Source organism: Schistocerca piceifrons, chromosome 2 (assembly GCF_021461385.2).
Source record: "Schistocerca piceifrons isolate TAMUIC-IGC-003096 chromosome 2, iqSchPice1.1, whole genome shotgun sequence".
Taxonomy (NCBI): domain Eukaryota; kingdom Metazoa; phylum Arthropoda; class Insecta; order Orthoptera; family Acrididae; genus Schistocerca; species Schistocerca piceifrons.
In genome coordinates this window covers 1,009,352,429-1,009,415,720 of record NC_060139.1, presented here as the reverse complement: position 1 = coordinate 1,009,415,720, position 63,292 = coordinate 1,009,352,429, and the positions used below count along the sequence as shown (strand labels likewise).

General features: G+C 40.5%; 1 protein-coding gene across 1 annotated transcript; it reads right to left on the bottom strand.

The window, feature by feature from the left end:
* Window positions 1–23,883: 23,883 nt before the first annotated feature.
* Window positions 23,884–59,988, bottom strand: LOC124777038 (protein aveugle). Its single transcript, XM_047252304.1, has 3 exons — window positions 59,825–59,988; window positions 30,000–30,113; window positions 23,884–25,082 (listed from the first exon to the last, which is right to left on the bottom strand). Exons 1-3 carry the CDS (start codon window positions 59,861–59,863, stop codon window positions 24,915–24,917), a joined length of 321 nt encoding a protein of 106 aa, XP_047108260.1. The 5' UTR covers window positions 59,864–59,988; the 3' UTR covers window positions 23,884–24,914.
* Between the last annotated feature and the right edge of the window lie 3,304 nt (window positions 59,989–63,292).

The window sequence follows — 63,292 nt, the reverse complement described above, 5'->3', positions numbered from 1 at the left end:
CTTCTCTTACATGCTATTGAGAATGTTTAAATAACAAATTTTCCTACATTATATATACAAGAAGTAGTCAAAAATATGAAAACACCATGAGAAATGCATGCTTGAACATAAATGCAATTGCAAACGAAGCCTGCGGGTTGAAGTGTTGTATTTGATCGTGAGCAGCACCTGTGCAATGTCCTCAATACGCTGCAAGTGTCAATCGTGGTTGGAACAGTCTTCTGTATAGTTGTGAGTGCATTAAGAGAGAACTCAGTGCGTTCGAACATGGGCAGATTGTTGCTACTCATATGGTGGGTGCTTCCATAACTAAGGTAGCCAAAGTGTTTCGTGTTTCAAGAGGCACCATATCGAAGATTTACATTGCATACAGGGAAAGTGGAGAAACTTCATCCACTAGGTCACAAAGCAAATGAAAGTGTGTGTTGAGCGAACGTGACAGCTACTCAGTAATGAGGATTGTGACGAAAAATAAGATGCAAACGGCTGGTTACTGCAGGACTGAATACAGCACTCACGAAGCATGCCAGCACCAAAACAACATGAAGGGAACTTGAGCAGGGAACTGCAAGGAGAGCTGGAATTCCAAAACGCTGATGCCTGTAACAGGAAAATTTGCTGCCAAAGCCATAAAACCTGGGCTGTGGGACCATAGAAGAAAGTCTTTTATCATAAGAGTCTTGCTTCACAGTGTTTCCAACTGCTGGCCCAGTTTACATACCAAGAGTAAAACAAGCAGCATGGTTTGGACAGTCGTATCTTGGTATTCCATGGGCCCCGTAGTTACTCTAGTCCCATCAACAAAGGAAAATGAGGAGGAAAATATATAGTCACAAACTTTTGTCCAGTAGTAGGAAGGATTGCGATGAACAACATCCTAAAAATCCTGACCAAGGGAGTGTGTGTGTTGATGTACAGGGACATTTAATGATCACTTTCTTATGTTTTTCTTGAAACTCGAAAAACATGGCTTCCAATAAAACTAGTACCTATTACAAAATTAAACTAAATTAAATCTCCTACAAAAAAGATTCAGTTCATTTTTTCTGCATTGCAGAAAATGAAAAATCACAGATTATTAAAAATATTGTTTCAATGGTACAAAATCAACATTTATTTTGTAATTAAATGGATTACGAATGAATGTGTGCACCACACCTAACTGCAGTAGACACACATTGAGAGATAAATTGTGTTCTGAGAATAAGAGGGTTGGGGGGGGGGGGGGTCGGGTGGATGAGCAGAAGTGCAACATAGGTCATCGAGTTGCATTCATGCATTTCCCTCGCCATACATCAGCAAACCGAAGAGCAAGTAGGTGATTGCCCATTTTATCAACCCCAGTATGTCACAAGAAGCAACTACGGAGTATTTCAAAAAGTTATACCAACCCTTCAACAGTTCACCTTATGAATCGCTGTGTGCAGTTGTATCCGGGGGATGTTTATTTTTCACAAAGTGCTTTAACATTGTTTGCAATGCAGACATGAGTTACTAATAGTACTAATACAAGAAACACATAAGGGCAATCTATGTAAATCTCTGCACACTGTTCCACACTGTTTGAGAGTAAATTGAATCTTAGTGATCCTGTACAGCAGCTATAGTGTTAGTCTGTAAAAGGCAACTTCCCCACCATCAGCACTGCTTGCTTTTCAGTTTACATACAGATATACCTCCGCAGCATTTCCTGTCCATTTCTCTTAAGTGAATAGGCAAAACAATTTCACTGAGCTCTTGTTTATAAAGAGGGTTTCCGTAACGGTGTGCAAAAATTTAACAGGACATAGAGGATGCTGTCCTCAACAATTTGAGGTAGGGAACCTGGGGTTAGAGAAGCCAACTTAAGGAGATATGGAAGTAAACCTGTCTACCGCTTTGTCTAACATTACTGTTTTCCAGCTTATTTATGACTAACATGCGTACAAGTTTACACATATTGTGCTGTTTATTTAGATGCACATTCTCTATTTCCTGAAAGGAAACAAGGACGACGAGCCTGATTACTTGGAATTCATGATGCAGGTTTTGTTTACTTGTCCATAAGGTGGTTGTATCATATTTACATTGTCCCATGACAGAACATGCTATGAGTTACTACTCAGTGCTCTTCAGAGACATACAGTACAATATGATGGAGCAGTACCAGTACGGTTTTGGAGAACTCACTGACATGCACCTTACATATGGGGAAGTACACTGCAATGTTCTTGCTGCTGAAAGGCTGTAAAGGGAATGATTTCCTAACAGTCATCATTCGTGATGATGACAAGTGTTCATTTCTCTCAATCGACGAATGTGGGAGACTGCTTGATTGAAAAGAAGAAACAAGGGACCTGGCAATGTGAGGACCACTCACATATTCATTAGAATCTTGTTTGCCGATGTCATGCTTGCATTGAGGTGGATGTGGCTGTCAGTGTCAGCACGTTTTGTAAGATGCAGTACAAATGGTACATTCATTGTGTCAGTGATGGTATTTGCAGTTAACTGCAACTAATGTAAATGAAAAAGTATACAGTAATTTGATTTTATTCATGTTATCTCCTTACGCTGGCTTCTCTGACCCCAGGTTCCCTGCCTCATATTGTTCACGGGAACATCTTCCATGTCCTGTTAAATTTTTGCACACTCTTGCGGAAACACGCTGTATAATGGAGTTGTTTTCAGTTTATCAAATAAGTACTTATTTGCATCTGTTGAGTAAGTTTTTCTGTAAAACATGTAGGTGCAAACAATGGATGTGTTTAATTTGTGTGTGTGTGATGTTCTTGAGAGGAAATTGTATGTAGTGTTGGTGGCTAACGGATTGGAATGGTAAATGTAGCACCTTGCTGCTGTCTATCATTGACTGTCAATTGTAAAGTCACGTAATTGTGGTGAAATCATTTTGTGATGAATTAATAAATGGCCATAAAGTTACTGCAATTTTCTCACATTTAATTCTGTTACTAATAGATTGTATAAATATGTTCCATTCTGGAATTGTGTGGCACTTGTAGAGTGAGCTGCACTGAGTGAAGCCATGTACCACACGTCTACAATATGTCTTCAAGATGGGTGTGAATATGTCCAATGGAATGGGAGTGATCATGTTCAAGTCTAGAACAGTACTCTGCTGTAATGCATTGTTTGACTTATGTTGAAATCTCTGAAGTTTCATAACATTCAGCCAACTACTTCTATTGCAGAGGGAGACAATTTAAGCCTCTGGGCCTTCTCAGATGTTGGGAGGACTGAAGCTAGGGTGATGCATTTGATGCCCCTCAAGCTGTGAAAAGTATTCCAGATGGTAATAGTGTACACAATGAAATAGTCATTGTCAAATACGTTTCGACAGCATGTTACTCTTGGCACAGGCTCTTCAGTGTGGTAGACAGTTGACAACTCCAGCTGTTGAGCTTTTTTAGATAAGCAGAAAGGTACTCACTTACCCCACTACATTAGTACGGGCTGAGTGGAGTTATTTAGTCTACTCATGTAAGAGAACTGGACATGAAATGCTGCCTGTAAACTGAGAGTGACCAGTGCTCATAGTGGGAGAAGTTACCTATCTTGGAAAAACACTGTAGCTGTCATATAGGATGTCTGAGAATCAGTTCCCTCTCTAGAATTGTGGAACAGTGTGCATAAATTTATGTAGATTCTGTCCAGATGCATTTCTTGCATTAGTATTATTAGCAACTCATGTGTGCAGTTCTTACTTTCGAAAATTGCAGGTGCCAAAATGCACCTCTTTCAACTATACATCAAGCTTCCCCCACAACCTCATCCATAAACATCATACGATATTGCAGTGCCAGTGTCATTCTGATGACAATGCACTGCGGTGACCACAGCCATTACTAAAGACATCAGATGGATTCCCAATTGCGAATAATGACTACCACGAGCTGTAGAACAGAATGACGACAATGTCGTCATTCCATTCTACAGCTGATGGTAGTCATTATTTGCAATTGCGAATCCATCTGATAAAAATTATATGTTTTGATTTTTGAAAACTTGATAAAACTTGCAATGAGAGATCATTTTTTAACAAAATACTGGTCTGAATTTTGTGTTTTAAACTGTAATTTCTTATAATCAAAACAATAAAACAACAAGATTTAATTTAAACAACAGATGCTACAGTTTGTACCCATAGTAGTGTCACTTGTAATTTCTTATAATCAAAACAATAAAACAACAAGATTTAATTTAAACAACAGATGCTACAGTCTGTACCCACAGTAGTGTCACTTTGCTCCCTAGTTCTGCTTAATACATATCATCACAAGTTGGTAGTCTTGGTTATTGTGATGCAATGTTTTCAAGTACTTTGTGGAAAATGAACACTCCCCAGGCATGTCTGTGCACTGCATTGCCAGTGATTCATGAAGCGTGCTGTAGAGGGTCAGTATAAATTTGTGCAATAGCCTGTAGTTACTACTTCTAGCATAGTGGGGTAGATAGAGTAGGGAATCACCTGCTCGCTCTTCAGTTTGCAAACATATGAAGGAGGGAAGTGCATGACCACTATCCAATGACCCACCTTTCCTCATGCTTGTACCCTCCCCCAACCCTGTTATTCTCCAAGGACATAATTTATCCCATTAATATGGCTATACTGCATTTAGACATGCTACATACATTTAATATTTGTTTTTAACCCACTTCATTTAAAAGTAAACATTAATTTTATACCATTACAATAATATTTTTAAAAAATCTGTGATTTTTCCTTCCCCTGCAACTCGCAAACTATTACCTCTAGAGAAAAAATGAACACTGTCTTCTTTGTAGGAAATTTAATTTAGTTTAATTTTGTATTGGTAAAATTTTTCACTAAAAACTATAGTTTTCACGTTACTCAAGAAATCATAAAAAAATTCACTGCCCTCCCCCAGCCCAGTGATCACACATGACTGGTTGGGATTTTTAATATATTGTTCATGATGTTCTCTCCCACCATTGTACAAAAATTTACGACTACATAGAATTTTTCCACTAATTGATCTTTTATGGCATTCATTGACTGGGCTACTCTGCAAGGTTGCATTACTGGCAAGAATTATGTGACCATTTTGGCTTATCAGGTCCATCACATGGTACAATGTTTGTTTCCAAGTGGTGATACTGTATTCCAAGATGAAAGGGCTCTTTTTCGCATTGCTTGCATTGTCCAAGACTGATTTTGTGAGCATGAGGAGTCACAGACTTAAAAGTTATTGAGCCTTTGTGGTCTGCTATGGAGAGAAGGATGCATTATCCCCAGCCACTTCCACCACCATTCACTAACTTGCCAGTATTTTGCAAGAAGTATAGCATAAAATTCCCTTGAAAATCATGCAGCACCTGTGTTTATCCATTCCAAGATGACTGAAGGCAGTCAACAGTTTACCTACACAGCATTACTCGTTAGAGACAGAAAATGTAGCATCAGTTTTTGGCAAAATTTTCATCTATTTTTGGTGAAATTTGCATCTAAATTTTTTTCTTTTGTAAATGATTGGTTGCACAAATCTAAAAGAATGCCACACTACGTGACTGAAGATGAAGTCTTAGCACTTTGAAATTGACTGTTAAAAAAAGTGGTAATTGTGGAGCTGGAATGTTTGCTTTTGCAAAAACTTCAACAGTTTTTTTTCCAAAATGGTTTTTATGTATTTTCATCTTTTGGTTGTATTTAAGCTTCCAAAAAATGGTTATTTCTTTTGAAAAGCAGCAGCATTTTCTCACCAGTGAAGTGAAAATCTGCTCTAATTTAAGATGTTTCTCAACATTATTTTTCTTTTCCCACTCAGTTTGATAGTTAAAAAATCCACAGAATATTAATTTTGACCATTTCATGGGCATTCATAACTGCACAACACATACAGGGTGTATACGACCCGGGACAACCGGGAGATCCGGGAAAAACCCGGGAATTTTTTCATCCGGGAAAAACCCGGGATATTTTTAGAATTCCGGAAATTTTTAATTGTTTTAGTTTTCATTTAAATTTTTGTAAGAACCGATGCTCTAACAAAGGGTATTACTGTATACCGCTACTGCAGAATAATACTTCAACAATAAAACATAAACGAGAGAAAAAAAACGAAAATAACTTAAATTACAAAGAAAATGCGCCATATACAACAACAACACACAGTGCTCATGCAAGCGTCTGCAAACAGCAAAACGTGTCAAAGTGTTTTACATTAGATTCGTTTTAGCAGTTGCGAGCGGGCTCATGCGCATTCGCGGTTGGTCGCGTTTGAGTAGTAGATTCTCCCGCTTCTGGCTACGGGAATGTGACTGTTGGCTGTGGAAGCAGTCGCAGCAAGCAGCTAGATGCCAAATTCGTATTCTTGAGGAAAAGAACGTGTTTCACAAAGCGCCTAGCACCCAGCGCAATTTTGTCTATCGATTATTCATATGATTTTGAAATGCCTCCCTGTTGAACATTTTTGAACACATGTTGATTTCTGAATGAATCATAAGTCGATTTTTGAATGCATGCATAGTGTACGTGATGTTTCTGTCAGGAGAATCCTCGTCGCATCTAGAAATAAACTTTCCGCAGACAATAGGGGACGGGGCTATACGAGCTGAGGGAGTAAAGCCGAACGGATGAATGCCAATCGCTGTCTGATTATGTGGTTGATTGGGTTTACGAATGATCAGCATTGTTAATAATTACTAGCGAAATCCACAGATTCAGACTACCAGAATGGAAATAAACGACTGACAGGAATAACAGGTGAGAAATATGACATATTATCTTCTCGGTGTATCCAAGAAAATGAAATTTTGACAGAAAATTTTTGGACAGATCGCTACACTAGTAAGGACCAGGAGTACTAGCAGCCGCGTAAGTTCTATTCTGGAAGTAACGCGGAAAACGTAGTGTTCGAACACGTAATAATGCCTAACCGGAAAATAATCGTGCAATAACTAAACCTGTCATTCTGGCAGGGTTAGTGAAGTTAATCGGCGAACAAATTTTGACAATGGCAGCAATAGCTACAGAATTGGTGATTACAGGATTGTTAGAAGGAGGAAGAAGAAGAAAGGGTACATCACACAAATTATGGAAGAATAAGACGATTCCAAATTTATATAAAAATTTCATAATACTACTTTGCGATCTCATGCGTGAGAAGCTGGTGCGAATGAATGAAATGTGAAACTATTTCCTAACACAAAGCTTTTTGCTTGTAGTAGGCCTAATAGGCATTTGTTATTGGTACTTCGTGTATTATATTCTGTCGTGTTATAAAAATGGCCATTTGTGCCAAAACAGTTTCGTTTATTTGGTGTGCTACAAAATTGCTACCATATTAGAAAGGCCTGTTTTGTTTCATCTAGTAGACAGTGACAAAATAGACGAAATCAGATCAAGAAACCACATCAGTCTTGGGTATAATTTGCATTAAAAGCTTTTTCAGTATTAGATAACGACATTTCGATTTTTCATGTAGCAAAACGTTTGACGAACTTTGATGAGGTAATAGATTCGTTCGCAGAAAGGAAAGCACACCATGTAATGCTGTAGCAAGATTAGAGAGGAAAAAATGCTAGGAGCTAAGGTTTGAAGGCATGTAATTTCTTGCTTATCTCTTGTCAGTATTGGTTTTATATATCCTATATTTAATTTTATGCCACACAAAACAGCAAGTTATTAACTAATAGGCAATAAAGAGTTCAATTTTCAGAAGAGTTTTTTTCTCTCGATTACAAATAATCCCATCCGCTATTAATTGCGACATTTTTTTATGAGGGGCAGGCTGTCAAACCGGCCGACTGGGAGATGGAGAGGCACCACAGGACATTTCAATTTCCACTCTTCTGAATATAGTTTGGACGTGCAGTAGAAAAATGCTTTATGAAGAGGCGTGTCACTGCACTTTGGCATACTTAAGACCAAATAATATGTCTCACATTTCCTCGAATACATATGCTTTATGTTTCAGACTTTTCAGAAAGATGTGCGCTACAAGATGAACATATTTTGAAAATTCGATTTTTTTTTTTTAGTACTGACCCTGCTTGCAAATGTCTTAGATCCGGGGCTGATGCGCAGAGCAGTCTGAGTTATAGTGGATAGTCTCCACATGACTCGTGTTTACATTTAGTGATTTTGCTGTTTCCCCTTCGTTAAATGAAAACAAAACGGATATCTGTGGCCGGGAGCTATCAAGTGAATTAAAACACATTCACATAATTACGGAAGGCTAAAATATGTCATTAGCTTCAGATTTTATTTTATTTCCACCTTTCTGACTGTCAAGCATTAATCGCCTTGCGGAACAATGAAGTTATTTTTGTCTGTTTGCTAAAGAAATTTGACTTTTGTTAACCTTTTGCGCAGAGGCAGTCAATGTATTTGAAACGAAATGTTTAATTCCACACTACTGGCTAGTTCAACTGTTCGCTGCATTTCAAGTGCACGTTTTCATTTTCTAGCACGTATGGCATTATGCCATAATAAAGAACCGAACATGATGTAATACAGTACTGGTGCTCCAAAAAAATTTACATCCCCAAAACTACACTGAAAAGCTTAATATCAGCTCGAGGTCTACTTCATTGAGAATTGGGACATACGAATGTGCACTTTAAGTATGCGTTTTAAATGTGCACATTTTAATATGGTTCACGAAATTCCGATACTCTTGCAGTATCTTCTGATGTCTTGTTTCTTTTATGACATAATTTATGATCTTTCAATGTTTTATACGTACGTACATACGGGCTTCGTACGTCATGATAGCCACCCAAGCGCGGTGTCGCCTGTTATCTGCGCTCTCTGGCAATTGCTGAAACGAACCTATTTCTAACAAGTCGCGGGAAAATATTGCGAACAGTGGTTTGAAAAGCGTTACTTTAAAAGTAAATATCCTTTTACGTAAGTTGAACTATGTGCAAGAATGTACCATGAATTTACTGAATCACAGAGCGTTTGACTCACATTTAAAAATCAACTCTTTGATGACGAGCCATTTAGAAGAATTTCGAACCCTAAAGATCAGACATTTATGTCATTATTAAAAATTTTACTGGCACATTTGTGTGATATACCTTAAAGTGTAACACTCGCAAAAAAAATCAACAGTATATGCGAAAGCTTAGCTTCTCTTGCAGCTTGAGAACAATATGATATGTGAAAGCTTTGCTTCTCTTGTAGCAGCACTATGTATATTAATTTAAACTATTAACTTCCCTGTTTGATGTTCGTGCTACTTAACAGTGATGCTGTTGTTGGCTGTTTACATCTTTGACCATCTATGGTCGAAGGTCTACATACGTGTCCTAGTCTCTGAATATCCGCTGTCATCGGCTGGCGAGATCACGTGACATGAGCTACGAATGGCGTACAAAAGCACATCGAAGTTGCGTTTTCTAAAGTGCCGGGAAATTGTACGCCCGTGTATAAAACCATAACTATTCAAACGATTGATAAGGGAAAATATACTGTCACCCGGGAGAAAGAGTATTTTTAACCGGGAATTTTTTTTCCTTGTCCACGTATACACCCTGACATAGGGAGTGTAGTTCACTGCACGTTGCATTTGTGTGGGTAAAACCAGTTTGTCCACCAACCATATCACAAGTCGGACTCCACAGTGGTGTATCAGGTCCAACATCCACAATGCTGAAGGTGATGCTGAGCCATACACCAGGCTCCAGTAATGAAGAAGACAGGATCAGAGCTTTGTAGAGCCACAAAAGTGTAGAGTAGCCTGCACCCCAGTTGATGATACTGAGACAGGGAAGAGTATGAAGGTGTGAGTAGCACTTATGCTTAAGTTTATGAAGATGGAAAAGCCATGTCAACTCGGTAATGAAGACTGATCCCAAAAATGGTTGGACTCCACCACATTGAGCATTTGGTACTGGAGGTAGAGTACCGGTTGTGGATGGACAGCACTATGGCGACAGAAGCATGACACACGTCTTGCCGGCAGAAAATCGGAAGCCCCAGCTGAGACCCCATAAATGCACCTTTTGTGTGACATCCTGCAGTCAGCATGCAGCAACACCTACAATAGAGGAGTAGTAATGGACGTTGACACTAGACCCCACAGCTACAGCTAGTCCATTGATAGCCTCTAGGAAAGGGGAACACTCAATACAGAGCCCCGTGGGACCCCTTTCTCTTGTACATGGGGAGCACTGTAGGAAGCACTAACTTGAACCCAGATTGTACAGTGAGACAAGAAGTTCCGGGCAAAAATCAAGAGTGAGGCTAATTGAGTGACAACTGTTCATCTCAAGTGGGTGTGTAACTGGTTTCAGTACTGGGACAATAATGCTTTCAAGCAAATAGGATGGGAACTCTCCCTCACTCCATATATGGTTGAAAATTGCAAGGATGTGATGCTAGCAATCCAGTGATAAAATGTTTTAGCATTTGCCTGAGGTATGGCCCTGCAGCAATGTCAGAGCAAAGTGCTAGGATACTGAGGAATTACCTTACTGAATGGAGCATTATAAAGTTCCAGGTAAGAGGACACAAAGGCAGGGTGATACTTCTCAGAAACAGAGTGAAGCATAATGAAAATTAAAATGTTCAGCTACAGCGTCTGAATCAATGCATACATCACCATTTACAGAGATAACAGGCACACTCGTGGGGTACTAGTGTCCATAGAGGCATCAAATCTTCACCCAAAACTATGGAGGAGGAACACGTGGTCCTGTGGTAGCAACGAACCACTCCCAGCATTATTGCTTCTGTTGTTTTGAGGTGGCCAACCTGGGCATGAAGCCATTTAGAGGTAATGATGTGTTCCATCAATGGATATCACTTGTTGCATTGGAGAGCCTGCCTGTGATCTTTAATGACCATGGCACTTTCATGGGACCACCAAGATGCTGTCTTCCAAGAGGTGTATCCCAAGGAAGAGGGAATCGCTGCATCAGCTGGTGGTAAAATGGCTGCATTTGGGCTCTGGACAACTGCATCAGTAGCTCCATGAGGTGGCGTGTGAAGGTCAACAGTAGTGGTGGAGAGAGCCTATATGACGAGTGATACCAAGGGAGGGGCAAAATGATTGTAAAATGGTCACAGTTGCACAGGTCATCATGGACTCTCAAATGGATGGACAGGAGAAGATCTGGGCTGCAAATGGAAAAGTCAATGGCTGAATATGCCAGTCCTGAGGCAGTTGGATCTTGAGGATATGGCTGGGGAAACCAACAGAGCAGACAACGAAGTCCTCCTGTTTAGACTTGTCCATGAATACCACTACAGAGTTGTGGTGCTCGTTTAAAATGTCATAAAAACAGTGTATTAACAATGTATGTAGGAATGCAATCTCTCCTATACTGCAGTAAATCTAAAATCACTCTGGGCCTATGCAGTACCCTGGGTAGTAGGCAGTTAAAACCCTGGAGTTGGGGTTGTACTCACTGCACACCCAAGTGATCCCAACACATGTTGCATGTGGATCACAAATGGCCTTGTTGCTTTTGGATGACTGGAGAAAATCTGCTCCAGAGATGGACAAGCAACAGTATGGTATATAGGTGAATTTGAAGCACCGAGGAACTTACATGCCCCACACACCATGATGAGCTGTTACCAGATGGTGAGAGGCAGTTCCCGACACTCAACACACAGACTGGGTATGGGGCTGGTCCAATAAACACTGGCAGCCAGACTAATACCCTCATGGTCGATAGTGACAATAATCTTCAGATAAGAGGGCCTCACTAATCCACATATTGTGCACCCATCGTCAAGCCATGAATGCACAGGAGCCCTATAAAACTGGGGTAGACGTGTCCTGCCTGTTCCCCAAGACCAGTGGCTAAGACATTTTAAGATATTCAGTGCCATCTGGGTTCTGGCTTTCAGGTCTCAGGTGTGTTAACTACGACAATTTGGAGTAAGAAATGAGGTCAGTCTCACTGAGTCTTGAAAATGTAGAATGGTGTCTCTCATATGCAGGCCAGGTACATTAAAAATATGATGAAAATGATTAAAATGAACACACATTTATCTACAGAAAACTGAAACCCTACCTTTGCAGCCTACTCCTGTAATCTCTGCTCTGTAACTAGCCGATGATGAGGAACCAAAAACTACAAAATCGTTCACAAATAAGGTATAGTGTACAGGATTCTTTAACGTAGGCAAGATACCGTTTATGGCTATGGCAAAGAGGGTAATACTTAAAGCACTGCCCTGACGGACACCGTTCTCCTACTCAAAATGATTCAGCAGTGTCTCACCAACTCAGGACCTGAAAACTCACTTAGACATGAAACAGTGTATGAAGATGGAAAGGTGGCCATGAAAGCCCCACTGATAGATATGCATGAGAATACTGTGTCTCCACGGAGTGTCGTATGTCTTACTGTTGTCAAAGAATATACCAAGACAATCATGTTTATGTAGGAAAGCCTGCTGAATAGCCATCTCTAATAGGGTCCGTGGACCTAAATCTTCAGAATCCACAGTGAGAGTAGCTAAGGAATTGCCTGGTCTCTAACAACCAGACCAAATGACAGTTATCCATTCACTCCAAGGTCTTTCCTACACAGCTAATTAAGTGACACTTGGATAACTATTGGTTTATACGCAGTATTCTTCTGGTTTGAGGAGACATATCAAAGTTGCCTCTCTCCACAAGTTGGGAAAGTGACCTGTCTGCCATATCATATAACTGGCATTGTCAGTAGTCATTGCAAAATGCTCAGGCTCTGCCATCATCTGAGTGATGTCTCCTGGTATTCTTTGGAGATACCCCAATTTCAACACTACTGCTATTGGAAAACAACTTTGTTTATCGGCAACCCTCCTGATGGCTTCCCATACTTTTGTAGAACAAGTGGAATGGTTGATGGAGTTCAGGAAAGCTTGGCATGACCTATTCTTACTCTCCTTAATTATGCATCAATCCTTGGTGCTTACGAGTCTAAATGCTGTGGGGCTGTCTGGTGTTGGGCGGTATTTAAACCATCAAAGAACATCTCAGTCCTGGATTGCCGAGTGGCACTCATCAGTCCACCGAGGTACAGGTTGCGTCCTAAAATGTCCTGGAAGCTTTGGGATGGATAAATCAATGGTAGTATGGATCACTTATGTGACATTGTCCACCCATTCCTGGATGCTGTCATGGTGTTCAAACACAGCCAGCTGGATGAACAGTGTCTAGTTATCCCTGCTGACCATCCATCTTGAGGGTTTATGTTCAAGTAATGCTCCATCCACAGTGGGGCATGATCACTGGAATGAAGGTCATCAGATTGCTTCACACTGAGCAGACTCTGGAAGGTTTGTGGAGTGGAAAGAGAGGTCAGTGACTGAAGATAACCCAGTAGCAGCCGAGAAACAAATGGAACTGCCTGTGTAGAGGATGCACGGCTCCTGAGGCATCATGAGGTTCTTCAGGACTCAACCTCTAGGGCAAGTATAGTTTGAGCCCCATAATACATTACAGTCATTGAAATCACCCAACAGGAGTAATTGGCAGGGGAGTTTTTCTGTAAGGTCTTGACAGCCTCAGAGGCTATAACGTCTTGCATGGGTAAGTACAGTTAGCAGATAGTGAGAGATGTCAGAAAGAGTGATGTCAAACTGCTTGCTTCCCTTCTCCATCAGCAGCTGATTCTTCGCCTTTGCCTTTGATATTTTGCTTAGTGTAGGCTTTGGAGCCACAACCACAGCTGTGATAGTGGCAGCTCTGGACAGTGGACCAGACTGAACTCTTTGAGGGGTAAGGAGCTCTGCATCAGCATCAACCACCATCTTTTCCAATATTCTGAGGGGGGTTATGGGCTTCAAAATAACTGCAGCAGCAGACGTGCATTGACAAATACCGTTACTAGAGCTAACACTAGCAACCTCTGTTTGTATAACAGCTTAAGTTTTCTGGGCTGGCTGTTTGAGAATGGAAGTGAAGGAGGCAGCAAGCAAGGGCAGTTGCATATTTTTGGCTTCACCATATGGGAGGTGCTTTGTCATTTTTATCTCTTGGATCTTCCTTTCTTCAAGGAAGACAATGCAGTCCCTACTGCAGACAGCATGATCCCCAGAGCAATTGACCCACTTCAAAGGAGATGAACAAACAACTCCTTTGTGGTTCGTCTTACCACATTTGCCACAAGTGGCTTCTCCCTTACAACAGAGATTAGTGTGCACAAAATGCTGACATTTAAAACAGTGCATTAGGTTGGGAAAATAAGGCTGCACACTTAGGTGAAGGAAACCAGCCTTGACATGCTCTAGAAATTTCATGCTGTTAAATGTAGGTATGAACGAGTTTGCTTTGACCAAATCACAATACACACTTTTCATGATGTTTTGTACATCAATAACGCCCTCTTTGGTCCACTCAGCTTTCAGTTCCTCTTTGGGGATGTTGACATGATCTCTACATGACACAACACCTTCGCTGCACTTCAAGGTGATGTGTGCAGTTCAGTTTCAACTGCATATTCCCTGAGGTACTGAGCTTTCTGGAGGTTCTTTCTTTGTTGGGAACTAAACATTTCTACCAACTGAGTCCCATTTTGCAAGTGCTCGACAGATTTTAAATGCCACAGATTCTCTCAAAATCCTTTTGAATGTAGAATGGTAAAACTTTCTCAAAACTGCCCTCTTTTCATATGACTATCAAAAACACTTTCTGGCGTGCAGTATGCATTTTGCTACTATAAATGGCAGCACCCTGAACAATTCCTGAATCAGGACTGGCTACATGAGCCCTCTTGTTAGATTGGGTGTTAGTACCTACAAGTTGCTCACCCATTCCGCTAGGAGGAAGAGAGGAAATTTTGAAGGTTTAATCTCAGTTCCTCAAAAGTTAAGGAAATAAAAGTCTACTGACACAGAGCCCTGAGTGCCTGCGTAAGACTTATGCTACTGAGGTGCAACAGTTTACCCACAGGTTGCCCACTAATGGCTATTCCACTTCAACAGCCATGCAGCTAAGCAGTGTGCATGAAGGTTACAGTATACACTCTGTTGCCTTATGGTCCCCACTGGACGTGATAGACAAAATTCACACCGTATAACACCTAATTAGTATGCAACTCATCATTAGTGTGCAAAAGGAGATATCAGTTGAAATGATACCTTGTATCATATTCAGACTTTTATGGGAGTTATAGTGACAGGAATATCATCCAGCTTGTCACGGGTGAACAGTGCCTGTGACTGAGCGGGGAAGGGCGTTTTGAGCAGAACGGACCCACTTTTGAACACAGGCTTTGTAGTAGTCACAAAGTAATCAAACCAAGTGGGGGAGGGGGGTTTCTGGCCTTGTCTCTCAGCCTTATGTTTCTCCCATGGTGTAGTCATGGAAGGGAACATTTTGGGGTCATACCTCTCCCATTGCAATATAAGTCAGCTTCAGAAGAGATTGCTTGGGCAGTGTGACCACCAGCAGAAAAAAGTTTAATCAATTTCATGTGTGAAACTTCTGCCATGCTATTACCCACTCTGAATGGTGGCTCCCCTACAGGCACTACACAGCCAGTAGACCATTTCCTGGGATCCCTGTTCCCAGCCATGATGGGCACATACTCCTTGGCTTGCATGGGGAGTTTCCAGCTCAGACATCAACAGCGCAACTCTTGCCTGGTCAAGGGTTTACCACTGTGCACGTACTTTATGATCCCTCCACAACAGAGTGGCTACTATGCTAGGTTTTGGACATATTCCACTGCAAGAAAGAAGGATGCAAAGACAGAAAGGTGTAATGTATGCCACGCTGGACGATCTTCCCTGCATGATGCACATTTCTGTAAAATTTAGAAAAGAATTAGCAAGTCAAACCCAACAAGGGGGCCATATAAGTAACAATGAAAAGTTGTCGAAGGACAGAAGGTAAGAAAATGAGGGTCCAAAACACAAATCAGATCCAAAAAGACCATCTACTGGAAAGGTAGAGAGGAAAAAAGAATAGTAGAAAGATAGACTTGCAACACAGATAGGGAAGTAGTGCTGCAAGGGCTGGAGCTTCATGATGGCCAAGCACATTCTCACAAACGAGATATGAGCCCCCAGGGGTGGTCTCACTCACAGGTGTAAAATCCATACAACCTGCTGTCTGACCAGAGTGTCTGTCACATGCAGAGTGCATAACAAATCAATCAATAATTCAAATACGTTGCAGTCATTTCCACAATGCTTGAAAACAACAAGTCACTGAGTGTGATGTCTGCCAGCAGCACCATGTATATGGCAGCCTGCTGCAACCCCAGGAAGCTCAGCAATTATCATTGAATAGTCGAAATACGTTAACATGTTTCATTTTCCTTTTGCTATAGTGCAGAGTGCGGACACTGTAAACTGGCAGTTGGCCATGGGCATGTACAAACTAGTGCCCATCAGAGAGGTGCAGGGAAAAAAGCTCCGCCTTCCTCTTGCAGGGCAGCAGGCTGCACCCGTGTTCTGTCAAAGCAGAACTGACACATTGTCACAGGGATTCCCATACCTTCTTGTTTTGTGACGATTGTAAATGAATTTTGCGATGTACCAGGATTAGTCTCTTCACTCATTTTAAACAATAAAAGAAAACAATCAACAATGCACAACACAAAGCAATCAGTAATAGCTAATGCACAATTCCTTGCTGGTTGGCAGTGTCATAAATGATGCAACCACAGTTCAAAACACATGACGCATCAATTGTCCAACTTTTGAACTTTCGCTAGCACACAATCATGCCCTTTTCTTTATTCTCATGTGCCAAGCCCTATAGCAAAAGCCTGCATTACCCAACAAGTATCTCATACAGACCATTCTACTGCCAACAATTGGTGTGGTGCCAGAGAATTGAGAGCACTGGCACACTGTTGCACCCATGCACTTTTTATATTGCAAACGCGTTCAAATGGATATTATTTTTCCAAACTGGGCTTTGCCATATGATTTGCAATATCAGTATCTGAATATTGGTTAAATTTTCAATATATATATGCAAAAAATAGGTCTATTTGGTTGGTTGGTTGGTTGGTTTGGGGAAGGAGACCAGACAGCATGGTCATCGGTCTCATCGGATTAGGGAAGGATGGGGAAGGAAGTCGGCCGTGCCCTTTCAGAGGAACCATCCCGGCATTTGCCTGCAGTGATTTAGGAAAATCACGGAAAACCTAAATCAGGATGGCCGGACCCGGGATTGAACCGTCGTCCTTCCGAATGCGAGTCCAGTGTAATAGGTCTATTTCAAACGATCTCTGGTAAAATAGTTCATGTGGATAAAATCCACTATGAAATAACATCTATTGGCGTGGATGCCACCACCGGTGAGAGGAAATGTCGAAGTTACTTCTACATGCGATGATGACTATCCATCCAAGATTACATGCTGCATCCTTTTTACCAAAAATTCCTCAAATCCAGACACTTGTTACCCCATATCATTACACTTTTGACGCTAAACATATGTGTGGTACCGAGTCAAATGCTTTTCGGAAATCAAAAAATACTGCATCAACCTGATTACCTTGATCAGAAGCTTTCAGTATGTCAAGTGAGAAAAGTGCCAGTTGGGTTTCACATGATTGATGTTTTCTGAATCCATGTGGGTTGTCATTGAGGTCATTCTGTTCAAGATACCTCATTATGTTTGAGCTCACTATATGTTCTAAGATTCTACAACAAATTGATGTCACATATATTGGACAGCAGCTTTGTGTATCACTTCTACTATCCTTCGTGCATATGGGTGTGACCTGTGCTTTTCTCCAAGAACTGGGCACAGTTTTTGTTCAGGAGATCTACAATAGATTACAGTTAAAAGAGGGGCCAACTGAGCTGCAAATTCAGTACAAAAACTGACAGGGATTCCATCAGGCCCTGGAGCTTTGTTCAATTTTAATTATTTCAGCTGCTTCTAAACACCACTGACACTAATACTTATTTCATTCAGCTTTTTGTGCTATGAGGATTAAATTGGGGCATTTCTTCTGGGTTCTCCTTTGTAAAGAAATATTTGAAACCAGAGGTAAGCACATCATCAGCTTTTGCTTTGCTACCATTAATTTCAGTTCCTGTTTCATTTGCTAGGGATTGAACACTAACTTTGGTGTCCCTAACAGCCTTTACATATGACCAGAATTTCTTTGCATTCTGTGAAAGATCATTTGACAATATTCTGCTGTGGCAGTCATTGGAGGTATCACGTATTGCTCTCTTGACAGCCAAATGTGTTTCATTCAGCATTTCTCTATCTATAGTCCCCTGCTTTGTTTTATATCTGTTGTGCTGTAATCTCCGTTTCTTTAAAAGTTTCTTTACAGTGACTGTGTACCATGGATGTTTCCTCCCTTTATGGACTGTTCTACTGGGTACACATCTATCCCTTCTTTTAAATTTAAGCCATAGTTCCTCTACATGTGCTGCTCTGTGCTGGAAGTTTCAAGTTCCTCATTGAGATATGATACTACTGTTTTTGTATCTAGCTTATTGAACGTATATATCTTTCTGCTTCTTTTAGTTGTCCTTTGTACTTCGGTAATCATTGTTGCCACAACTGTGTCATGGTCACTGACACCAGTTTCGATGTGGACAATCTCAAAGAGGTCAGTTCTATATCCAATTATTTCCATTGTGAGTGGGAACTATCTGTTCTAACTAGTTTTCACAGAAGGCATTTAGTAATGTTTCACACGCACCACTAACAAACAGTAATTTTCCGAGTTAACTGTTGGATGATTAAAGTCTCCACCAATGACTACAGTAATGATTGGAGAACTTGCATACAAGTGAACTGAGGTTTTCTCTAAAGTTTTTGGTTACATAAGGAGGTGAGTCTGCTAGGTGACAGAAGGCTCCAATTATCATTTTATGCCCACTCTTGACACTGAGTCTTGCCCAAATGATCTCTATCTCAGTGGACTCAAGTTTCACGTCTATTGCAACAAATACACCACGTCCAGTTCTCATTTGCCTATCTTTTCAATATATACTTAAATTTTCCTAAAAACACTCACTGCTATCAGTTTCATGTTTCAACCAGCTTTCTGTACCTAGTATTATGTGAACTTCACTGCTTTTCATGAGCACAAACTCTGTTGCAAATGCTCCAACAGTTAACCATTCGGATTTTAATCCTCTCACCTGCGAGACATTTCTTTTGATCTTGCACTAGTGCTTCTGGGTTTCAGGTTTCAAGACAGTGGGCAGACATTGCCACTGTGTGTTCTAATATACCGCATATGTCATGCAGAGAAGCAGGTGCATTGAAGTTTATGTAGATTCATAAATCCTTCTAGCAAAAGTGCTTTGTCTGCGAATCTCATGATACTTGTAATCAGAAAATAAATATATTTTTTTAGATATGTAAATATATTTTAGGTATGTAATGGAGATTGTACATATGACTGTTTTTTGAAATAGCAGAGGATGAAAAATAATTGTACATATGACTGTTTTTTGAAATAGGAGAGGATGAAAAATAACTGCTTGTAGCTTGTGTGAATGGCCCTAAGCCACAGATGGAGAAATATCTAAGCTTCATAATCATTTAAAACAACACAATAAAGATTATTATAATGCTGAGGGGGCAAAGAATAAAGAATTCCAGAAGTATGGAAAGCAAAGTGTTGAAAAGAAGAGAACAGGTGATACCTTGACAAAATTATCACCATTGTGCAACCTTTTAATATTGTGAAAGATAGTGCATTTCAAAACTTGTGGAGGTGTTGAATTCTCACTATGCATTACCTGGGCAGCATAAACTTTCAAAAGAAATTTCATGATAAATAATACATATACTGGTATGTTATGAAAATCATTGTAGGCATCAATTCTCTCAGATTGCTGGGAAAAAAGGCTATCTGCATTTACAGTCAAATATTTGCACAAGGGACAATTCTGTTTAGTTAGTAACAATTATTTTAACAGGAGATTTTGCATGATAAATATAGCAGAGTAAAGGATGCTGTACTCATAGATTTGATGCAGATCAAAAGAGTCATCTTGGCCACTGTTGTATGCTCATCAAAGACATAAAATTTGCATCTTGCAGTGCTAGGAGATTATGCAAAGAAACAATACTTGCATGTGTCTTGAGTATTTTTAAAGAAGACCCACAGCACTGAAAATAGAAGAGGAATTGAAAAAAATAATGGAGAAGTAATGTACAGGGCTATTACAAATGATTGAAGCGATTTCATAAATTCACTATAGCTCCATTCATTGACATATGGCCACGACACACTACAGATATGTAGAAAAACTCATAAAGTTTTGTTCGGCTGAAGCCGCACTTCAGGTTTCTGCCGCCAGAGCGCTCGAGAGCGCAGTGAGACAAAATGGTGACAGGAGCCGAGAAAGCGTATGTCGTGCTTGAAATGCACTCACATCAGTCAGTCATAACAGTGCAATGACACTTCAGGACGAAGTTCAACAAAGATCCACCAACTGCTAACTCCATTCGGCAATGGTATGCACAGTTTAAAGCTTCTGGATGCCTCTGTAAGGGGAAATCAACAGGTCGGCCTCCAGTGAGCGAAGAAACGGTTGAACGCATGCGGGCAAGTTTCACGCGTAGCCCGCGGAAATCGACGAATAAAGCAAGCAGGGAGCTAAACGTACCACAGCCGACGGTTTGGAAAATCTTACGGAAAAGGCTAAAGCAGAAGCCTTACCGTTTACAATTGCTACAAGCCCTGACACCCGATGACAAAGTCAAACGCTTTGAATTTTCGGCGCGGTTGCAACAGCTCATGGAAGAGGATGCGTTCAGTGCGAAACTTGTTTTCAGTGATGAAGCAACATTTTTTCTTAATGGTGAAGTGAACAGACACAATGTGCGAATCTGGGCGGTAGAGAATCCTCACGCATTCATGCAGCAAATTCGTAATTCACCAAAAGTTAACGAGTTTTGTGCAATCTCAGGGTTTAAAGTTTATAGCCCCTTTTTCTTCTGCGAAAAAAACGTACAGGCCACGTGTATCTGGACATGCTGGAAAATTGGCTCATGCCACAACTGGAGACCGACAGCGCCGACTTCATCTTTCAACAGGATGGTGCTCCACCGCACTTCCATCGTGATGTTCGGCATTTCTTAAACAGGAGATTGGAAAACCGATGGATCGGTCGTGGTGGAGATCATGATCAGCAATTCATGTCATGTCCTCCATGCTCTCCCGACTTAACCCCATGCGATTTCTTTCTGTGGGGTTATGTGAAAGACTCAGTGTTTAAACCTCCTCTACCAAGAAACGTGCCAGAACTGCGAGCTCGCATCAACGATGCTTTCGAACTCATTGATGGGGACATGCTGCGCCGAGTGTGGGAGGAACTTGATTATCGGCTTGATGTCTGCCGAATCACTAAAGGGGCACATATCGAACATTTGTGAATACCTAAAAAAACTTTTTGAGTTTTTGTAGGTGTGTGCAAAGCATTGTGAAAATATCTCAAATAATAAAGTTATTGTAGAGCTGTGAAATCGCTTCAATCATTTGTAATAACCCTGTATTTTAGGCAGAATAACTGTCATTGTTACAGACAACAGTAAAAATAAGGTTGCAGCTGGGACACTTCATTCCATCCTGCAAATATCATGTGTTGCATATACATTAAATTTACTTCTTTCAGATGGCAGGACATTTATTCCAACACTAGGAGTATTGTTGTGCCATTTATTTTGTTGTATCATTATTGTTTGGGAGACATCTGCATACCAGTAGCACATTTTTTTTAAATTGTTGAGGCAAAGCAATATTGTTAAAGAGAAATTATCAAATGCACCAGGTGCAACAAGAAAACTGAGATTACAGTACTTCTAGCACAAAATGTTCCAACATGGTGGAATAGTAAATGGCCATGGTTACACACATACGAGAGTTGAAGGATGAATTAGTCCTCACACACTTAAATTTGGCCCATGCTCCTTGGTTTCTCACACTTCTGCTTACATAGGTTTGTACACTCATTACATATACCTAATACATTTTAATTATCTCTCCATTTTCCTAATGAATGAAATGTATTTCATGTCACTGGAAGAATGAGTATTTATACAAGAACAGTATACTCTGGAGAAGAGTATGTGATATGTTCACAAATAATTCCACTACTTAACAGAGTCTCTTTAAAATAGTCAAGTTTAAAGAACAGTTTAACTACTGAAATAGCAACATTATATTGAGAAGCGTCTATTTCCAAATGAAGCTTGCTCTATTTAAAAGTTAGCCACATTTTTAGACTCTCACTTCAAGCAGTCAGCATTGTGATCCTGCTCTTACTGAAGAAGCAAGAATTCTGGGCAGATTGTCTCAGGCAGATGTAACTCACTGTACCCTGAAACAGTCTTAAATATGCATCTTTTAAATATAATTGCTGAGTGATGCAATAATTTTTTAACAAAAAAAGTTTTTGGTTATTCTTAATTTTGTTTGTTATCAACATTTTCCCTCCTGGCCTCCATACCAAAATAATTTGTATTTCTGGTGGCTTAAATTCAGATGTGATCAACACACATTTCTACACAATTCTATAGACATGTCTTCCTCTTACTCAACAAAATATGTGTATTTTCTATGAAGCAGCAAGCCAGTTTTATGTATAATCCAGTATTGCAATTTTATTATCTAAAAAATAGACACGAGTTAAATTACACAGTGAAACATGAGATCCATTCTGTCTGACGTTTTGCCCACCACATCTAGGCTAGCTTTTCATCACCCTCCCAATCTCCGCAATATCCTTGTCAGACCCTATGCTCCTTCTGCAACCATCTACCTACCTTGCGGCTCCTACCCCTGTGACCATGTCCGCTCCAAAAAACTTGCCCTATGCACCCTCCAACCACCACCTATTCCAGCCCTGTAACTGGCAAAACATATACTATCAATGGGAGAGCCACCTGTGAAATGACACGTCGTATAGCAGTTGTTATGTAAACACTGTTTGGCCTTTTACATCGGCATGACTGCCACCTAGTTATCAGTCAGGATGAATGGGTATAGGCAGAGGGTGTATACAAGCAACAAACGATATCTTGTTCCAGAGCATGCTGTACAACATGATCATGGTGCCTGTTTAACCACACACACCAGTTTGATTCTTCTCCCAGACACCACTTTCTCAGATTTCCAAAGTGGGAACTAGCACTACAACATGTCCTTAGCTTTAGCCACCCACCTGGCCTGAATTTACATTAATTTCTTCCGTCTCAGCTTTTATTCACTGTAACTATTCTTTGCTTCACTCCATTTTAATTTCCTACATCTTTCATTGTCTTTTCTGTCTATTTTTCACCACCCCTCCCACTTTTGTTATGTACAATGCACTTAGCTTCTCATTCTTATTAACTCTTGCAAAATGTTTTAGTGGTAATCTCTGTCTTGCATATTGCCCTGTCTTCCATGTTTTAGCTCTCAGGTTTTCAAATCTCGTCCAGGGCAGTCCCCAAAAATCAGTCTTTCCTTGTCATCCCGTCCGGTAAGTATCCCCTGACCCGGGATTCTGGATGACTTTTCTGAAGTGTACCCCTTTCCCTAAAGCTCTCCAGTCCTTTTCCTTCGCCCTTCTTCATTCCCTTTCCACTTTTCTGCCAGAAGTAGAAGCCACTGGCTCCTAAAGCTTGTAAACGTCAAATCCATTTGTGCGTGTGTGTTCCCCTGGAGCCGCATGGTGAGTTGATTCTTTTATCTACTCATTTACATTATATTAACAATAATTGATTATTTTCTTTGTTAAACTACATTTCAGTATGTTTTAAAAAATCTTTTATGGCGGAAAAGAAGCTATGTAGATGAAATCCATTCCAAATTTGAATAAGTAACTAGTTAATTTAAAAGTTAAGGAAGGTAGGAAGTGATTATTCTTTTCAATAAACTTTATTTAATGCTCATTGCTTTAACCACGGGAAGTGTGTGTGAGAAGAGGATGGGGAAGGTCAGTGAAGTGATGGGGTGGGAGATCTCTAAAATAAAACTACAAGCAAAGAAGGAAAAATTCTGCTTAGCTAGTAGCCATATAAAGCCTCACAAAAGATTACACAAATACAGTACAGTTCTCTTTCTCTGACAGAGAGAGAGAAAATGATTGTGGAATTTTCTCATCTTTTCTTCTCCTGTAATTTATTTTCTGGAATCCTGAGTAGCTTTCCTTCTCAATCTCTGAATAGTCTCCTTCCCTCAGTCCATTACTTCTCTGTGACCAGATGAAGGAACCTCTCATCCTGAAAGGTAGTGTTTGTGTCATCTTCTGTTGGCAGTGACTAAAACCCCCCAATGAGTAGAAATTTAATTTTTTGTATTTGATATATTTATGCTTTGCAATTTAATCTATGGACACACAGCTTAGCATCTCTTATAAGTTAACCTACAACAGTAATTTGTAACAACAAACAAGAGCTTTGTTTAATCACAAGTGAAGAACACATACAATATGAATTAATGAAAAGCTACAACACAAGGAGGCTACAGAGCAGGAAACTGAAACGGAACAATAAACTCTGACAGATAAAGCAGTCTGGAATGCGAGATAAGACAAATCAATATTGACACTTTCTGTCTAATTACTGGTCATTTACTCACACATTATGAGTTCCAACATTACCCCAGCTGTTTTACTTCCAATTTTAATAAATTTCTTAAAAATTAAGAATTATTACAGAACAATTATGCAAGAAAGAATTCTGATCATGAAGCATACATAGAATTGTAATAGGAATGACAATTTTATTCAACATCTATGGAAGAGAGAAGTGATACAGAGATTTGAAAAGAATAATATTTCATGAAGAAAATGGGTACAATTTATCACTTTGCTACTTCTCTCGCGTGTCAGATATGTCCATGATGGTACGCAACAAACGGCATCTTCTTTTCTTCAGATGTATAAGTCGTAATGTAGTTGCTCTTTTCCTTGCGTGATATAATGACAGAAGTAGCACGAAGAATGTTAAAATGAATCTTTCTTTTTCTGTAAAATTCATAACTAACAATTTCTTTACAGTATGATTATAAATATGTCAGCAATTAATCCTCCTTTCCAGATCACGGATTTCTATGATGTCAGTCTTCAGGCGGAGTTTTGCAATCTCTCTCCAAATTTCTTGGCGATGTACAGCATTTTCAATGCCCAGTCTAATTAAGGTGCTTTCATTAATCCTTATTAATGACCTGCCAGTTATGTCATGCTGAAAGCAAAAATTAGGGGAACTGTACAAAGAGAGTTTGACATAGTTAATACAAAAAGTTATAAAAAAGGTAAGAGACATTTTTCCTTATCTTATTTTTACTGGTTTCTTTTTATATATGTTTTATTGAACATTGATGAATGTGTATCTCAATGTTTTCCTTACATTTGTATATATTCGGAGGCAAATTTCATTCTTATATTGAGGTGCACCATAAATATTGCACAAAACAAACTGGGGAGAGGGCAGAAATGAAGCGAGACGAAGAAACTTCATGCGGATGGTAGAGGAATGAAGTACTGTGTAATCAACATCTAAACATTAAAAAACAATTGTAAGGTCTCCAACTTAAAGGTTTAGGGTTCAATCTGCAGTAGATTCTGGGACATTTTCTGACCATTAACATAACACTCTCTTATAGCAATGAGCATGTATGTGAAAAATACCAAACTACAGCAAGATTGGCTAAGGGCATGCAAAAATATGCAATTGACAGGATGGAATAAATGTACCAAAGAAGTAAAAGCTATGTTAAAGGAGGAGATGAGGCAACACGCTGGATAAATAAGAGGAGGTGATTAAAATATGGAAGTGTACTTCCACTCTTGCCATTTATGGTTGTCCTGGATGGCAAATCACAAGTCTTGTCTTGAAACATATGAACATAAGATGCAAAAGTTTTGTATTGTTGTAAATGAAACAGCATAAAATGGGAACCAGTACCATGGCAGTATGAGTCTGGATTATTGGTAATTCCATACCAATCCAACAAAACAGTCAACCCAACTCACTCAGATGTCTTTCAAATTTGGAGCATTCAGTGATCAGATAAGAGATGAACACTACGAATTTGTAGAGATATACAATAATTGTGAAGAAAGTTACAGGTTGCAAATTTTCGAAATTATGTGATTTATATGCGTCTATCTCAACATAAATGACTATAATTCTGGTTCTAATCAATGAAAAGCCAATGAGTAGATCTTTTCATTGATATACAACATGGCAGGTTTTTAAGAATTTTTCACATTCAAGGTCACTGGCCTTAACCTTTGACCTTGAACTTTCAAAACTCCTCACCTTCAACTTTTTTGGAAAAAAAAATTTGTATTGCCCCAATACGCTACTATAAACGTGGTAAATATCACTATGGCACACCACATGGATGAAAAGTGTTGCTTAACAACAGGCAGGGTAGTTTTAAAAACTAAAAAAAAAAAAAAAAAACCAACAGATGATTTTATTGAGATGACTGCATTGAGTTTACAATGGCTTCTATCACACTTATGTATCATACAGTAGCAGTCAAGGACCTTTAAAATCACTCAAGAAGAACTCAAAGTACATGAATATCTTGTTTGTGATTTTGTACATAATTAGTCCTTCACCATTCAGGAAGAGGTTCAGGATAAAGTACAGGGATTTCAGTGGAATAGTTCACAGATTACAATTCACCAGTTTTTAGCTTACTACTGAGATGCAAATACTAATGACATACAGCATGTTTCGTACATGGAAATATCTGATTATCTCCAGCATTTTCAGTTTCTTAAAATGTCACTTTCTGACTCCAAATTACATTGACTACTTTTCAGATGGATGTGCTGCCCAATACAAAAACCGAAATAATTTCATGATTCAGTCCTACCATCAGGAGATTTTGAATGGATTAATTTTATTTTATTTTTTTCAGCGGTGAAAATAAAATATTCCTTCATGTGTCTTCAACTACACATCAGTTTCCCATCACAATTAAGACACTGCCACTGAAGAGCACTGAAAGACCTGAGTCGAAACAAGGTCCCAGGAGTAGACAACATTCCATTCGAACTCCTGACGGCCTTGGGAGAGCCAGTCCTGACAAAACTCTACCATCTGGTGAGCAAGATGTACGAGACAGGTGAAATACCCTCAGACTTCAAGAAGAATATAATAATTCCAATCCCAAAGAAACCAGGTGCTGACAGATGTGAAAATTACCGAACAATCAATTTAATACTTCACGGATGCAAAATACTAACGCGAATTCTTTACAGATGAATGGAAAAACTGGTAGAAGCCGACCTCGGGGAAGATCAGTTTGGATTCCGTAGAAACACTGGAACACGTGAGGCAATACTGACCTTACGACTTATCTTAGAAGAAAGATTAAGGAACAGCAAACCTACGTTTCTAGCATTTGTAGACTTAGAGAAAGCTATTGACAATGTTGACTGGAATACTCTCAAATTCTGAAGATGGCAGGGGTAAAATACAGGGAGCGAAAGGCTATTTACAATTTGTACAGAAACCAGATGGCAGTTATAAGAGTCGAGGGACATGAAAGGGAAGCAGTGGTTGGGAAGGGAGTAAGACAGGGTTGTAGCCTCTCCCCGATGTTATTCAATCTGTATATTGAGCAAGCAGTAAAGGAAACAAAAGAAAAATTCGGAGTAGGTATTAAAATCCATGGAGAAGAAATAAAAACTTTGAGGTTTGCCGATGACATTGTAATTCTGACTTGGAAGAGCAGTTGAAGGGAATGGACAGTGTCTTGAAAGGAGGGTATAAGATGAACATCAATCAAAGCAAAACGAGGATAATGGAATGTAGTCAAATTAAGTCAGGTGATGCTGAGGGAATAAGATTAGCAAATGAGACACTTAAAGTAGTAAAGGAGTTTTGCTATTTGGGGAGCAAAATAACTGATGATGGTCGAAGTAGAGGGGATATAAAATGTAGACTGGCAATGGCAAGGAAAGTGTTTCTGAAGAAGAGAAATTTGTTAACATTGAGTATAGATTTAAGTGTCAGGAAGTCGTTTCTGAAAGTATTTGTATGGAGCGTAGCCATGTATGGAAGTGAAACATGGACGATAACTAGTTTGGACAAGAAGCGGATAGAAGCTTTCGAAATGTGGTGCTACAGAAGAATGCTGAAGATTAGATGGGTAGATCATATAACTAATGAGGAGGTATTGAATAGGATTGGGGAGAAGAGAAGTTTGTGGCACAACTTGACTAGAAGGAGGGATCGGTTGGTAGGACATGTTCTGAGGCATCAAGGGATCACCAATTTAGAATTGGAGGGCAGCGTGGAGTGTAAAAATCGTAGAGGGAGACCAAGAGATGAATACACTAAGCAGATTCAGAAGGATTTAGGTCGCAGTAGGTACTGGGAGATGAAGAAGCTTGCACAGGATAGAGTAGCATGGAGAGCTGCATCAAACCAGTCTCAGGACTGAAGACCACAACAACAACAACAACACACAGTGTAAATGGATCATACTTCTACTACAATAATATAAAAGATATTTTTGTCAACATTACTTACAAATTGTATTTTTTAATAACTTTTGTTTCATATTTATGTACTACCTTCTGCGTTTTGATAGTGTACTCATGCAGACAAAATAAATTTTTGGTCATGATGCCTTTGATGTGCCACCTTGATATTTACCATGTTTATAGTAGCATATTGGAGCAATTATATATATCAAAAAAATTGAAGGTAGGGTGTTTTGAGATATTTAAGATTCAAGCTGAAGGTCAATGACCTTTAGTGTGAAAATTCCTAGAAACCTGCCATGTTGCATATCAATGTAAAGCTCTATTCATTAGCTTTAAAAATGATACAAGTTTCATAGTTGTACCTGGATTAGAACCAGAATTATGGTCACTTATGCTGACACAGACACAAATAAATTTCACACAGCCACCTTGGATAATGTACCATTTTCAACTTGTACTAGAGCCCACTGTCAAAATTCAACACACTTCTGGAAATCATCCCCATGCAGGGCTTGATGTAGACCAATGTGATACAGATGGAATTTACCATGCTTAAGTATTCAAAGGGCACTCCTTTGAGAAATTGCTGAATCACTTTCCGACTGACGGAAACTTACATGAGGATTAGTGACAATTGCAGCTAATATAGTGACTTCTGAATTTTCTCCCGTAGCAATTCTACTTCAATCATGTTTTCTTGGTATGATACCTCCCGTTTCAGACAATGCGTTCAAACGTTGTTGAAAATTTCTTACAGGTCCGGATACGACCCACCTCATAAGTTGCAGGCTTCTCTAGCGTTATTACAAGCTTCAACATAAATGTACATAATATTGATTATCTCATTATTTGTATATCAGACATCCATGATTACAACCCGAAGTGGAGCTTACTAAGAATATTAAGTAATGTTCTTATTAGGTGTAAATTGGCACTGGGTAAACTTGTACCAATGTCAACAAACCTGTAAACAAATGACTATCGTTATGGGAGTACAAATAAAAGACAAACAAACCAGCTTATGTAAACAAATGAATTTCCTTCATTGAATAATAATAAAGTAAAAATGCCTCACAACTCTCTCTCTCTCTCTCTCTCTCTCTCTCTCTCTCTCTCTCTCTGTCTCTCTCTGTGTGTGTGTGTGTGTGTGTGTGTGTGTGTGTGTGTGTGTGTGTGTGTGTGTTAAGAATAAAGGCCACCTAAAAGCAAGTTATGCACTTAAAATTAAAAAGCGGAATATAAGTGTTTTCAGAACAAATGAAAAAATAAGCCTTTTTAAGTTCGTCTTTAACAAATCAGATCCCCCCTTTTTGACAAAATCCTGGCTACAGCCTTGCGCATACCTCAGCAAACTGGCACTTTTCCATCTCTTATCTAGATCACTGGATGCAGCAAATCTGCAAGAAATCTGAGATGGTCTGGTCGAAAATGTTTTTTTTTCCCTTCTGATTTGGATTGACATGGAATTACTCTTATACTAATTCTAATAGAAAAATAAAAACATGTTTTTGTTTAACTGAAAGATTCCAAGCACAATACAATTTACAGAAATTGCTACACCGTGACTGAAAAAAAACAAACTGAATTGGAACACATTCTATGGACACTTTGTACAATTCAATGAAAACTTTTGTATTACATAAATTACCTGCTGAAACTTTTCTGCATACAATGGGTAATAGTCACTGCAATGTCTTCGCAGCCATTTCTGAACATCCAGAACAGTCCACAGATACACTGGTTTTGGGCGTGCTGTTTTATTCTAGAAATGAGAGAATGCATCAGTAATAGAGATAAAGTGCTCTGAAATATTCTATGAAGAAAGCAAGACAGAAGTAAATGTCCATGAAGACTTCAAAAGACATCATTAAGCAATGCATTTAAGGCAGGAATGAAGGACATGGCAAGCTGAACTTCCATAAGATAATTTAAATGATAACTTCAACCAATCAGAAAAAAAATAAGACAGCAACATACAACATGGTACCAGTGGTTTATAAAAATGGGGTAGGAGTCTCAGAGATGAGTTTAAATGTTTGGAAGCTGAAAGAGGAGCAGCTTGGTACCAGCAGAGATGTGCCAGCCAAGTGGTTTTCGAACTTTTTGGATCCTCAGTACCCTTGATTTATACACGATCACCTGTGACTCCTTTCGCACATGACATCCAACTGAAATGTGAGGTAAATAAACCTAAATTAAAAAAAAAAAAAAGAATAAGAATTATTTCTTTATTAAATGTCAAAAGCAACACATTTTAATAAACTTTTAACATTATTATGTCCAATTCTTGCAACAAAATAAGGAGAAGGATGAGCTTACTTCTTTATCACCAGTTCCTCAAATCTCTGCACAAGATTGGAAATCTCTTTCTTCACATTCATTCGCAATCTGTATTTGCTACTGATGATTGCCTATGCTGAAAAAGCTACCTCACATAAGTAGGTTGTAGCAAAAGGTATCAAAACTTGCAGATATTCCTACTTCACCAGCTCCAAAAATCAAGCTGTGATGAGGAAACGAACTTCAATTTCAATGTGGAGTCTGAAGAAATATCCATAAATTGCTTTTGTTCATCAACAGTAAGTGTTGATGGAAGTTCTGTTCTTAAAGGATCTTTCATCTAGTTATGTTTATCTACTACTTCTGGAAAGTAGTTCAGGAAGTAATCACCGAGTTCAGTTATATGATCTACAAACACAGAGTCAACTCTTCACCACCTGTAAGTCTTTTATTCTACAATCATATGAAGAGCAGGAATAGTGCAATGTATATCATTATCATCCTACTTTTTCTTCCATATTACTAGACTGCCATCTACCATGCTGCCATAGTAACAACACTTACTTGCCGGCCTGCTAGATATCACAACTAGTGCACATGTTGTTCCTTTACTTGCAAAGCAAATAAACCAAATTATTATTGTTATGGAACCACCATGGTGACCCAACTGTGAGGCCACAATGTCCTGGTAAATTATTACTGTTATGGAACCACCATGGTGACCCAACTGTGAGGTCACAATGTCCTGGGAGTCTTGATACACAGTTTGAAAACCTTTGTGCTACCATACAGGTAGTAGTAGATAATACCAGTGCAGTGTGAAGGTCTTAAACTTGCAGTGGTTGAAACCATGGAAAAGGGCTGTAGAAGACTAACAATAATATTGAGAGATATAATGAATCATCTAACTGTATTATGTGATTTGAGGGAAATTTGTTTGTTTGTTTGTTTTAGGCCACAAAAACATAAGGTCATAAGCATCCACGTCATAAACTTAGATCATCAAGAAGTAAAAGAACTTAAAACTGATTGTATGTGTGGTGTCACCACCAGACACCACACTTGCTAGGTGGTAACCTTTAAATCTGCCACGGTCCGTTAGTATACGTCAGACCCACGTGTCGCCACTATCAGTGATTGCAGACCGAGCGCCGCCACACGGCAGGTCTAAAGAGACTTCCTAGCACTCACCCCAGTGGTACAACCGACTTTGCTAGCGATGGTTCACTGACAAAATACGCTCTCATTTGCCGAGACGATAGTTAGCATAGCCTTCAGCTACGTCATTTGCTATGACCTAGCAAGGCGCCATGTTCAGTTACTATTGATATTGTGAATAATGTACAGTCCAGAGCGACGCTCATCATTAATGGATTAAAGTTAAGTATTCCACCAGCTACGTCCGTTTTTCTAAATTCTAATTTCCTTGTCCTGTTCCAGACCTCACGCCAGCCTGCATGAGCTAAAATGCGTGCCTTTCGGCTTCCTCTAATAATCACAGTGTTGGCTCCCCTGCCAACCCACAACAGTATGTTAAGCTCAATCGATGGAAGGCATGCGAGCTAAGAACAAGGACTTCCTAGTGGAGAAAGGTCAACAAAATATGCTGTAGAGATAGTGGAGGTCCCGAGCCAAAGATTAAATGTCCTTCACCATATTGCTACAAAGGATAAAAAGTAAAATGCTGTTGACAGCCCATGTGTCGTTTGCTTAAGCAGCTGATAACTCAGATGGCACACTTATATGAGAATGTAAGTGGTTAAAAAAGGGCATTTGGTCAGAAATGGTGAACTGTCAAAGGTTGGTGACAATGAAATGACAGGGGAATCACAAATGGCAATGGCTAAAATGACGATGCCCAATAAGCAACCTACTAGCTAAAATGATCTCCTCGCGGCAAGAGAACCAACATGAGGTTGGCCAAGCCACTGGGAGAGTTTTAATTCCCTGAAGCTTGATCCTGTGAAGAGATGACCAGTGGTGATGCCAAAGTGATACAACCTGCTGATAGACAGCAATACAGAGATCATCCGAAGGAATGGAAGAGCTAGTGAACTGAGGTAGGAGGAATGCGGCCTTGGCAGCAGCGGCAGCAGCCTCATTTCCCGTCAGACTGATGTGACCACAAACCCATATGAACATCACAGTGACTCCCTCAACAGTGAACAGGTGGAAGCTTTCTTAGACCTGTTGAACTCAGGGATGGACTGTGAACAGCACACAGAGGCTCTGAAGGGCAATGAGCATATAACACAGTTAGAGACTTTGTGTCACCAGATGTACTGGGAGGCCTGACATAGGCCAGAGAGCTCTTGTATATATTGAGCAGTGTTCCGGAAGCTGATACCAAAACTGGTCAGTGACAAAGACGAAGGCACACCCAACACCATGATTAGTCTTAGAGCCATCAGTGCACATGAAGGTGCTATCACTAAGTTGTGAAGATTGAGAAACTTACTGCAGTAGAGTGAATCCAGAGTAGTTTCCTTAGGAAACAAATTAAGTCCAAGACGGACACAGTTGAAGTCCAAGATGGACACAGGCCGCTGCACGAAGCCACGGTAGTAAAGGGTTCACATCATCAGGAATGTGGCCGGTAGCGTTAAGTTAAACTGCTGGAGTAGGAGCCAAAACCGAACTCTGGAAGGTAATGGAGAAGAGGGACGCCCCCCATACTGATGGGCCAGCGAGTCAGCAAAAAAGGAGGCATAGGATGGGTGGCAAGGCATAGCAGACAAACAGCATGAGTATCTGCTGAGGAGAACATCACACTGGTATGAGTGGTAGTTTGGCAGCTTCAGCACAGAGACTCTCAACTAGGCTAGCATAAAAAGTGCAATGGTGAATTGTATTAAAATGGCTTAAGGTGGATGGATGTGCAGATGAATAAATGAAGCACCCATAGTCTAGCTTCTAACCGACACATTATTGGTAAAATCAGAGGAGGTTGGCATGATACGCTCCTCACGAAATACCACTTACGACACATAGGACGCAGGGACTGGGTGCAGCAGGCGGCTAGGTAAGACACATAGGAGGATCCAGAATGTTTCCTATTAAGCATGAGCCCCAGGAATTTCGTAGTTTTAGCAAACAGAAGAGCAACAGACCTAAGATGTAAAGACGGTGGAAGAAACACATTGTGCCACCAGAAATTCATACAAACAGTTTTGTCAGTGGAAAAGCGAAAACCATTGTTGATACTCCACGAGTAAAGATGATTGAGATGTTTCTGAGAATGCCACTCGAGGAGACAAGCCCGTGGAGAACTGCAAAGTCGTCAGCGAAACGGTAGCTGGAGATGCTTGGCGGGAGACGAGCCACAATAAGGTTAATAGCTATGGCAAAGATGATGAAGCTCAGGATGGAGCCCCGAGGCACCCTGTTCTCCTGCATCAAAGTGTCCAACAAGACTGAACCCACACATACCTTGAAACTCTGTCTTAAAAACTACTGAAGGTAATGGGGCATGGAGCCTCTGACGCCCGCCCCACGTGTATACAGTATGGAGGATACCAATCCTCCAACAGGTGTTTTAAGCTTTCTCCAAATCAAACCACACAGCCACAGTCTGGCAATTGTGCAAAAAACTATTCATGACATAGGTTGACAAAGTGACAAGATGGTCATTTGCAGAACGGTGCACTCGAAATCCATATTGTCAGGGATTAGCAGACTGCAAGATTTGAGCCACCATACCAACCAGCCATGAATCATACGTTCCATCAGCTTGCCAACACAGTTGGTGAGAGAAATGGGGCAGTAGCCAGAAGGAAGGTGTTTGTCCTTACCGGGCTTAGGTATGGCTATGACAATGGCTTCACGCCAGCATCTGGGAAATGTGCCATCTGCCCAAATGCAATTATACATATGAAGGAGAAAGTGCCCGCTTGCAAGAGAAAGGTGCTGCAACATCTGAATATGAATGTCGTCCAACCCTGGGGTGGAAGATCACGATGAAGTGAGAGCATGATCTAGCTCCCTCATAGTAATGGTGACACTGTAGCATGCACAATTCTGAGAGGAGAAGGGTGTCACCTGAGACTCCTCCACTCGTTTCCGAGAGACAGGGCAGGGAGACAGTGGGTAAAACTTGAAATTTCTGCAAAATAGCAGCCCACGGTGTTTGAGATAGCTATAGGGTCCATAATGACATCATCTGCTATGGTCAGACAGGGAATGGCGGAGTGGATGTGGTCCCACAGAGCTGACAGAGGTTGCCCCATATGATGGAAGAGGAGTGGAACCATTAAAAAACTAGTAGATGAAATCCAGCTGGTTTTCTGCTATCACGCAGAATGTGATGACGCTGCGCACACAACAGCTTATAATGAATGCAGCTCGCCATGTTTCCGCATGCGAATCATGCTGCGGCATGTCTCAATCCACCAGGGGACCAGGACATGGCGCCGTAAAGATAAAGTGCAAGGTATGGAACATTTTGGGGTGGTAAGGGTAGTGTTTGTGAGGTACTCTATCTTGTTATCACAACTGGGGAAATGTTCGTCAAAGGTCATCTGGAAGGGATAAAGCCTTCAGTCAGCCTTAGAAAGCTGCCAATTGGGTTTATACATAGATGGGGTAGGAGTCATATAATGAATAGCACACTGGATATGGTCGCTCGAGTATGTGTGTGAGAGAACAGACCACTCAAGACAACACACAAACTGGGCAGTGCAGAACAATAGGCACAAATGGGAACAGATGTGCATGGAGTCTGGAAGAAATGCGAGAGCTCCAGTGTTAAGGCAAATGAGGCTGAGTTGATTGAGAAGGTCAGCCAAGAGGGCACCTCTCGAACAGTTATGGAAGAGCCCCAAAGGGGGTGGTGTCATTAAAGTCACCCAGCAGCAAAAAGACGTGAGGGAGTTGGTCAATAAGCTGGAGGAAGTCTACCCTGGTGACAGCTAATGATGTAGACGTTGCAAAGAGAAAATGTGAAGCAAAGAAGTATATTGCGAACTGCAACAGCTTGCAGCTGAGTGCTCAGTGAGATGGTTTGGCTATGAATGTCATCCTGGATGAGCAGTATGACTCCCCCATGAGATGGAATGCTCACTGGTACAGGGCACAGAGGCTGGAAGATACTATTCCCTGAGATTTACAGAGGCACTGGCATTGTCACTGGGCCTGTCTGCAGATTCCAGGGCAAAAAAATCTGAGGGAAGACTGACCCCTTCTTGGTCTCCAGTGAAGTTAGTTTTTGTAATTAATCTTCCATTTGGTATGATAATGTCCTCAAATTAACCATACTGTGAATAAATTCTTTAATCTGTTTCACAATTTCTTATCTTTATCTGGCATTATAATCTTTCCCCTATACTGTTTCTTCCACTGCCAGATAAACTATTCCCAGATGACAGGGTACATATCAAAGTAGTGTATCCCTTCTACTGGTTACAATTTTCCACTGAGTTTTCCTTTTAGATTCTTTCTGTTACCTCTGTACTTGACACTTCATCTGGCAACTTTTAATATCCTTCCACAGATACACATTTAAAATATTTTTAGTTTCTGCCCTATCAGATTTCCCTTAGTTCACTTCACACTTTCTTACACTACTGTTTTAATAGCTTCTACCTTTATACTGTATCAATTTTTTTATACAAGTAAATAATTTCAAAAAATTGCTTTTGCTTCATCCAACCTTTTTGCTAGCATTTTTCTCACTTCACCCATTGTGTTAAATTAACCCATAATTTAGGCAAGTATGCTATCCATTCCATTCAACGAGTATTTCTTACTTTTGGCAAGAAGGGAAATGTCAACTGGAATCATACTGCTGATGTACAGCTCTTGGGTTTCTAGCCGGATGGCAGTGTTTAAATATTGCAACATTTCGAATAGTGTCATACTCATCATATCCTCATCATCTTGTGAATTGTCAGGATACTGTGGATTCGTTAATATTTATAGTAGCAGTGTGCCCCCCTCCACCTAGCTATGGGCAGTCGGGTACTGTCCGACTGGAGGGGAGGGAGTGCTCTGGGCATTCCATTTGTGTCTTGCTATTTGCCCTGTGCTGGGCACATTCAAGATGTATTACTGTTAACATGAGATTCCAAGCCACAGCCATTTGGCATCCTTCAGCCCTATAGACCAGATTCTCGTGAATCCATATTTCAATGGATTCCCTTACAATGTTCTCCCAATAGCCATTGAAATGCAACACAAACACTGTCCTCAGACCAGTTCCATTGGATTACTCTGTATAACATGAAAATAGTTTTCTGACCACCACCGAAGATGGCAAAGTGGCTTGGCTTTGCGAAAGACCCACTTAAACTGAACATACATGGGATTAGTATGAGGTGACGAAAGTCATAGGATACCTTCTAATATCATGTTGGCCCTCCTTTTGCCCAGTGTAGTGCAGCAACTCAATATGGCATGGACTCAATAAGTGGTTGAAAGTCCCCTGCAAAAATATTGATCTATACTGGCTCTATATCTGTCCATAATTGCAAAAGCATTAAAGGTGCAGGATTTTGTGCTTCATGTGGGCCTATGGACCAATCATTCCATTTGAACACAGCCCACACTATTATGGAGTCACCACCAGCTTTCACAGTGCCTTGTTGACAACTTGGATCCATGGCTTTGTGGGGTCTGCGCCACACTCAAACCCTACTATCAGTTCTTACAAAAGAAATTGGGGCTCAGCTGACCACGCCACAGTTTTCCTGTCGTCTAGGGTCCAACCGGTATTGTGATGAGTCCAGAAAAGGCACTACAGGCGATGACTTTCTGTTACCAAAGGCACTTATGGTGATTTTCTGCCACCATAGCATATCAACAGCAAATTTTGCGGCATCGTCGGCCACTGCGTTGTCTGTGGTGAGAAATAACACCTGATATTTGGTTTGCTCATCACACTCTTGGCAATATGGATCTCAGAATCTTTAATTCCCAAACAATTTCCAAGATGGAATATCCCATGCGTCTAGTTCCACCTACCTTTCTGCATTCAAAGTCTGCTAATTCCTGTTGCGCAGCCATAATCACGTCAGAAACCTTTTCACATGAATCACCTGAGAACAAATGAGAGCTCTGCCAATGCGCTGTCCCTTTATACCTAGAGTTTACACGATATTATTGCCAAGTGTATACATTATATCGCTTTCCCATGACTTTTGTCACCTCAGTGTAGAGCATTGCCAGCAAATATGGGTACTGATACAATAGCCAAATGCAGCGCTGTGTTTCAAAACACTGCACGGAGCACATCAGACATGTGCGACTGGCACTCATAGAGGAATCAGTAATAACAGAGTGTAGCCTCAAGTAAGGCCCCACCTTTGTCTTTCAGATCACCAAGCTGCTATGCCAAGCAAATGGCAATTGGTTGGTTTGTAGATTAAAGGGACTAAACTGCAAGGTTATCAGTCCTTTTTTCCTTAGTCTCACAGGTCTTCGATTAAAACCATACCTGAAAAGAATCCTATCACCTGAAATCCAGGGAAGGAATAAAGTGCTTAATACTGTTAACTAAAAGGAAAATAGCGACTGAAGGCATTAAAACAATATAGCAGATAGCCTGGCTGGCTGATCACAAGAATAAAAAAGGATGAGCCAGCCACTCTGCAACACACTAAATCTCCAGCTTAAAAACACAAGGTAAGAGAAACAAAGATGGTGAAAGACGAACACCAAGTCAGACAGACAGCACCAGAGGGAGCGAGGCAGAGTTAAAATGAAGGTAGGGTGATGGCCTGAAAGATGAGGCTGAGGCATCACGCTTTAACAGAATAATAGAAACCCCATTCACAGATAAAACTTAAAACTATGTTAGTGGCTGAGGCATTATCACTTAAAATTGAAGGGTGCGTGTCAGAGATTAAAAGTCCACCTCAGAGCTGCTAAAGTTGGACTGTCCAACAAGATGTGGACTACTGTCAAACGTGAACCATAGCAACATTGAAATGGGTCCTCACAATGTAGGATGTTATTGTGAGTCAGCCAAATATGGCTGATGTGGAGCTGGCAAAGGACAGTGGAGTCCTTGCGACAGCCTTGCATGGAGGACCTCCACACATTCATCGAAATCCTTTATCATATGTAACTTATTCGGCATAGTCAGGGAGTGCCGTTCTGTATTGAAGAGCGCAAAAGGTTTGCAGCATAATACCAATCAAAGGTCAGATTCTGGTATACCGATCTCAAGACTCTATTTATGAGTAGCCTCTTTGGCTAGCCTGTCAGCAAGTTCATTTCCTGGGATTCCAACATGTCCCAGGTTCCATACGAGGACCTCTGACCACCCATGTTGTTTGAGGGCATAAACAGACTCCTGGATAGTCATTACCAAAGGATGGCAAGGGTAGCAATGATCGAGAGCTTGTAGGCTACAAAAGTCACTACAGATGAGGAAGGACACACTGGTGCAAGTGAGGATATGCTCAAGAGTGCAAGAAATGACTACCAACTCCACAGTCAAAACACTGTAGCCATCCAAGAAGGAGCACTGTTCAGTATGTCCAGCAAGGGCATAAGTGAAGCCAAAATGACCACCTATCATCGAGCCATCAGTGCAGGTATTGTCTGACCCCTAGAACACGCGAAGAATAAAGAAAAATTGGGGGTGGAGGGTCTCAGGCGGAACTGGGTCTTTTGGGCCTAGAGATAGGTCCAGACGAAGCTGTGGCTGAGATATGCACCATGGAGGTGTACGTTAGAGAAGCCCGAGGACAGATGGTGCAGGGAAAAACTCAAGTTCAGAAAGAAAGGACCAAACATGGACTGCTACCACAATGCATGATCTGGGCTACCATTGCGGGAGAGGGATTACCCTGTTTGGCAAGAGGAGGCGGTAATTCGGATGCCCAGGTGAACTACGGACATGTGAGGCGTAATTAACAAGTAGTTGTTGATTCCTGATCCACAGTGGGGGCACTGCAGCCTCTATGAGTAGACTGTTCACAGGGCTAGTTCAGAAGCCCCTGTTACAAGTCAAACCCTGAAGTGGTGTATCGGGTCCAGTATCTGCAATGCTGGGGGCGATGCCAAACCACATGCCAGACTCCCATAATCAAGGCAGGACTGTGTCAGAGTTTCATAGAGCTGCAGCAATCTAGAGCGATCTGCACCCCACCTAGTGTGACTCACGCAGCAAAGAGATTTAAGATGCTCCTAGCACTTCTGCTTACGCTGACGAAGGTGGGGAAGCCAAGTTAGCTGGCCATCGAAGACCAGTCCTAAAAAGCGACATGCCTCCATTACGCTAGTAATTGGTCATCAAGGTAAAGTTCTGAATGTGGGTGGACAGTACAACAATGACAGAAGTGCGTGCCACAAGTCTTGGCAGGTGAGGGCCCATGACTGTGCCTTTCACAGGCTCAATACAGTCGGTGTACAGCAAGACCAATACACGAAGAGCAAAAGTGAATGCAAAAATCATCAGTATATAGGGAAGGTGATACTGAGGACCCCAGAGCCGCTGCTGGATCATTAATGGCCACAAAAGAGAGGACCACTCACAACAGAGCCCTGTGGGACCCTTCTTGTGGAAATGGGCTGAACTGTGGACAGCAAAAACTTGAACTCTGAAAGTACAGAGCGACAAAAAATTCTGTATGGAGATCAGGACCAGGCCCCAGAGACCTCACTCGTGTAATATAGTGAGGATATGATGTCTCCACATTTTGTCGTAGGCCTTTTTTTTTTAAGTCAAAAAAGATGGCAATAAGGTGTTGACTTCAGGTAAAGGCTGTATGGATAGCAGACTCTAGGTACATCAAATTATCAGTGGTGTAGCGGCCTTGGCAGAAATCACCCTGGGACGGAGCCAGAAGGCCCCGAAACTCAAAGGAACCAACATAGCCACCAGCTGAGCTTGCATTCGAGCAACTTACACAGAACATTGTTGAGACCAATGGGGCAGTAGCTGTCCATCTCTAGTGGGTTCTTACCAGATTTCAGCACCAGGACGATGACGCTTTCCCATCATTGTGACAGGAACTTGCCCACGCTCCATGTCCAGTTGAAAATGGCAAGGATGTGATGCTGGTAATCTGATGAGAGATGTTTAAGCATTTGATTGTGAATATGATCTGTCCCTGGTGCTATATCAGGGAAATGGGCAAGTGCACTGAGGAATTCCCACTCACTGAATGGAGCATTTTATGACTCAAGGTGCGTGTAGAAAAGGTAAGCGCTTTCCTTCCACCCACTGTTTTGAGATACAGGTTGGTAACTCTCAAATGCTGAATCATGAACAGAAGGTTCAGTGACTGCATCTGTTTCGTTATAGATAGCTCCATTCACAGAAATCTCAGATACATCTACAGGGGTCTGGAATCTGTAAAGGCGTCTGATCTTCATCCACACCTAAGAAGGAGAGGTATGTGATCCAATGATTGAAACATATCATTCCAAGCACTCTTGCTTCATCTTTTGATTAGGCTTCATCTTTTGATTAGCTGGCAGGCCTGGGCATGGAGTTTTGAAGGCAACAAGGTGCTCCATCAATGAGTGCCGTTTATGATGCTGGAGAGCCCGCCGATGATCTCTAATGGCCTCAGCGATTTCTGATGACCACCAAAACACTGTCTTCCACTGGAGGGGTCCTGAAGAACATGAGACTGTCAACTTGGCAGCAGAGACTATGGTCACAAGTTTTGGACAACCACATCGATAGTGCCAAGTGGCGCAGGCCCAACAGTGGCAGCAGAGGTGAAAGCATTCCAGTGAGCCTCGTTAGGAGCCCATCTGGGCAGGCAGCCAGGGGAGTGACACTCGGGTAGGGACAGGAAGATCAGAGAGTGATCACTATCTCACAGGTCATCATGGACTCTCCACTGAATAGATGGTAGAAGGCCAATGCTGCACACTGTAAGATTAATGGCCATGCAGGTGCCATGTGCCACACTGAAATATCTGGGAGCATCAGTATTTAAAAGACAAAGATTGAGTTGCATCAGTACATATTCAACATCTTTGCCACAACCAGTGCTCATGGTTCCACTCCACAGAGTGTTATGGGCACTGAAACCACCCAAAATTAGGGAAGGTGGGGGAAGCTGAGAAACCAGGTAGCCAAGGCATTTTGACGTACTTCGCCATCTGGGGGAAGATAGACACTGCAGATGATAACATCCTGCATTGACCTTGTCCTGACAGCCATAGGCTTTAGAGTTGTTTGGAGAGACACAGATTCGCTATACATATACAGAGTCAAGGACATTTATACGTACTCCATCTGACACCTTGTCATAGTCAGTACGGATCTTGTGATATCCCTGATAGCCATGAAGGGCAGGAATCCACACTGTTGGAAACCAAGTTTCCTGAAGGGCAATACAGAAAGCAACTGATGGCTTAAGAAAGGTTGTAACTCAGCCAGGTGGTGGAAAAGACAACGCAATTTCACTGCAGGATTAAGCTTTCAGTGTATTGGGAGGGCATGAAGGGACCAAGGAGGCAGTTTATGCCCCCAGTCACCTGCTGCCACCAATCGAGTGCTTGTAGTGGTTGTGTCCATTGGTCCTGAGGCTATGGGGAGATCTAGGTCCTCAGGGGAAACCAGGATCTCCACCTCATCCTCAGAATTGGAACCTGCAGGAAGTGGTGGTGTGGGGGCCACAGGGATTTTTCTTTCTTTTTAATAGGTTTCTTATTTTCCTGCTCTTGCTTCTCCTTGGGTTTCACTGGCCAGGAGGGCTTCTCTGAGTTGGTCTCAGGTCATGATAATGACCGTGAAGTGCTACAACCAGCAGCATGTGGCACTTTCAGCCACTGGCTGGTGACTGGCTTCATGGCAGCAGGAACCTTGGAAGGTAGTGTCCCAAAGGACCCCTTCCTGCTGAGAGAAGGCAGAGAAGGTTGGCACTTCTCAGGCAGCAGGATGGGGACTGATGTCCCTGATGGCTGGGAGGACATAGCTCCCGATGTAGGCGGGAAGGGAGCAATGGGAAAGGAGAGCCCCCAACCATCAAGGGGGCAGGTGGAGTCTGATGGCCCTGGGGACTACTTTAAGAGGCATAGCGGATGAGGGTGTTGTCTTCGTAAAGGGCAACAACATTGTAATCATAGCAGTTGATGACATCATGCGTACAGGGTTAAGACAGTCATACTTCTTTTTTGCCTCTTGTGCATGTCAGCCTGTCCAGGGTACCACTATCTTCCTCTCTTTCTGATAAATGGTGCAGTCCAGTGGACAGGTGGAATGGTGCTCTCTGCAGCATGGGAGGAGGGGTACAAGGAATGTTCATGTGTGACAGACGTCAAATTTCTCCCATGTGGAGCTGGCATTATATCAAGAGGACATGTGCCCAAATTTCCAGTATTTGAAGCATATACATAGGGAGAGGAACACAGGGTTTAATGTCACACCCACATACCATCACCTCGACCTTTTCAGACCCTCAAACGCCAAGATGAAGGCACCAGTAGCAAACCTGTTGTCCTTAGGCGCCCTATACACACGCATGAAAAGTGTACACCTCGTTGCTGTAGGTTGGTGCACAACTCATCATCGGACTGCAAGAGAAGATCTCAAAGAAATATAATCCCCTGGGCCATGATTTAGCTCTTATGGGAGGTGAAGGAAACTGTGGCATCACCCAGCTTGGCACAGATGTGCAATGCGCATGGCTGGGCAGGAGATGCTGTTTTTATTAGTACTGACCCACTCTGCAGTTTGAACATTCCCACCACTTCCCCAAACTTGTACTCCAAGTTCTCTTTGTTGTCATAAATGATTCCCCATCAGACACTGAATAAACTAAGTATTGGGGAGAACACGCCTCTCCTTGATCTTTAACTCTACATTCTTCCCATGGTGTAACCAGGGAAGGGAACAATATGGAATCATATCTCTCAGCCCCCCTCCCCCCCCCCCCCCCCCCCCATGAACCATGGACCTTGCCTTTGGTGGGGAGGCTTGCGTGCCTCAGTGATACAGATAGCCGTAACGTAGGTGCAATAGCCGTAACGTAGGTGCAACCACAACGGAGGGGTATCTGTTGAGAGGCCAGACAAACGTGTGGTTCCTGAAAAGGGGCAGCAGCCTTTTCAGTAGTTGCAAGGGCAACAGTCTGGATGATTGACTGATCTGGCCTTGTAACACTAACCAAAACGGCCTTGCTGTGCTGGTACTGCGAATGGCTGAAAGGAAGGGGAAACTACAGCCGTAATTTTTCCCGAGGGCATGCAGCTTTACTGTACGAGGTGCGGCTAGAAAAAAACCGGACTGATTCTGGAAAAAACATTTATTTACAATTATTTACAATTTCATGTTATCTCCTTTAATGTACTCTCCTCCTCGGTCTCTACACCGCTCCATACGAATTTTCCACTGTTCATAGCAATGCTGCAGATCATTTTCGGTAAGTCCATACATTACTTCCGTCGCTTTTTCTTTTACTGCTTCAACAGTCTCAAATCTAGTTCCTTTCAAAGCTGACTTGACTTTAGGGAAAAGAAAAAAGTCGCAGGGGGCCAAATCAGGTGAGTAGGGTGGATGATCTAAGATGGAAATGTTGTGTTTTGCCAAAAACGTCTTTACTGACAACGCACTGTGAGCTGGGGCATTGTCCTGGTGAAGGATCCACGACTTTTTTCTCCACAAATCGTTCTGTTTTCTCCGTACTCGCTCACATAGGGTAGCCAGGACGCTAATGTAGTAATGCTGATTCACTGTTTGTCCCTCTGGTACCCAATCAATGTGCACAATCCCTTTGATGTCAAAAAAAAAAAAAAAAATCATCATTGCCTTGAATTTCGATTTTGACATTCGTGCTTTTTTTTGTCGTGGAGAACCAGGAGTTTTCCAATGCATCGATTGGCGTTTAGTTTCGGGATCGTAAGTAAAAAAACCATGATTCATCGCAAGTAATAACATTTTGTAAGAAGGTGGGATCACTTTCAATGTTTTCCAGGATGTCAGAATAAATCATTCTTCGGCGTTCCTTCTGTTCAATTGTGAGACACTTTGGAACCATTTTTGAACACACTTTGTTCATGTTGAAACTTTCATGAAGAATCTGCCTAACACTTTCCTTGTCAACTCCTGTTAACTCAGACACTGCTCTGATTGTTAAACGGCGATCTTGTCGAACAAGTTTACCGATTTTTTCAATGTTTGCATCAGTTTTTGCTGACAATGGTCTGCCAGTGCGAGTGTCATCACTGGTGTCTTCGCGGCCATCTTTAAATCGTTTAAACCACTCAAACACTTGCGTTCGCGATAAACAATCATCACCGTACACTTGTTGTAACATTACAAACGTTTCACTTGCAGATTTTCCTAGTTTGAAACAAAATTTGATGTTAACACGCTGTTCTTTCTGTACACTCAACATTTTCCGACGCACGGACAAAATGTCAACTACTTAAAACAGACGCCACGGGCAGACTGAGTGCAGGAGGCAGATGAAACTTTAGCAGTAGGCGGAGTGAGAGTCACGTGACAGGCCACGCGACTTTCAGCCTTATTGCATTCGTTTTATTGTTTCACCAGTACTAGTCCGGTTTTTTTCTAGCCACACCTCGTATGATTAAATGATGATGGCGTCCTCTTGGGTAAAATATTCCGGAGGTAAAATAGTCCCCCATTCGGATCTCCGGGCAGGGACTACTCAAGAGGATGTCGTTATCAGGAGAAAGAAAACTGGCGTTCTACGGATCGGAGCGTGGAATGTCAGATCCCATAATCGGGCAGGTAGGTTAGAAAATTTAAAAAGGGAAATGGATAGGTTAAAGTTAGATATAGTGGGAAATAGTGAAGTTCAGTGGCAGGAGGAACAAGACTTTTGGTCAGATGAATACTGGGTTATAAATACAAAATCAAATAGGGGTAATGCAGGAGTAGGTTTAATAATGAATAGGAAAATAGGAATGCGGGTAAGCTACTACAAACAGCATAGTGAACGCATTATTGTGACCAAAATAGATACGAAGCCCACGCCTACTACAGTAGTACAAGTTTATATGCCAACTAGCTCTGCAGATGACGAAGAAATTGAAGAAATGTATGATGAAATAAAAGAAATTATTCAGATAGTGAAGGGAGACGAAAATTTAATAGTCATGGGTGACTGGAATTTGGTAGTACGAAAAGGGAGAGAAGGAAATGTAGTAGGTGAATATGGATTGGGGCTAAGAAATGAAAGAGGAAGCCGCCTGGTAGAATTTTGCACAGAGCACAACTTAATCATAGCTAACACTTGGTTCAAGAATCATAAAAGAAGGCTGTATACATGGAAGACGCCTGGAGATACAGACGGGTTTCAGATAGATTATCTAATGGTAAGACAGAGATTTAGGAACCAGGTTTTAAATTGTAAGGCATTTCCAGGGGCAGATGTGGACTCTGACCACAATCTATTGGTTATGACCTGTAGATTAAAACTGAAGAAACTGCAAAAAGGTGGGAATTTAAGGAGATGGGACCCGGATAAACTGAAAGAACCAGAGGTTGTAGAGAGTTTCAGGGAGAGCATAAGGGAACAATTGACAGGAATAAGGGAAAGACATACAGTAGAAGAAGAATGGGTAGCTTTGAGGGATGAAATAGTGAAGGCAGCAGAGGATCAAATAGGTAAAAAGAGGAGGGCTAGTAGAAACCTTTGGGTAACAGAAGAAATATTGAATTTAATTGATGAAAGGAGAAAATATAAAAATGCAGTAAATGAAGCAGGCAAAAAGGAATACAAACATCTCAAAAATGAGATCGACAGGAAGTGCAAAATGGCTAAGCAGGGATGGCTAGAGGACAAATGTAAGGATGTAGAGGCTTATCTCACTAAGGGTAAGATAGATACTGCCTACAGGAAAATTAAAGAGACCTTTGGAGAAAAGAGAACCACTTGTATGAATATCAAGAGCTCAGATGGAAACCCAGTTCTAAGCAATGAAGGGAAAGCAGAAAGGTGGAAGGAGTATATAGAAGGTCTATACAAGGGCGATGTAGTTGAGGACAATATTATGGAAATGTAAGAGGATGTAGATGAAATGGGAGATACGATACTGCGTGAAGAGTTTGACAGAGCACTGAAAGACCTGAGTCGAAACAAGGCCCCCAGAGTAGACAACATTCCATTGGAACTACTGACGGCCTTCGGAGAGCCAGTCCTGACAGGCGAAATACCCTCAGACTTCAAGAAGAATATAATAATTCCAATCCCAAAGAAAGCAGGTGTTGACAGATGTGAAAATTACCGAACTATCAGTTTAATAAGTCACAGCTGCAAAATACTAACATGAATTCTTTACAGAAGAATGGAAAAACTAGTACAAGCCGACCTCGGGGAAGATCAGTTTGGATTCCGTAGAAATGTTGGAACACATGAGGCAATACTGACCCTACGACTCATCTTAGACGCTAGATTAAGGAAGGGCATTTCTAGCATTTGTATTTCTTGCATTTGTAGACTTAGAGAAAGCTTTTGACAATGTTGACTGGAATACTCACTTTCAAATTCTAAAGGTGGCAGGGGTAAAATACAGGGAGCGAAAGGCTATTTACAATTGGTACAGAAACCAGATGGCAGTTATAAGAATCGAGGGACATGGAAGGGAAGCAGTGGTTGGGAAGGGAGTGAGGCAGGGCTGTAGCCTCTCCCCGACGTATATTGAGCAAGCAGTGAAGGAAACAAAAGAAAAATTTGGAGTAGGTATTAAAATCCATGGAGAAGAAATAAAAACTTTGAGTTTCGCCGATGAAAAATTGTAATTCTGTCAGAGACAGCAAAGGACTTGGAAGAGCAGTTGAACGGAATGGATAGTGTCTTGAAGGGGGGATATAGGATGAGCATCAACAAAGGCAAAACAAGGATAATGGAATGTAGTCGAATTAAGTCGGGTGAAGCTGAGGGAATTAGATTAGGAAATGAGACACTTAAAGTAGTAAAGGAGTTTTGCTATTTGGGGGGCAAAATAACTGATGATGGTCGAAGTATGGAGGATATAAAATGTAGACTTGCAATGGCAAGGAAAGCGTTTCTGAAGAAGAGAAATTGGTTAACATCGGGTATAGATTTAAGTGTCAGGAAGTCGTTTCTGAAAGTATTTGTATGGAGTGTAGCCATGTATGGAAGTGAAACATGGACAATAAATAGTTTGGACAAGAAGAGAACAGAAGCTTTTGAAATGTGGTGCTACAGAAGAATGCTGAAGATTAGATGGGTAGATCACATAACTAATGAGGAGGTATTGAATAGGATTGGGGAGAAGAGAAGTTTGTGGCACAACTTGACTAGAAGGAGGGATCGATTGGTAGGACATGTTCTGAGGCATCAAGGGATCACCAATTTAGAATTGGAGGGCAGCGTGGAGTGTAAAAATCGTAGAGGGAGACCAAGAGATGAATACACTAAGCAGATTCAGAAGGATGTAGGTTGCGGTAGGTACTGGGAGATGAAGAGGCTTGCACAGGATAGAGTAGCATGGAGAGCTGCATCAAACCAGTCTCAGGACTGAAGACCACAACACCAACTCTCAGCATTATATTGCACCTTACCTCTCAAAGAGATTTCTGGGGCCATTTGATCACCAGTGTCGGACAACTTCCTCCACTTCTTTGCAGGTCATCCACCCGATGCCACCCACTCTGACCAGGGGCTCTCTCCACAAGCGACACCCAGTATTTATTCTTTGGCATATGTGGGGAGTTTGCAGCGTACACATCAGCAGTATGATACCTGTGTTGTCAGGGGGTTACCACCAAAAGGGTACATGACGACCCCTTCATGAAGGACTGGCTACCAAGCTGGATACTGAGTGTGAAAAGATCCATTATTATTATGGGTGCAGGAGATGAAAGTGCACAATGGATGTAAAGTGGTCACTCCAGAAGACGTCCTTGCCCAGGCCACATTACGGGTGCAATTACATTTCTGTTACTATAATAGCCACAGAAGGTCTCAGCACACAAAGGATACATGATGCACCACATAAGGCATCCTTCCCCAAGTGGCCCGCACTTTTGTAGAATTCCTAAAAGGGGACCATAACCGATTAGGCCAAAAAGTAGCAGACTCCTTTTGGTCATCTCTTATGATAGGCAGGAATACCAGGGTCTATTCTATTCCCCAAACCTGCAGGGGGCAAACAGCTATTGGGACAGCATTGGAAATTTGTGATAGGCACCTATCGGACCAAACTGCTGAGTTCACTGGTCCGGACCAAACTGCTGAGGTCATTGGTCCCTGGGACAGCATTATAAAGGAATCCATTGAAACACAGATTCACAAGAATCTGGTCAACAGGGATGAAGGCACCATCCAATTTACAAAAAAAAGCTGGAAGGCCCAGGCGGAGATGGTAACACCTACCTGCTACTCCCATCTCTGCAACCACATCACTCCCCTCCCTGCCAGCCAGACAGTACCCTGCTATCCATAGCCAGGTGGAGGTGGGCACACCGCTAGTATAAATATTATGGCACCTACATTATCTCAACACTCTGCCAGAAGATGATGAGCATGGCACTCTTCGAAATGTCACAGTATTTTAATGGTACCATGTGACTGGAAACCCGAGAGCTCTTCATCAGCTGGCTATCAATTGCTAATGAGTAGGTTATTTTCCTCTGGGACCTTTGCAGCTTACTGATTATGGGTTTTTGACAACTATACAGACTAGTTCTGATGCCACAAAAACTACCACACTTGTGGGCAAACATGAAAATTGACCACAGCTTGGTAAGACTTGATAATTCAAATGGTCATTCATTCCCTGCTTTGCTGTCACTTATCTACTTTACAGTTTCAACAGGGGCTTTTGAAGGTTTGTGGATCTTCACAAACAAGGCAACACCATACTTTTCAATTAGATGCTGTAGCTTCTCACTTTTCAATATTCATCAAATATTTCCGTACGATACATTTCAAGGTATTGTTACGCCTTTTATGCCTTTCTCCTTGCAAACACTGTCTATCCATAAGTTAAATATACACAGTTTGCTTTTTTTTTTTTTACCTAAACTTTTATGAGCCTCATTGAAGGCAGTCAGAATAACCTGTAGTTCTTCTGAATTGGCCAGTACAACACTGTCACCAGAGTATTATTGTTCAACAATTCCAGTTCAAGGTAACTATTTTCTGGCCATTAGTTATTTTAAGTGAGGGATCTTTCCTCAGTCCTACACACTATTTCTACATCTGATGGTAGATGTCTTGTAGACAAGACAGTGAGGGTGATTTTAAGTTGTCGTAAGTGCTAAACGGAAATGTGTAGTCAGTATTTGTTGGTGCAGTCATTCATCATCTTGAAGCAAAACTACCCCATCAGACAGGGAGAACAGTTCCTTTCAAGTTATCACACGGCAGTTGAAAACCCATAATGTATTTTAAGGGCTACCAATTAATTCTATTATGCCCCTAACCCTGCTCGACAGCATTTCACTTTTCTAAGTCAGTCTGTAAACTGAAGAGCAAACAGCATTTGTGGTGTAGTAAGTGGATTGTCCCAGAAGAATGCTACAACTACCATACAGAATGAGAGAGGATGAATTTCCTGCCTAGCAGTGCAGTGAAGCATGCTGTGTTTTAAGGAGGTTCTCTTCATGTGTGTTTCTTGCTCAAGATAGATTAGTTAATAACTTCTGTATTCCATACAGTGCCAGCACATTTAGTGGAAAATAAATGATCCCTATGCATGTCTGCTCATGGCTTCTTCATTTATTCAAAAGGTGTGCTCTAGAATGGTCAATAAATCTTGTGGAACAGCCTGTAGGCACCCACTGTGTAACAACTGGGTAGACAGAGTGGGGCCTCACCTGTTCATTCTTCAGTTTACAGACAGATTACACAGTGTGTGTTTTCCTGTAGGCTACTAAATTTGTTAAATCTATTTGCACATGATCTGAAAAAAATTTGGAACTGCTGGCAATGACTAGATGGGGCAGTAATTCTTTATTAATATTTTCTCTCTTTTTTTTTTAAGTGATTAGATAAGAGTATGTTTGAGTCTCTCCGGAAAAGTACCACTGAGAAAAGATTTGCTGAACAACATGTCATTACTTTACTGATTTCATCATAACCACTCGAAAATTTATTTTTAAGAGAGTTGACAACAATGAAGACTTCTTTTGGAGATGTAGGTAGGAGCTGAATTTTAATACATTTATTTCAGGATGTCTTTTCTTAAGACCATGTTTCAGACTGTTTATCTTGTTGCCAGAGTACCTTATTTTTTCTTGAAAGCATATAAAGCACATTCTAATGCAATTATGACGGCTTAACATGCTGAAGTACAATCTGTAATGTGATAATTTCAGTTTGGGTAAAAGTGTACTTGGTGTGTACCCAGCTCTTTCACTGCATGCTATAGCTGGTAACTGTGCAACGAATCAGGGGAAGTGAACACAACAAACCATGAGTCAGTTGTCGATAGCCAATGTGAATGCTAGTTCCTGATTTCCTATATGTAGCAAATGAAGTTGTTATTTTATTTTGTTATGTTTGAATTTAATCACAACATCATAATTTTCTGCAAAACTGCAAATCAGAAATACATGTAGATTAGTGGAATGATGAATGTTTATCTTGAGCTACACTACACATCAATCTATTAGGGCAATTGTAGTTTCAGGCCTTGGGCTTTGCCACGGGTCTGTCTGTCAGCACATCTAGTTTTCTTCCAATTACATGCGATGACTTTGCCAACTAGCATTGAAAATGTCACCTTCCAGGCTAACCTATGCCTCGGGCTAAACTACAAGTCTGTCTCTCAGCACATCTAGTTTTCTCCCCACTCTCCATATCAAAAACAAATGTAGTCTGCCAACTCACAATGAAAATGTCACCTTCCAGCCTAACCTAGACCTCGGGCTAAACTACAAGTCGGTCTCTCAGCACATCTAGTTTTCTCCCCACTCTCCATATCAAAAACAAATGTAGTCAATTCTCATCTTTTGCCGAAAGAAATCACTACATTCAACAATACCCTCTGGCTACTGTATAGCAAGACTCAACTGACTAAAGGCAATGAGGACAAACTGCCAACAGCGGCATGCAGTGAAAGAACCTGGTACAAAGTAAGTGGACTTAAATCTCTGTTTGTCAGCATCTGACAGGATATAGGCTATGTACATACTTGGTGTTGATGACAGATAGTCTTGATATAATTCCCTTGTAATAAATTCCTTTCTTTATTTCTTTACCTCTATCAGCATGGAAAAATGTGTACTACATGGCTATACAGTTATTGCAGAAATAGCAGTTACTAATGTTAGGGATAGACAGAAATATCGGAAGGAATAGGCTATATTTATTCATATGATGTGAAAGCAAAAAGATAGTTAACTATTTGTGTATTGGATACCGACAATGTGTAGCCATAAAAACCAAGGATGTAGGCCTACTGTTCAAACACAAACATATAGTACAGTCTCTCTCTGTCTCTTCAGTGTTCAACCCTGAGGTTGGTTTGCAGCAGTATACCATTCTCCCCTTTGTCTGCCTCCCTCTTCATTTCCAAATATGTAGTGCATCCCATATCATTCATAATCTGCCGCATGTATGACATCCTTGATCAACCCTTGTGATTCTTTCCCTCAAAAGCTCCTTCTGCTATAGTTCCAATGATGTTACTGTGTCTCAAAATGTGTCCTACAAGTTTCTCTCTTCTTATTAGGATCTGTCTCCACAGAGATCTGGTTTCCTGTACTCTTCTCGGCACCTCTTCATTGATAACTCTGTCTTTCCAGCTGATCTTCATTGTCCTTTTGTAACATTAAAGTCAGGGCTTCTACCAGTCTTCTCTCGTTTTTCTAATGGCCAGGTTTAACACCCGTATAGGACCAGCCCCCTAATAAATGCTTTCCTGACCACTCCCTCCATCTACACACCGATGTTCTTGTTGGTGAGTAAGTTCTTCCTCAAATTAAATGGAATTTTAGCCTACTGTATTCTGCTTACAATTTCATTCTGACGTATACCATTTCTTGTGACCCTGCTTCCCAGATAGGTAAAGTCCCCTATCATTTCTAGCTCCTCTTTCTCAATTCTTATTCTTAATACTAGTCTTTACCAGTACATTCCATCACTTTAGTCTTTCACTTGTTAATTTTTATACTGTACTGGCTGCAGAAAATCCTTTCCATTGTGCTGAGGGCATTCTTTAGATCTTCTTTTGTCTCTGCAATTACAGCAATATCATCTGCATAATGCAGCATGTCTTGCTTCTGCCCATTAACACTGATCCCCACCTCAACTCTTTCACAAACTTCATCTATAGTATCCTGGGTGTAAGCATTGAATATACTAGGAGAAAGGGCGAATTCTTGTCTCGCAGAATTTTCTAATTTTTGCTTAGTGTTCTCATGAAAATTCGTAATCACAGCCACTTTATTCTTATAAAAGCTGCGTATAACCCACGTCTTTGCGAGACCTGCTTTCTTCAACACTCTGAATGCCTCCTGCCAGAGAATATTATCAAATACCTATCCCAGATCTTCAAGGGCAATACAGTATAAGTTGGTTGATTTTTCCATATTTGCTTTTTGATAAAAAGTCTTTGTGCCAGAATTACTTCTTTTGTTACTGATTCTCTCCTGAATCCAAACTGACCTCCACCTTCTCTTAAATTCTCTTCAGAATCATCTTTATAAAAACTGTACATATTTTGTAGCTGCTACCTTCTTTGATATAAGAACCATGATGCATTTCTGGAACATGACTGGTACCTCTCTTGCATTACGTATGGACCTAATCAGTTTCTGCAGCATCATTCTCTTGTTGTCACCAACATTCTCCATTAGTTCTGCAGAAACGTCATCAATATCCATAGCTTTGTTCTACTGCATACTTTTAGAAGCTTTCACAAATTATTCTCACAGAATGTCATCTCCTTTGTCATCTTTGTCTACTTCCTCTACTTTTACCATTACATCCTCCAATACAGGTGATCCATCACACAATTCCTGGATGGATCCCCTCCATCTCATCATCAGAAAGCATTTTTCTCTCTTTCTCTTCTACTGTACCCATGATTTTTGTTTTGCATTTGTTAAAAAAATTATTTGCTGTTCTGTAGGCTACATTAGTTCTTCCGTTTTACATGTTTTCATCCACTTCTCTGCAAGTTTCCTCAATAAAACTTTCTTTTGCTTTCCTAGCTTTTCTAGTGACTAAATTCCTTAATCTTCTGTATTCAGCTTCTCCTTGTTCATCAGTTACATTTTTGTACAGTTTTCTAATTACAATAAACTGTAGAACATCTGCCGTAATCCATTTCCTCTCTTTTTTTGATTTAGTTTTCCCAACTCTCTTCTCTGCTGCTTTATATAAATATCAGATTTAATTTTTTCCCAATTTTCTTTTCCTCTGCGAAGTTGGGAATTTTTAGCTACGTTGTATATCTCTTGTGCATAATGCCTTGCCAGATTTCAGTTTTTCTATTTCCTATTTCCATTTTACTGTCTTTTTCTTCAGAAATTTGAATGAACTTTTTATCAGGGCCAGGTTGTGGTCACTGTCTATGTCTGCAGATGGATAGCTCCAGCAGTCATTTGCTTGTATCTAAAATGTAACTGCCCTGCTGTCTCCTTGAAGGCTCCTGGGGCCTTCCAGGTGTATCTTCTCTTGTGGTGTTGGAAATGCATATTTGCAATAAATAATTGGTACCTGGAGCAGAACTCAATTAGTACAGCACACATTAGATAAATCGGTGTATGATTTAAGTTATGTGGGAAGAGATATCTCAAACAATGGTAGCTTGAAAATGTATGCCGGACCAAGACTCAAAATCGTGATCTTTGCCTTTTGCAGGCAAGTGCTCTACTGACAGTCACCCAAACACGACCCACAACCCATGCTCACAGTTTTACTTCCACCAGTACCTACCTATATTACAAACTTCACAGAAACTCTTCTGCGAAACTTGCAGAAGTAGCACTCTTGGAAGAATGGATATTGTGGAAACATTGCTTAGTCACAGTCTGCGGGATGTTTCCAGAATCAAATTTTCACTCTGCAGCAGAGTGTGCACTGATAGGAAGCTTCCCTTTGTTCCAGGAGTTCCTGTAAGTTTTGCAGGATAGCTTCTGTGAAGTTTGGAAGGTAGGAGACGAGGTACTGTCAGAAGTAAAGCTGTGAGGATGGGTTGTGGGTCATGCTTAGACAGCTCAGTCAGTAGAGCACTTGCCCATGAAAGGCAAAGGTCCCTATTTCGAGTCTCGGTCTGGCACACAGTTTTAATCTGCCAGGAAGTTTAATATCAGTACACACTCCACTGCATAGCGAAAATTTCATTCTGGGAAAGCTGACTAATTAACGTCAACTTCACAGGAGATGGACTAGATGAGGATGCAAAGAGGCATCTGGAAAGGTCTTCTATATGAGATATTGCAGCATTTGGATGATGTGATGTAGGAAAATCTCTATGTGGATGGGCACATGGTAGGGATTCAATCATCATTGCTACTAGATATGAGTCCAGTTGCTGCACCACTGTTCAAAACTATGAGTAACGAGATGAAAACCGAAATTCTATCAACCAATTTTTTATTTTTTTCCGATATAAAAGCGGCACATACGGCTATAAATGATAGCAAAGTTATTAAACAATTCCTGACATTCAGAATTACAGAATACATCGACTTTGTGAATAAGGCAAAACATGGAATATTTCAGCAGCAGTTAAGTAAAAGATCATATGCGAAAGTGCTCACGAAAAATCTTCCACCGCTAAGCTGCTCTACTGAGACAATATCGACATGTGTTAGCAAGAAAGACATAATAAATAGTGCCAAACAAGACTTCGCTTACTGCAAAGATAGGCAGAAAACAGGCAATCTCGGAACAGCAAGTACCGGTAAAATTGAACTGTATGCCGACAGCCAAGGACGAAATACAGCCGCTGAATTTCGGCGTACAAGTAGTCAGAATTTTAGTTTTAACTGTACAATAAAACCAGGAGCAAAATTCAGTGCTGCTACGTCAATGAGTCAAGAAAAAATTTCCTCATTGAGCAAAAAGGACTTTTCCATCTTCCTGGCAGGATCAAATGATATAGCTAGGAACGAAAAAAACGATCTCTTAATCTCGCTAAAAAGAAAACTGTATGAGCTGAGAGGAACAAATGTTATTGTTTTTTCAGTGCCACACCATTACGACTTGATAGAATGGTCTTGTGTAAATAAAGAAATTGAAACTGCAAATAAAGAGATGCAAAATATTTGCAAGCGGTTTGAAAATGTAACATTTGTGAACATCAGCAACTTAGGGAAAAGATTTCACACAACACATGGTTCCCATCTAAATGTACTGGGAAAAAACGTAATAGTAACCAAAATTTTAGAACTTGTAAATAAAATCTCAAATGTGCAGTGTGATGATAGAAAAGTCATACCTCTCATGGACAGGAAGTGTGTGTATCCTGTAGAATCCAATGTGAAATCTGCTATCAGTGAAGCTACACCTCTCCAAGACAAATGTGAAATTTTATTAATGCAAGTGAACACTCCAAATGTTAATAATTCACAGAAAGGCACAGCAGTTATGGAACAACAAACACCAGAAATAAGTGAAACAGCAGCAGCACCATCATTATCAGCAGGAGCAGCAGCAGTAACAGAACCAACAATGACTGGAGCAGCTACACAGCAATGCTTAAGGAGGAGCCAAAGGAAAAATACATCTGTGTCATTCAGTGATAATTTTTTATGGTTTCAAGCCAAGAAGAAAATAAAAATGTGAAAAACCAGCCTGCTAACTCACAGATAAGTCACAACAACATCCTATTTTAAACATTCAGGGTCTTGAAAATAAAGTTGAAATTCTGGATGAGTCATTGCCACAGAATAAGTATTCTTCTTATGTATATCAGAACATTGGCTTAAACCAGAACAAATACAATACTATGTACCAGAAGGTTATAAATATGGAAACAGTTTTTGCAGATCTCAGTACCGTAATGGTGGTACTGTTATCTATGTTTCAAATGAAATAGAGTGTAGAGAACTAGATCTTGGTTGGGCATGTGTAGAGAAACACTTTGAAATTACCGGGATCATATGTGATATAATGAAACTTATCATAGTATGTATCTACCATTCCCCTGACTCAGATGAAAAAACTTTTTTAGATAATTTAGACAGTGTACTCTGCTACATAACGAAATGGAAACAGTATGTAACTGTAATTGGGGGAGACTTTAATTCAAGCTTTGATGTAACATGTAACAAACCCAGTGTAAATAAGTTACTGAATATGCTGAGGCAGCACAACTTCCATCATGTAAATTCAGAACCAACAAGACTACAAGCGTGCTTGGATAATGCTTTTGTCAACTGTGCTCGTGATATGTACTCCACCAAGGTAAAGGAGTTTGTTTTCTCAGACCACTCCATGTTAACAGTAAAGTTAAGACATTTTATAAAAGGAGATGAGAGCAAGGCTGGACAAAAGTTAACAAAATCTAATACCTTAATATTAACAAAACACAATCTCATAAAACTAACACACCAGTTGAGCATAACAAACTGGGACAAATTATTTCAAAACTGTGATTCCAGTGCCCAAACAGTTTATGAAACATTCCACAATTACTTAACAGGTATTTTAAAAGCCCATCTTGTTCAAAAGAAATACCATAAAACAAGAAAAGGTAAATTTTGGTACACCAAAGAACTGGAGAATCTAAAAAATAAGCTACTGCTGTTGAAGCGCCTTGCCAAAGTAAACAATTCTAATGAAATTAAGGGTCTTGAAAAAATCACTAAGAAACTGTATAAGAAAGAGTTGCAATTAGCGAAACTAAGATACAACACAAATTTCATAAAAAATAGTAAAAACCAATGCAAAACAGCCTGGTCAGTAATTAATACTGTTAAAGGTGAAGTCAGAAACTTCGACAAGACAGTCCCAATACCAGCAGATACATTCAATAAATATTTTGTAAGCTGTGCTGATGATATCAAAAAGCTGATCAGTAAACCCAATGTAACATATATAGATTATCTGAAGAGAGCAAACCTAAATCATAATAGGGCCGGATCATCATTGAAACACTTCAGAGAGGTATGCCAACATGAAGTTCTTAAAATAGTCAAAGAAATGAAAAATTCATACAGTACAGATATTTTTAATATGTCAAACAATCTATTGAAAGAAATCATACATTACATTGCAGCACCATTAACATATTCTATAAACCTGTGTCTCATAGAAGGGTTTTTTCCTGATCCTCTCAAACTATCCAAGGTAACTCCAGTCTTTAAGAAGGGTGTCAAATCAGATCCTGCAAACTACAGACCAATTTCACTAATTCCAGTACTAGGAAAAGTCTTTGAAGGCATAATATATAAGCAGATGTATGAGTACCTAGAACTAAATGGTATGTTAAGTGCATCACAGTTTGGTTACAGAAAAGGAAGGTCAGCTATACATGCCATAGAGCTCTTAGTCAGAGACATTCTAGCAGCATTTGAGGACCATGCGCACGCACAGGTAACCTTATGTGATCTGAGCAAAGCTTTTGACTGTGTTGACCACTCACTTCTGCTCTCTAAACTTGAGTACTATGGAATATGTGATAAAAGTTTAAAACTCATCAAATCATACCTCAATAAAAGGAACCAGGTGGTGAGTTCAGGAAGTCATCTGTCAAACATACTCGAGGTTCAACATGGAGTGCCACAGGGATCTAAATTGGGACCACTTCTTTTCCTTGTACACATAAATGACTTACCAGGAAATATAGATGTAAAGACATATGTATGCAGATGACACAACTTTTCTATCTGTAAACCATGTACTTGATAACCTTGTAAGTGATATGAAATTGGCAAAAGAAAATGCAACATCATGGTTTAATGCCAATGGTCTGCTATTATATGAGGAAAAGACCCAGAATATGTGGTTCAGTCTATCAAAGTCTACAAAAATAGAAAAACAAAAGGCAAAGTTTTTAGGTATTGTACTTGACAACAGTCTAACATGGAACTCTCATGTTGATCACATAGTGGTTAGGTTGTCAAGAGTTATATATTTGTTGAAGAGACTGATGTGTTGTGTGACATTTGAGTACGTAAGGACAGCGTACTTTGCCTTTTGCAATCTGTTTTAAGGTATGGGTTAATACTCTGGGGAAACAGCAGAAAAATAAATGAAATTATGGTGATCCAGAAGAAAGCAATCAGAGTAATGGCTAAGGTAGATAATAGAACACATTGTAAACCATTGTTCACTAAATATAGAATTTTAACAGTAATTAATTTATATATTCTTGACAGTGTTAACTACATACTTGCTGAACTACCTAATTTAAGTGTAACAAATGAAAGACATGGCTACTATACAAGAACGTGTACTTCTCTGCTGTTGCCACAAAATAGATTAGCCAAAACTAACAATAGTCATAAGTATATGGCAATTAAAATATATAACAAATTGTCTAAAAATGGGTCAATCAAGCCTGACAAATTATTTAAAGACAATGTTAATAACTTCTTGTTAACCAATCCATTCTATTCATTAGAAGAATTTTTAGAAATGCCTAATATCAACTTAGTTGTGTAAAAATTTTTTTTTGTAAAATTAATAAGTTAAGTGAACTGACGAAGTCTATTGCATGTAACAATGCTGAATGACTAATAAAGAATCTGAATCTGTATACCCTAGAAACAGTTTCGATGCAGAAACTACCAGGAATAGGAATATGGTAGAGTTGACCAACAAAGGTAATGAAAATGAAAAAACATGAAAGAAACAAATTTTCTTCTCCACATCACACCACCCCCCAACAGCGAAATTTAAAAAAAAAAGTGGTAATAAATATTTATCACTATTGGAATTTAATGATTGTGTGACCTGTCTGAAGGAGGGGATTACGAAATTCACGTTTCCGCATCGCATCAGAAACAGCACAGTCAAAATGAAAAATTAAGGACCAGTCGGAAACTGCAGCTGCGTGTCTAATGCGAAACGAACTGAGAAACCCTTTGAGCCAAAATATCTAACAGCTTGCTGAAACAAGAGAGACAAGGAAAGAATGTCATGACAATGATACCGATGATGGCGCTGGTTTATTAACAATAAAATCTGGGTTACATTAGTACAGTTTGTAGCTCGCTCACTGACATCAGTGTGATAAAAAAAAATCAATGTAAAAATTATTTAAACGCATACATTATTGTTTGTCATTACACAGGCTAAACAAACTGTCACATGAAACGAGGCACCCCATCTGCCATTTACACAAATAGAAACGACAGATACAACAGCTAAAGCATACACGACTATAACAAACCTTCGGCTTCGCTACGGAGTTAACAGTTTCTTCGACCATACTCGTTCATTTGAGTAACACAACACAAGTAACCCACACATAAATAAACAAACATCACCAAGATGAGATCCAAATATCACAGCTGGAAGATTACCCAGTACCCACTGCACGCAAAGCAAACTTTGTGCTAGCTTCGACAAAACTTCTCGAGTGAAAAGCGTCTTAAAGGGGGCATCACGCGTTCAATAGTATTGTCAAACCGTCGATATGGTGTCCGTCTGAGGGTTCAATATGACGTATTTGCAATACTAAAAATACTGATGGGCAGTGCTGCTGGGCCTCGAAACATTCTTAACATTGACAATACATACTGAACGTGTGAGGTCAAATATTGTCAGTTTGACAATATCCTCCTTTCATAGGTTGACAGAGCTTCTTGCACGAGCCACACGGCGTTAGGGTACACTGTTTATGTTTCAATTCGCCTTTGGGAGTATTATACCCTAGATTCAACTCGTCAAATTACGTCATTTGGGGTTACTTTGCTCCAGTTTTTACAGATTTTTAAAGATATTAGATTCAAAACGAGATTTCTTTAATTCATTTGTTTTTAAAAATATTTTTTGGAGTTCATACAATCTTTTGCAAAGTAATCTGTATTTATATCTTTTAAGACAACTTCTTATTTCTGTTTTAGATTGTTTATAGAAAGGAGGAGCAAACATTCCTTGCCGTAGGAATACCTTGCACTGGATGTCTAAATCACAGTAAAAATGTGGATTACAGAGGGCTGGAGTAATGTTTTACCTTAAGAATGAAAGAAAAATACAGCAATTACATTATAAATAAAGATTACAGAGTTCTAGAACAATGTTAGACCACAGGAATGAAGGAAAAATAGCAATCACGTAAACACAAACTAATTTTATTACCAAAATAGCTTTGCAAAGGAAATATTTAACAAAAAAAGTAGTCTTCATTGTGAGTTTTTAACTCCAATACGTATCAAGCTCTGGAACAGAGATAAAATCAAATCGGCTTATTTGTTTTGGAGGCTAAATGGTGCAAATTATTTCATCAAAGTCATACTTCATTTCCTCATGGCCACTTCCGTGATTTCTTCGACTTTTTCTTTGAACTTACTGTAGCTCCACCATCACTAACATCAGTAATTAATCCAGAAATATATATTCTCCTTCATATTTGAGGACAACATACAGTACTCGGCTACAGTGTGAACTACTTTGCCAAATTATGGACCTCTCACTTCGGCATGGTTACTTAATGGGGTGTCATCCACTTCAAAAACTACGGGCAATGGTGACCTGATCTGAGATTTCCAGCCATCCTCATCTTCGAAGAAATCTGTAAGAGAGTCTTCCTCTGAACTACTTTCTTGATTTTTTGTGTTTCTTCATAACTTTTTGCTGAATCACCGTCACACTTTTACCAGGTGTCACTGCAATCTTCCTTCTTCCTCTGTTACTGGAAACACCAGTGGTCCATTCAGATCTCTTATATTGAAGGGCTTTAACGAAAAAGTCTTGTACTGCATCTTTGTCTCAACTCCATGAAGGAAGATGACAAAGAATTTCATCAACACCGACTGGATGTATGCTGTGCTTTCTGAAACCTGCTATTAGGTTTTTTGCTGGGGTTTTGCCAACTACATCCATTGTTGTTGTTGTTGTGGTCTTCAGTCCTGAGACTGGTTTGATGCAGCTCTCCATGCTACTCTACCCTGTGCAAGCTTCTTCATCTCCCAGTACCTACTGCAACCTACATCCTTCTGAATCTGCTTAGTGTATTCATCTCTTGGTCTCCCTCTACGATTTTTACACTCCACGCTGCCCTCCAATTCTAAATTGGTGATCCCTTGATGCCTCAGAACATGTCCTACCAATCGATCCCTCCTTCTAGTCAAGTTGTGCCACAAACTTCTCTTCTCCCCAATCCTATTCAATACCTCCTCATTAGTTATGTGATCTACCCATCTAATCTTCAGCATTCTTCTGTAGCACCACATTTCAAAAGCTTCTGTTCTCTTCTTGTCCAAACTATTTATTGTCCATGTTTCACTTCCATACATGGCTACACTCCATACAAATACTTTCAGAAACGACTTCCTGACACTTAAATCTATACCCGATGTTAACCAATTTCTCTTCTTCAGAAACGCTTTCCTTGCCATTGCAAGTCTACATTTTATATCCTCCATACTTCGACCATCATCAGTTATTTTGCCCCCCAAATAGCAAAACTCCTTTACTACTTTAAGTGTCTCATTTCCTAATCTAATTCCCTCAGCTTCACCCGACTTAATTCGACTACATTCCATTATCCTTGTTTTGCCTTTGTTGATGCTCATCCTATATCCCCCCTTCAAGACACTGTCCATTCCGTTCAACTGCTCTTCCAAGTCCTTTCCTGTCTCTGACAGAATTACAATGTCATCGGCGAACCTCAAAGTTCTTATTTCTTCCCCATGGATTTTAATACCTGGTCCGAATTTTTCTTTTGTTTCCTTTACTGCTTGCTCAATATACAGATTGAATAACATCGGGGAGAGGCTACAACCCTGTCTTACTCCCTTCCCAACCACTGCTTCCCTTTCATGTCCCTCGACTCTTATAACTGCCATCTGGTTTCTGTACAAATTGTAAATAGCCTTTCGCTCCCTGTATTTTACCCCTGCCATCTTCAGAATTTGAGAGTATTCCAGTCAACATTGTCAATAGCTTTCTCTAAGTCTACAAATGCTAGAAACGTAGGTTTGCTGTTCCTTAATCTTTCTTCTAAGATAAGTCGTAAGGTCAGTATTGCCTCACGTGTTCCAGTGTTTCTACGGAATCCAAACTGATCTTCCCCGAGGTCGGCTTCTACCACTTTTTCCATTCATCTGTAAAGAATTCGGGTTAGTATTTTGCAGCTGTGACTTATTAAACTAATAGTTCGGTAATTTTCACATCTGTCAACACCTGCTTTCTTTGGGATTGGAATTATTATATTCTTCTCGAAGTCTGAGGGTATTTCGCCGGTTTCATACATCTTGCTCACTAGATTGTGGAGTTTTGTCAGGACTGGCTCTCCCAAGGCCGTCAGTAGTTCGAATGGAATGTTGTCTACTCCGGGGGCCTTGTTTCGACTCAGGTCTTTCAGTGCTCTGTCATACTACATCCATAGTCTTCTTAAAAGAAACAGAAAGTGCTGCTTCTGCAAAACAGTGTCTTTGAAACCTTGCTTGCAGCTTTCCCACTCTGTAGGGATCTGTCTCTAGGCTGCTTTTGGTGCCCAAACAGAGCAACGTCCAAAGGCTGTGTACTGTGGATACTGTTTGATGGTAGACAGGTGAATGAAATTTTACTCTCACCACAGAGCTCTAGAACATAGCTTATAATAATCAGATGACAAATTATCACAGCTTACTACCTTATTTCGTTACTATAGCTCCACCATCACTATCATCAGTAATTAATCCAGAAAAATATT

Coding starts and splice junctions, on each gene's coding strand:
- LOC124777038 (XM_047252304.1), bottom strand. CDS start 59,863: ATGGTCGAAGAAACTGTTAACTCCGTAGCGAAGCCGAAG. Junction 30,114..59,824: donor ACTCCGTAGCGAAGCCGAAG/GTTTGTTATAGT, acceptor TCTCATTTCTAG/AATAAAACAGCACGCCCAAA. Junction 25,083..29,999: donor ATGCAGAAAAGTTTCAGCAG/GTAATTTATGTA, acceptor TTTTGCTTTCAG/CATGACATAACTGGCAGGTC.